This window comes from Tenrec ecaudatus, chromosome 11 (genome assembly GCF_050624435.1).
Source record: "Tenrec ecaudatus isolate mTenEca1 chromosome 11, mTenEca1.hap1, whole genome shotgun sequence".
Lineage (NCBI taxonomy): Eukaryota > Metazoa > Chordata > Mammalia > Afrosoricida > Tenrecidae > Tenrec > Tenrec ecaudatus.
In genome coordinates, this window is record NC_134540.1 from 121,640,959 (window position 1) to 121,713,047 (window position 72,089).

Here is a 72,089-nt window from a genome sequence, read left to right on the forward strand (position 1 = left end):
GAAACATCTGGTAAACCAGGACAATGGTGCTTCCCCAGCTTTCTGTGATGAGGAGCCAGGACATTGGTTACCTTTATAAAATTCTCCTGACACTTCCTAGTGATGTCTGTTTCTGGGATCATAGAGGCTTCCTCTTCCTTGGTTGATCTTGTTGGTAGGTGCTATCCAGTTGGTCTGCTTCAAAGCAACCGCAATGTACAGGACAAGGAATGGCTTGCCAATCCTGGGCCACCCTCATATCTTTCTGATGTTTGAACCCATCTTTGAAGCCCCCGTAGCCATGCATCGTGCAAACGACCTGGCTCTTTGTCACTGGCCCTCCCCTTTAATCTGACCAGAAGTGTTCGTCATCTGGCCCTCTCTCTGGCAAGGTTCTGCCTTGGTTAACTGTTCCTCCACTACCTGAGAGTGTTTCCATGATTAGCATAAGGTTTTCAGTGGTGTATTTCGTCATCCTCAGTGTGTCCTTTGTCTAGACACCCTGCTGAGCGCTTTGCCCTTTACATGACATTGCTGGCATTGGAAATAGCAGTGACCTGCACTCTGACTTTCCTTTCTGTACCTAGCTACAAATGGACAGATTTTAAAGAGGTTACAGTTTATCACCGACCCATGTATCACCCTTGAAGCAGCATTGGGGTAGATAATAAATCACGAGTGGCCCTGCACAAGGAGATGGAGCCCTCGTGTCTGAGTGGTTACAAACACCAGCTGCTCCAGGCGCACAAAAGTCGCTTTTAATGGGCAGTTCTTTCCACCTGCAGCCACCCACACTGCATGTCTTTTTAGAGATGGAGGAGGACATTGTGGATTGGTGTGGGACATATGCGCTAATGTTGGACTTGTAGACTTGGGCTGCACTGGTTTGGGATTTTTTTCTCCATGTGCATTTACCCTTTATCTAAAGCTCTCTTTTATACATTTCAGTTTCTGTGGATTTATTTCTCTAATGTACTCAGACTAACACAAGTAATATAAGAAAAGGCAGGACACAATTAAGCACCCGTTTCCGTTTGGGAAAGACACTAAACATTGAAAAGCTATTTTCCTCCATGCAAACTCTGGGTGTCACAAACAGTTAAGTGCTCAATTCATAACTTAAACGATCATCTGAACCCATATCATGGTACCTCAGAAGGCAGACCTGGTGGTTTGCTTTTGAACCCTCACAGAGCCTTGCAGCCCCTAACAAGGTTCAGTTTGGCTCTGCACACCAGGTTTCAATCACTTGGAATCTACCCCACAGTAACTGTTTGGATGCAAGTATACTCAGTCCTGAGTTATGACCGGCCCCATCCTGACGATTCTGTCATGAGGCAGTTCTTACCGAAGTCAAATACCTCATGATACTAGCTTTTCTTTTCTTATTTTTTTCCACAGGTAGTTAAAAGACTTTATTAGGAAGGCTTTGAAGTCAAAAGTAACACTCTTGATAGAATTTTCTTTCATCCTTTAAGTCGGCTCTGCAAATATGTAATCAGTGATTTAGCTGTAAGATCAAAGATACGTAAATTTATTTAAGATAAAATATATTTTAGTTCCTAAAATTTATTCCATAAAGTACATATTTCCCTATAAATTCCCTACTAATACAAAAGAGGTAAAAAATAAACACAAAATATAAAATCCCCAACAAAACAGTAACTGAGCATCTTTTTAAAAATTGTAAAAAACTAACAAGAGAAACTAATGTGTGTGTTTGCTAATATTAAAAAAGTGAAAAATCTCTGGATGGGGGACTCCCACCCCCTAGCTTTACATATCTCACCTTCATCAGTCTGTGGGGCTTCAAAACTTTGGATATAAACTTACAGCTACAATGGCATTAGAGGTGTGTGGTATAGCATTGGCGCATGCTACTTACGATAATCTTTCTAAAAACAGAAAGTGAAGCAGATGGTCATAATGCAGCTCATCATAAGTATAATAGAGCACAACTCAGAGATTGTGTTTTCTGGGTCTTTGAACTGATATGAGCCAATTGAGATGTGGGATGATGAACTGAATGTGAAATTGACCTGTTTTTTAAAAGCTTGAATGATCTGGAAGGCTTAATGGAATGGGAAAAAGTATGGTTTCAATCCTTGGAATAGTGATTTGGGGACCTTTCAGGAACCTGTTTCATGATGCCAATTTACTTCCAACACTGTGGATAGTGACACACATTCAATGAAGCAAGTGCTTGACTGCCAACTTTGAGCCGGCTCTATTATTGCCTACTCAGCCTATCCACACATTTCCTTGCAAACTGGCGTTATATTTTTTTTTAGTCAAATACGTTTTTAATGGCTTATTTTTTCAATTTCCATAAACCACATTATTTAATAACAATGTTTAATCTCCAGTGTTATTGGGTAAAAGGGACTGCAGGACACAGGGTACTAGGAACTTCAGAAGCCTAGGGGTTTGGGTGGAAACACTGACTGAGGCACACTAAGACACTGCTTGACGTGGAATAGCCCTCATGAGGACCTACGACGTGTGATATCTAGGCAGTGAGCCCTCCTACTCAGTCACAATCACCGACTCCTCAAAACTGTTTTGGAGTCAGGGGAGACTGCATATAATGTCCTCAGAAAAGATCAGTGTCTAGGCTGGAGTCTGAACGTATCAATATATTAAAGTGACTTGCTTCTGTTTGCATCACTTTTATCTCTATCCTTCTTCTCCTGCAGCCAAAACTCAGTCCCAGGCGGATGGCAACTACAGTAACCAGACTGTTCTATCTGAATTCTACGTTAGGACACATAGACCATCTGAATAAACAATTTGATTCTGTGTCCCTCTCCTTCCCATAGACAAAACTGCAGCCAGCACCAACCTTAAACCTGCAGACTAAAGGTTTGTCAAAAGTCTAGAAAGAGCAGTCAATACCCTGAAACCAAGCTGCAGAAGAGAAGACACAGAATCAAAAGCTACAACTGAAAAACAAATCTCCAGGTGGGTGTCATTCAGACTACCGATTCCAATGAAAACACTTGAGCTACTCACAGTGAAAATTGTTTTACTTCCATACTATTGTAATTCAAACAGTTTCCCATATCTCACCTCCAAATATAACTCCAGCAGATTCAAGTTTATTAAGGAAGAGGCAATTATTCTGGTGTTTCCCCTGCACCGATTATGGAGCCTCAAACAGTTTTACTATTCTCAGCTCATGCCTTAGATTTTCAACTATTTGAATGTGAAGGAAATCTTAACATGCCGCGTTTCAAAGGGTGACTTCAGTGTTGCCTCACCCAGATTTACGTTTTTCATTTCTAGAATGTCTCAACATGAGTTTTTTTTTTTTTTGGGGGGGGGTGTGGTTAAGGAGCATTATCATTTTCCATCATCAGTTGTTGATGGGAAATTTTACATCCTGCAGGTTCCCGTATACAATAATTACATTAAACAATGGAGCTTTCTGTATCTTCCTTTTTTTCACAACAGATTATGCTCACTCATATTGTTAGCTTATCACGCCAAAAGTCCAAGATGCACAGGTGGTGTTAATTGAAGGGCGGAATGATTCATGCATTGGTCACTTTAGCATTGCAAGTTCTTGAGCATCTTGATTTTGAAACTCAGTAAAGTGAGATGATGCCTTAGCCAGTCAAATGCTACTGCTACCAAATCTCACGTGCACTCAGATATATCTGAGCAGAAGCCACATTATCTACGTGAAACAGCTTTGGGTGCTCCCCAGCTATATGCAGATGCCCACCAAATATGAGATTATTTTGCTTTCTCTGACTTGGCTCTTACTAGCTGTCAGCCTCATTCCATCTCTTTTGTAGATGGTTGTGGATTCTGGGGGGCCTATGGCATAATGGTGGGCTTATGAGATTAAAAAGATCTTTTAGGGAAGTTTTCTTGATGTGCATTTAATATTTAATTACAACTCTCTTTTACACACGTGTGTCTGTGGATTTCAACATTTAAGTGCACAGATTAGCACATTCCCATAGCGGAGTGAACCTCCCTTCCGTCATGTCTATAGGTATTTCTCCTCCCTTGGGCAGCTGGACAGTAATTCATCTGGGAAACATCTGGTAAACCAGGACAATGGTGCTTCCCCAGCTTTCTGTGATGAGGGACCAGGACATTGGTTACCTTTATAAAAGTCTCCTGACACGTCCTCGTGATGTCTGTTTCTGGGATCATAGTGGCTTCCTCTTCCTCAGTTGGTCTTGTTGGTAGGTGCTGTCCAGTTGGTCTGCTTCAAAGCAACCCCAATGTACAGGACAAGGAAAGGCTTGCCAGTCCTGGGCCACCCTCATTTCTTTCTGATGTTTGAACCGATCGTTGCAGCTCCCGTGGCCATGCATCCTGCAAAAGGCCTGCCTCTTTTTCACTGATCCTCCCCTTTAATCTGACCAAAAGTGTTCGTCAGTTTGTCCTCTCTCTGACAAGGTTCTGCCTAGTTTTACTAGTACTCCACTACCTGACAGTGTTTCCATGATTAGCATAAGGTTTTCAGTGGTGTATGTCGTCATCCTCAGTGTGTCCTTATTGGGGGCTCTTACAATTCTTGTTCCAATCCATACACTAATTGTATCTGACATAGTCATATGTATATTGCCATCATTCTTTTCTAGACATTTACTTTCTATTGAGCCCTTGGGATCAGCTCCCCATTTTTTCCTCCTCCCCCACTCGTGGTTCCTTGATAGATTTTAGATTGTTATTATTTTCATATCTCACATCGACCATTGTCTCTTTTATCCTCAGCTTTCTGTTTCTCCTCTCCCTGCGAGGGGTGTGTGGTTATATGTCATTCATTGCTATCGGTTCCCCTTCCTCCCATCCTCTACCCCCCTTACCCCTACCCTTTTGGTATCTCTATTCCCATTCCAGTTCCTGGGTTCCATGTGTTGTGAGTTTTATCTCTTCCTAATACCTATGCACTCTAGTCCAGAGTGGGAAGCAGCACTGGGGTGATGATAGTGGGGGGTGAGGAGGCCTCAAGGTGTCAGAGGCAGATTGTGTGATTCATTGGTGCGATCCATGTCTCCTCATGGGGGCCTCCACCTAGTGGGACACGGCATCTGGGAGGCTTGTGGCTTTCTCCTGAGACAGCATGGTGGCCAAGGGCCCGGGCATTGAGGGTGGGACTCTGGGCCTGTGGTGGCAGCACTTGCAGAAGCCACCCTCTCCCCCAGGCACCCAACTGGATACGGAAGAGCACGTGAGACAGTTGGCTGTAAACTTTGAGGGTGGCCTCAGCGTCTCAGAGCAGGTGGGGTCTGGCCTGAGTCAGCTCCCACTGCTCCAACCAGGAAGCCCTGCCCCCAGGCGGAGGTCAGCAGTTATCCCAGCATGCTCATTCCTCCCCTTCAGCTTCTGTCTGGTGAGCCCTTCAGCTTCCTGGCTGGGTTTAGAACTTGTCCTAAGCTCCCAGAGGGCCACCGTCCTGAGATCTTGCTCAGCGCTTCAGGCCTTTCTGCAAACTCTCGTCCCAGAAGCCAGTTATCACTAGCAGTTTACCCCTTGCTCTAACGATGCTCCAGGAGGCCTGCTTGGGAAGTGTTGGGCTTTTGCCTTGTTCAGTCCCACTAACTGCTCCTCAGGAGAAAGAAGAGGTTCCCTGCTCCTGGAAAGATTTACTGGCTTGCAAACTCTCTGGAGCATCCCCATGAGTCAGCAGGTGGGGTCATTCTAAAGCCGGCACTCCGCAGGTAGCCACGTTGTGTGCCACCCAGTCATGCTGTGTGTTTGGAGGAGACTGCACACCCTTCAAAGGTAAAAGCTGCACCCCTCCATGGTTCTTGCATGCAGCAAATGCAGGGCCCCTGAGACTCTGGGCCAGCCTCTGGGCTAGGATCATGGGCAAATCGTTATCTCGCCTAAACTCCATCTGGGCTGGAAACGCAGTAGCTTGAACTGTGACCTGGGTCAGCCTGGTGCTGTGCAGGGCATCCTCAGCCCAGCTCAACTCTTCCCAGAACGCCCCTGAAGGTGCAGGGAGCCCCTGGCTTGGGAAAGTGACCCTGCTAAGTGGGCTTTGTGACCAGGCTCCCTGATCACCGACCCAGCTTTGCCTCCTCCACAGGCCACAGACAGCAGGGGCTGCCCTGGGTTCCCTGAACTCGGGCCCTCTCCAGAGACAGTGTGGGCAGGACCTGGAGGGTGTGGAAGTGAGTCGTGCCGGGAAAGTGGATGGAGGAACGGAGGGTAGGGTAGATGCTGGGTGGGCTGTGGGGACAGTAGATGCCCTGCAGAATTCTAGAACCAGGGCTGAGGGATGTGGGAGCTGTTGGGGCCAGCTGGCCCTTTCGTGAGTTTTAGGAGCTGCCTGAACCCCATCCACATTGACCCTCTCCAGCCCCACCTTTGGCAGATGCTGGAAGAGAAGTTCAAGGTCTTCCGGGAGAAAGGGCAGAGTGTGGGGCTGCCAGGGTGCAGGCCCTGAGGGAGCTGGCTGGCAGGTGCCCTGGAACTCGCCTCCCCCAGCTCCATGGCCCAGAGTCAAGTCCACAGGAGCTGTGTTGAGGCCACATGGGTGAGGCTGGACAAGGCAATGAAAGCCCGCACAGAGGTGCGTGTCCAGAGGGACAGGCCAGCGACAGCCAAGGGGCTCGGGACACAGGGGCCTACCCCAGTTGTGTGTGCGTGTGTGTGCTTGTCTGTGTGTGCTCATGTGTAGGGGTGGGCATGTGGGTGTGTGCATGCGTACTTCTGTGTGTATTCTCGTGTGGGCATGTGTGTATGAAGGGGCATGGCTGACTTCAGCTCCCAGAATCAATCAGCCTTCCCCGTTAAACCACGCTCTTTCCTGCCCCCAGTTTAGAGTCCTTCAGCGCAGGTCACTCCTTGTGGCAGGAGCACGAAGTGGGCTCTCACAATGCTCCCTGAGCACGGGCCGCAGTTTCGTTGGGGGCACAAGCCCTGCTGGTCTTCTTGCTGACCGCCACTCTTAGAGCTCCCTGCCTCCACTCCCCACACCCTCCTTTCTCGGGAACTGGTGTCTCAGTGCACTGAGCACCTGACAGGTCCTGCAACCGAAATCCTGGGGCTGGGTGGCCCTGGGGCCAGCCCTCTCCTCACTGACTGTTGGAGTTGCTACAGGCAGACCCACTGACAGGCAGCCCACTCGCTCCCTGAGCCACCGTCTTCATGTGCTCAGGGCTCCCCATCTTTTTGCCTTTGTCCCAACATGCGTGTCAAGACCTTTTCCTCCCTCGGGCCCTGCCTGTGGCCCCCGAGCCTCATCAGGAACCTGCTGTGATCAGAGGAAACCATCCATCTTCTAACCACCGAAGGGCCAGAAGGCGCGAATGTACAGCGATGATAATAGGTAAAGGTCACGATAAAGTCACAGAGGACAGGAAAGACAGGGGCGAGAGAATACAATACAGAGTCAGACATGTTTTATTAGGCATGCTCACTTCAGCTCCTCTTGATGGACCACGTGGAACTGGGAGAAGTGGAACCTTTGCTATCTTGGGACGTGTATAGGGAGCCTGGAGACACACCTCTACAGTAGTGACATGGGTCACAAAGTGGGCGGTATCTATTGTAAGGCCCCTGTACTTGAGCTCACCAAGGTGAGGAAAGCTAATACCTGCATTAGGGGAAGCTACAAGGGGGGCTGGGTGTCACGGTGGGAAGAGAGGGCAAAAGGATCATATCTGCTTCTACACAGAGATACAATCAGCCATGTGCTCACATTAAGGCAGCCTAGCTGTTAACGGAGAATCCGTGGGAATGATTTTTAAAGCAGGATAATGTACTTGGACTTTACCTCTAACTTACCAAAATAGAGGCTTTCCTACCGTGGAATACCAGCTTTCCAGATTCTCCCTGTTATAAGTTAGGGAATAGAGTCTTCGTCCTATTTCCCTCCGTGTTAACGCCCCACAAATCCCCAAGCCACAGTCTTTGCTCAAAAGGAGGTGGCCCTGTTCTCAGGGAGAAAGTTGCTGGCCCTCCTTCCCGCTGAGCCCTCGACTTCCACAAGGCGGCGCTCGAGCTGTGGGGACACATGCAGAAGGTGGTCCTGGTGGAGGGTGCTGTCCTTGGCCACGACCTGGCGTCTGTGGAGGTCCTGCAGCACCAGCACCGCCTCCTGCAGGGGAGGGCCCCTGTCCCTCCCCCCACAAGAACCCCTCTTTGTAGGCAATGGATGGATGAGGAGCAATCAGCCCCAGCTGACCCCAGGCAGGACTGCAGCCTGACCCTGCCCCCTCTGGATGGGGGGTGATGGGCCTGGGCTTGACCTAGCCTTGGGTACAGCCATGATGGACTGCAGAGTCCTAGGTGGAGGAGCATTCAGCCTGCTCTCTGCCAGCTGCAGAGGGAGCTGGTGGCTGTGGACGAGGTGGTGGTTCAGATGGGGATGGAGGCAATCCAGGTACACCCTGCGGTCTAGGAGGGCCTGGCCGGACAGCTGGCTGAGGTGCAGGAGGCGTGGGCCACCTGGACATGTAGGCCTGGGAGCAGGGCCAGCAGCTGGAGTGGGTAGCCCAGGGCCACACCTTCCGCAGGCACTGCCAGGAACTGCTGTATGTGACACCCCACGTGGATGGGGGCTCGCTCGGTTCCATGCGGGTGGGGGCACCCAGCTCTTCCCTGCCTCCTCCCTGTTCTGCCCCCTGGCCCTGAGACCTGTTCCCATGCCCTGTCCCCCACCCAGCACTCGGGCTCAAGAGAAGCAGGCACTAGTCTATATACTCAGAAGGGCCAGCTGGAGCCAAGGAGACACTGGGGCAGGAGCTCTGCCTGAGAGCCCAGGCAGTGCGGCCTGCGGGGTAGCAGCTGCTGGACACCAGCCACGTCAAGGCCCCAGAGATGTGCGCGCTGAGGGCTAGGGCCAGGGTGGTGCGTGGCCAGAGCTCCCTTTCCTGCTTCTCCCTGCTCCACGGTAACCCAGCCCTGCCCCACCCAGGCGACACCCTGCGCCCCTCCCAACAGCCCTCTTCCCCCCAGGTCACAGTGTCTCCGGGAGCTGGACAGGCAGCTGCAGGAGCTCCGGACGGCCTGGGCCCTTCACCAGGAGCACTGCCAGGTGAGCCAGGACCAGGAGGAGCTGCGGGGAATGCTGGGTCAGGCCGAGGTCTGGCTGGCCTCCTGAGAGGACCTCCTGCTAGACCCTGACTGTGGGGTGAGCAGGGATCCGCCCCTTAGAGGGCCACATGCCTGGCACCAGGACTTGGAAAGGCAGCTGGCGGCCCAGGAGGAGAAGCTCACCCAGCTCCAAATGTAGGTGAGGGTGTGGAGGGCGGGACTGAGGAGGGGTCGAGGGGCCTCCACCTGCGGTGGGGTCTCCAGAGCATTGATCTGCCCTGAGGGACACCCCTTCGGGGAAACAGCCGCAGGGTCCTGTCCTCCATGGGCAGTCTGGCTCAGTGGGGTCCATCACAGCTTCTTCTGCCCAACTGCTCCCTCCCCTCCTCCTCCTGGTTTCCCCTTCTGAGAGCTGCCTCCAGAGCAAACCCTGTGGGACATAGAGAGTCACTATGGGTGGAAACCAATCAATAATCTCGTGGGTGCAGATCACACTCTGAGGAACACAGGGGAGGTGACACTAGCTACAGAGAATCTGAGTGGAGCGAGGGTTTGTAATACTTGTGTAGGCTGGGGGTGGGGCTGATAGGGGGGGGGGGAGATTGTTACCACAGGATCCTGTGGGGCTGAAAGTGAGGACCTGAGGGTGGACGGGCAGAGGGAGTGCCCCATCCTCTGAGGCAGGAAGGTGGTCAGCTAGGGTGAGCACGGAGGAAGATGAGCAGGGGCTGCTGCAGTCACGCAAATGTCACGTAAGAATCTCACTTTAGTATAAAATGTTTGTCTCCATTGCAAAGGCACCTCTAGCAACTAGGATCCCCTCTCTCCCCATCTGGAGTTGACGAGTGAAGAAAATCAAAAACTGAAGCAAAGCAGTCCACAGGACTAACGGACCACCAACACCACAGCCCTCCATCCTTGTCCTGGAGACCAGGAGAGTTAGATGGTGCCCAGCCACCGCCTGGAACTGCTCTGGTTGAGCTCAAACTGGCAACTTGTGCACAGCTTGAAAACCAATGGAAGTTGACTTCATGAAGAGAGGGCATTACAAGTTTGACAGGGACTGCTGGAACCCCGAGACCAGGGCCCTTCAAATCTAAAACAGAGCCCAGCGCCAGGAATCACCCCTGCCCAAGCAACAGTCGAGCTGATAAAGTGAACGCATGGCACCTGTGAGGCAAGTGCTTCCCAGAGCAAAGGTGAACATTTGCCCTCAAAATTCAGGAGGGAGGGTTGAGCCAGGGAGGAGGCAAGAACAGTGCTGTGTTATATTATGAGGGCTGCAAACAAGATGTGTAGAAATTGTTAAACTGCTCTGCATGTTTCCACTTAAAACAAAAACCCTCTATAATAAAATTCATATATATATGTGCATTATATGTGTGTATATATATATTAGTCAAACCCAAGGTCGAAAAAGGCATGCCCCGGGCTGCTGCTCGTGGCAAGGTCAGTGGTCTGAAACCCATCAGAAAGACGCGGCTCGGCTGTCTGCTCCCGTAGTGACAGCCTCAGAAAGCCGCAGGGGCCGTCGTGTGCTGTCCTACAGGGCCTCGATGAAAGAAATCGACTCGATGGCAATGATTTGAGTGCTTTGAAGGTCAGAAACTGTAGACAGTGATCTATAAACGTCCTTCTCTTCTGTAAGGTGTCTGTAACACAATCAAAGGAAAACAATCGGTCTGCTCTCCAGATCTTCAATGGGACCATTTCCATGGAGCCTGACCACACACTGCCAGGCTGTGCCTTCTCAGATCCGCTGGCACAGCTAGGGAGGTTGTGGGCCCTGCAGGAGTGGGGGACTCTCCAGCCTGCTTCCCAGCAATAGAGGCACTAGGCCAAAACTGGAAGAGCCCCGGCGGGAGGAGAGTGGGGTGGTTGACGCAGTCACTGTGCCCTGCTTCTGACACTCTTCATGTGGCTGCTATGGTCACCCTTGACCTCAGGGAAGGCTAAGGGTCACCAGGGCAGAAAACACTTCCTTTTTATGGTGAGGGCCATATCGGGTCTCAACTCCACTGCTAATTAGCTGTGGTCTCTAGCAAGTAACCCAGCCTCTCGGTGCACCCAGTTTCCCCAGTGCTAAATGGAGTCCCCAGAAGGGCCAGGTACAGCCAGGCTGCTTGCAGCTGGGCCAACCAGCAGCTGCCCTCACCGTGCCCTGAAGCCAGAAGCCCAGAACTCAAAGGCTGAGCTTTGCTGAAGGTCGTCCGACATGGCCTCTCAGCTTAAGTAAGGGGTCCCAAGCTCCAGGCTGCACAAGTTGCTCCCTGGAACATGTGGCCCGGGCCCCCAATGTGGGCACACAGAAAGCCAGTTCACCTCTCAGGGCTTTGGCACAGCCGCAGCGCAGCAAGGGTCTCACTGGAGGCCCCTCCACCCCATGCCCAGCACCTCCCCCAAACTCAAACCATGCTCCATGCTGCTAGTACTCACTGTAGGTCCTGTCACCACTACTGGGCCCTGGGGGCAGTGCTGGGCCGCCACTCCAGCAGGCTCTCCGCTAGTGGGGCAGGCTGCCCCCTGGTGGCCATCCATCTTCACTTGGTGCCGAAACATTGCAAACTTGGTTAAGAGGAGCTGAGAAGAGAGGAGAGGGGTCACAGGGGGCCCTGGCTGGTGGGCTGTGAGACACCTCAGTGAGTGACTGGGCAGGGCAGGACTGGACAGCCACAGAACTTGCCCCTCTACGCAGAGAGGGGAATAGGAAGCCACAGCTGTCCTCAGTCCAGACTGATGTTCCCCATCAGCCCCTTGTGCATGCAGCCCGCCCTCCACCACCCGTCTTCATTCGGCTCCAGGGCACCTTCCTTGACCCTAGCCCCTTCCTCACTAGGGTGTGCTCATAGTCCTCTCTCCTCTGGCCACCTGCTGCTGTCTGCAAGTCCTCGGCTTCCCTCAGGAAGCCCTGCAGTGCCAGCATCCTCTTCAGATCCTGGCCCCTGTGGTGACAGCCTGAGTCCCCCAACAGTTAGTGTGCATGTGTCCACACTCTGGAGGACAAGGGACCCAATCAAAGGGGCTGCCTGAAGGACAAGGTTCTTCATGGTCTTTGCCCAGGCTGCTCCTCTGGATTCAAGAAGAAAACCCAGGGCAGGGGGAGTTGGGGCTGGCGAGGGTGTGGCTGTGGGGAAGGGCAGGTGACTGGAGCCAGGGAGCAGAGCCCCTGCCCTGCAGGCTCTCCTCAAAGGTTTGTGGGAAGGGGAAACAGTGAAGGACTCATCTTTTCCTGACACATGTCTACAGGCCTCTGTCACGGTTCTCTTCAAGGCAGGGGTAGCATCTAGGGGAATAAGCAACCCCAGCCAGTTTTCTGGTACCCACGGATGCAGTGACCCTCACTATTGGGCTGCCAACTCCCGCAGTGTCTGCAGCTGCTTCCAGAGCCTCCCCTGCATCACACCCAGCTGCTCTGAGACCTCAGTTACAAGGATCTACATATAACTTCTTCCCTGGGGGATGGACAACAGAAAAGTGGGTGAAGGGAGACAAAGTATGTAAGATCTGACAAATTATCAAGGGTTCATGAGTGAGGGGGGAAAAGGGAGGGCAGAGAAAAATGAGGACATGATGCCAGGGCCTTAAGTGGAGAGCAAATGTTTTGAGAATAATGAGGGCAATGAATGTATGGATGTGCTTTACACAACTGATGTATGTATGGATCGTGATAAGAGTTGTATGTGCCCCTAATAAAATGATTTTAAAAAATTAAATCATTTAAATTTCTTAGGACACTGCCATTTGTATTTCAAAGCAACATTCACGGAAGCTACTTTTTCACCTTCACTATCTTCTATTTAGTTTTAGAAAGAGCAAAAACAATTCTTATGCCTTTTTATGAGATGTAATGCAAGTAGACATAAATTTATGCATAATTAAAATTTGAATGAACAAAATATTTTGTTAAAGAATTTGAACTTTTGTGAAAATCATAGAAAGCATATAGCATTTTATTGAAGGGTTGGGGATTTTTTCCTCTATTTTATTCTAGTATTTGCTCTGAGGTTCTTACGGCATATTCTGATTGTTGTCATGTAAGAGAATGTACATTCCATATAAGAGAAAACTTTCCTTATAATATTTTCCTATCCATTGCTTCCTGCTGAATCTCTCATTGGTTCTTTTATCATTTTTTCCTATAAAAAAACCCAGGCTGCTTAATTTTATTCTTATTAATCATTTATATAAGTTAGGAAAATATTTATTATATATACATTTTTATTAAAAATCTTTTCTTGGAGACTCTTACAACTTTTGTTGCAATCCATATTGATTGCATCAGGCATTTTGTACATATGTTGCCTTCATTCATTTATAGACATTTCTTTCTTTTTCTTTTTTAAAATCATTTTATTGGGGCTCATACAACTCATCACAATCCATACATACACCAATTGTGTAAAGCACACTTATACATTCGTTGCCTTCATCATTCTCAAAATTTCCTTTCCGCTTGGGTTCCTGGAATCAGCTCATTTCCCCTTTCCCCTCTCCCCCTCTCACCCTGCACCTCTTCCCTCATGAACCCTTAGTAATTTATACATTATTATTTTCTCTTATCTTACACTGCGTGGCGTCTCCCTTCACCCAATTTTCTGTTGCCCATCTCCTAGTGGGGAAGTTATATGTAGATCCTTGTGATCGGTTTCCCATTTCTACACCCACTTCCCTCCCAATATCGCCACTCTCACTGCTGGTCCTGGGGGTTCATCTGTCCTGGATTCCCTGTGTTTCCAGTTCCCGTCTGTACCGCTGTGTATCTTCTGGTCTAACCAGGTTTGTAAGGTAGAATTGGGATCCTGAGAGGTGGGGGGGGGGGAAGCGTTTAATAACTAGAGGAAGGTTGTGAGTTTCATTATTGCTACACTGAACCCTGAGTGACTCATCTCCTTCCCACTACCCCTCCGCAAGGGATGTCCAGTTGTCTACAGGTGGGCATTGGTCCCCCATCATGCACTCCCCTCATTCAAGATGATATAATCCCCCCTCCCGCCTTTGTTGCTTGAAAGCTGGTCCCCTCAGCCCTTCATGATCACACATGTTGAAGTGATGCTTCCATGTGGGCTTTGTTGCTTCTGGGCCTGCTTGTTTACTTTCAAGCCTTTTAGACCCAGGACGCTATATCGCTTGATAGCCAGGCACCATCAGCCTTCTTCACCACCCTTACTTATGCACACATTCATCTTCAGCGTTTATGTGGGGAAGGTGATCACACAAGGATGGTTTTTGTTCTTTGGTGTCTGCTACCTGATCCCTTCAACACCTCGTGCTCACTTAGGCTTGTGTGCTTCTTCTCTATGGGCTTTGTTGCTTCTGAGCTAGATTTCAGCCTGTTTGCCTTCAAGCCTTTAAGACCCCCAGAGTTTCATTATATTGTGCAGAGAGTGGCTATGAGCCAAACCCACTCGACTGCACCCAACAACAATAACAACAGGACTTGTGCTTCTAACAATATGCTGAAGAAGACCTTAAGAGAATCTCCCCTTCGTTTAGAGCAAAGGCTCTCGACCTGTGGGTCGTGCCTACTTAGGGGGTCAAACAGCCCTTTCATGGGTTGGCCTGAACTATAGCAGTAGCAAAATTACAGCTATGATGTAGCAACAAAAATAATTTTATGGTTGGTTGGTCACGACTACATGAGGAACTGGATGAAAGGGTCATGAGTAAGAACGTTGAAAACCACTGTCCAAGAGGAAGACTCAATTCTTGATACAGTTGAAGGGCAACAAAATAGACTCAGCCCCAATATCGATGGGATAGCACAGTGGCTGCAACAATAAACACAAGCCAAAGAAACACTGCAAGGATGGCACAAGACGGGACAGTGTTTCATTATATTGACATAGAGTTGCTATGAGTCAAAACCCACAAGAAAAAAAACAGGACTTGTTTATCTAACAATGTACCTAAGTATACCTTAAGAGAATCTCCTATTAGTTTAGCGCAGCGGGCCTCAAAATGAGGGTCGTGACCCCTTTTGGGGGATGAATGACCCTTTCACGGGAGTGGACCCTTCATTAAAGTGGAAAAATTAGAGTTATGATATAGCAATGAAAATAGTTTCATGATTTGGCAGTCACCACTACATGAGGAATGGTATGAAAGAGTCGTGGCATTAGGAAAGTTGAGAACCACTTCCCTAGAGGAAGACATAATTCTTGGTAGAGTAGACGGGCAGCAAAGGAGAGGCAGCCCCTACAAGATTGATTAGCTCAGTGACAGCAACAATGAGCACAGGCAAATGAACAACTCTGAGCATGGCTTTGGACTGGGCAGCATTTCATTATATTGTGCATAGAGTTGCTGTGACCAGAAACCCACTCGACAGCACTCAACAAAAATAACTACAGGACTTGTGCTTCTAACAATATGGTGAAGTAGGACTTAAGAGAAAGTCCTTTAACTTTAGAGCAGCAGTTCTCAACCTGTGGGTCGCGCCCCTTGGGAGGGTAGAATGACCCTATCACGGGGGTGGCCTGATTCATAACGGTAGTACAATTACAGTAACAAAGTACCAATGAAAATAATTTTATGGTTGATGGTCCCCACTAAATGAGAATCGATATGAAAGGGTAATGGCATTAGGAAGTTTAAGAACCACATCTCTAGAGCAAGACACAAATTTGGAACAGAAGGGAAGGAAGAGAGGGGCAGTCTCCAACAAGTTGGGTTAGGACAGTGCCTGCAACACTGAGGCCAAGCACACAAGCACGGTGAGGGTGTCACAGGGCAGGGCAGCGTTTCATTATATTGTGCATAGAGTTGCTAAGAGTGAAAACCCACTCGACGGAACTTAACGACAATAACTACAGGACGTGTACTTCTAACAATATGCTGAACTAGATCGTAAGAGAAACTCCTCTAAATTTAGAGCAGTGGTTCTTAACTTGTGGTTTGCGACCCCTATGGGGCTTCAGACGAGCCTCTCACAGGTGTTGCCCAATTCATAACAGTAGTGAAATCACAGTAATGGAGTAACAATGAAAAAAAATTACTGTTTTAGGATCACCACAACTTTAAGAATTGTATAAAGGAGCCATGCCATTGAGAAGGTTCAGAAACACTGCCTGAGAGGAATACACAAAACGTGGTACTGCAGAAGGGCAGCAAGTGAGAGGCAGACCCTACAAGATGGAATAGCTCAGTGGCTGCAACAGTGAGTGCCATCAACGAACCACTGTGAGGACAGCACAGGACGGGGCAGCGTTTAATTTTATTGTGCGTAGAGTTGCTGAGAGTCAAAACCCACTCGACGGCAACTAACAGCAACACAAAAAGAACTTGAGCTTCTGACAATATGCTGACGTAAATCTTAAGAGAAACTCCTCTTAGTTTAGTGCAGGGTTCTCAGCCTATGAATCACGAACCCTTTTGGGGAGTGAGTGGGTTGAATGACCCTTTCACAAGGATTGCCTGATTCATAAGATTAGCAAAATTACAGTTATGAAATATCAGCGAAAAATTTGTATGACTTGGGGTCCACCACTTTTTTGGGAACTGCATGAAAGGGTCGTGGATTTAGGAAGATTGAGAACCACTGTCCAAGAGGAAGACACAAATGTTGGTAGAGTAGAAGGGCAGCAAAGGAGAGGCAGCCCCTCCAAGTTGGAATAGCTCAGTGGCTGCAACACCCAGCAGAAGCAAAGAACCACTGTGAGGAATGCACAGGATGGGGGAGCGTTTCGTTATATTTTGCATAGAGTTGCTATGAGCCAAAACCCACTTGAAGGCACCTAAATACAATAACAACAGGACTTTTGCTTCTAACAATGTGCTGAAATATATCTTAAGAGACATTCTTCATAGTTTGGAGCAGAGATTCTCAACCTGTGGGTCATGACTCCATTAGGGTGAAGAACTACCCTTGCACAGGGGTGGCCCAATTCATAGCAGTAGCTACATTACAGTTATGAAGTAGCAATGACGATAAATTTATGACTGGGATTGTACCCACTACATGAGGAGTGGTATAAAAGGCCTGTGGCATTATAGGAAGGTTGAAAGCCACTGTCCTCGAGCAAGACAGAGATCTTGGCAGAGCAGAAAGGCAGCAAATGAGAGGCAGACCCCCAGATGATAGATTAGCGCAGTGGTTGCAACAATGAGTGCAGACAAGAAACCACTGTGAGGAAGGCACAGGACGGGGCAGCGTTTCATTACCTTGTGCGTAGAGTTGCTGAGAATCGAAACCCACTGGGAAACAGCTAACAAGAATCACTGTAGGACTCATGCTTTTCACAATATGGTGCTGTAGATCCTAAGAGAAACTCCTCTTAGTTTAGAGCAGTGGTTCTCAACCTGTGGGTCACGAGCCCTTTGGGGGAGTCAAATAACCCTTTCACAGTGGAGGCCTGATTCATAACTGTAGCAAAATTAAAGTTACGAAGTAGCAATGAAAATAATTTTATGATTGGGGGTTCATCACTACATGAGGAAATGAATGTAAGGGCAGTAGAGGGGCAGCGAAAGAGAGGCAGCCCCCCAAAAGTTGGATTAGCCCATGGCTGCAACAATGACAACAAGCAAAATAACCACTGTGAGAGTGGCACGAGACGGGGTCTCGTTTCATTATATTGTGTATAGAGTTGCTATGAGCCAGCACACACTCAAAGGCACCAAACAATAACAACAGGACTGTGCGTCTATGAATATGCTGAAGTAGACCTTAAGAGAAACTCTTCTTAGTTTAGACCAGTGGTTCTCAAACTGTGTCACAGTGCCTTTAGAAGAATAATGAACCTTTCACATGGGTGGCCTGATCCATAACAGAAGCGAAATTACAGTTATGATGTAGCAATGAAAATATTTTATGGTTGGGGAGTCACCACTACATGAGGACTGGTATGAAATAGTAGTGGCATTCAGAAAGTTGAGAACCACTATTCTTGAGGAAGACACAAATCTTGGTACGGAGGGGCAGGAAAAGAGAGGTAGTCCCTAACAAGATGGATTACCACAGTGGCCGCAACAGTGAGCGCAAACAGAAGGACCACCGTGAGGATGCACAGGGCAGGAGAAAGTTTCATTACATTGTGCATAGGGTTGGTATGAGCCAAAACCCACTCAAAGGCAGCCAAAAACAAGAACAGGATTTGTGCTTCTAACAATATGCTGAAACATACCTTAAAAAGAAACTCCTCTTAGTGTAGAATAGCAGTTCTGAAACTGTGGGTCCTGTTGCCTTCTGGGGGGTGGGAGGAGAATGACTATATCACATGGTGGCCTGATTCATAACAGTAGCATAATTTTAGTTATAAAGTAACAAGGAAAGTAATTTTATGATTGGGGGGGGTTACCAATACATGAGGAATTGTATGAAATTGTCATGCATTAGGAAGTTTTAGAATCACTGCCCTAGAGGAAGACACAAATCTGGGTACAGTAGAAGGTCAGCAAATGAGAGGCAGTCCCCCAAAAGATGGATTAGCACAGAGACTGCAACAATGAGTGAAAACAAAAGAAAAGTGTGAGGGTGTTAGAGGATGGACGATGTTTCATGATACTGTGCATAGAGTTGTTATGAGCCAACTATGAGCCAAACCCACTCGACAGCCCCTAACAACAATAAGAACAGGACTCGTGCGTGTAATAATATACTGAGCTATACCACAGGAGAAACTCCTCTTAATTTAGAACAGCGGTTCTCAACCTGTGATTTGTGACCACTTTGGTTGGTTGAGCAACCCTTTCACAGGGTGACTAGATTCATAAGACTTGCAAAATTACAGTTATGGAATAACAGTAGAAAAAAACCTTTATGCTTTGGGGACCACCACTACACATTGGGAAGTGTATGGAAAGGTCGTAGAAATAGGAAGGGTGAGAAACACTGTCCTAGAGGAAGACGCAAGTACAGTAGAAGGGCAGCAGAAGAGAGGAAGTCCCTACGAGACGGATTTGCAGGGTGGCTGCAACAATGAGCGCAAGCAAAGAACCACCGTGAGGATGATGCAAGACTGGGCAGGCCTTTATTATATTGTGCACAGGGTTGCTATGAGCCCAAACCCTCTCCACGGCCCAAACAACAATGACAGGAGGAATCATACATCTAACAGTATGCTCAACTAAACCTTGAGAGAAACTGCTCTTAGTTTAGAGCAGCCGTGGTAAATCATTTGGGGGTGTTCGAATGATCCTCCCATAGGCGTGGCCAGATACGGAACAGTATCAAAATTACAGTTATGAAGTAGCAACAGTATGATTTTTTGGTTGGGGGGTCATTACTACACGAGGTACTGTATGAAAGGGTCGTGGCATTAGGATTGCTGAAAACCACAGTCCTACAGGAAGACACAAGTCTTGATACAGTTGAAGGGCCGCAATATAGAGTCAGCCCCCAAAGAGATGGAATGGCATAGTGGCTGCAGCAATGAGCTCAAGCTAAGGGAACACTGTGAGGATGGCACAAGATGGGGCAGCGTTACATTATATGGAGCATAGAGTTGCTATGAGTCAAAACCCACTCGACTGCACCTGACAACAAAACAACAGGACTTGTGTTTCTTATCATGTGCTGAAGTAGACCTTAAGAGAAACTCCTATTAGTTTAGTGCAGCGGTTCTCAACTTTTGGGTCACGAGCCCTGTTGGGGGATGAATGAACCTTTCATAGTGGTCGCCCAGTCATAACAGTAGAAAAATTAGAGTTACAAAGTTGCAATGAAAATAATTTTATGATTTGGCAGTCAGCACTATATGAGGAACAGTATGAAAATGTTGTGGCATTAGGAAGGTTGAGAACCACTGCCCAACAAGAAGACACAAATCTTGGTAGAGTAGAAGGGCAACAAAAAATAGCCAGCCCCCCCAAATATGGCTCCAACAATGAGCACTAGCAAGCAACCACTGACAGGATGGCACAGGTCTGGGAAGCATTTCATGATATTGTGCATAGAGATGCGATGAGCCAAAACCCCCTCCGCGGAACTTAACAACAATAACAACAGAGCTTGTGTGTTTAACAATATGCTGAAGTAAATCTTAAGAGCAACTCTTCTTAGTTTACAGCAGGGTTCTCAACATTGGGTCGTGAACACTTTCAGGTGGGGGGTGTTTCGAAACACCCATTCACAGTGATGGCGTGATTCATACCAGTAGCAAAAGTACAGTTATGAAATATCAATGAATATAATTTTATGATTGGGGTCCACCACTACATTGGGAACTGTACGAAAGGGCCGCAGAATTAGGATGTATGAGAAACATTGTCTTAGAGGAAGACACAAATGTTGGTACAGCAGAAGGGCTGCAAAAGTCAGTCAGTCCCTACAAGATGGAATAGATGCAGCAGTGAGCGCAAGCAAAGGACCACAGTGAGATGGCACGAGATGGGGCCGAGTTTCATTATATTGTTCATACAGTTGCTATGAGCCAACACACACTCAAAGGCACCAAACAATAATAAAAAGAACTTGGGCTTATAAGAATATTCTGAAGTAGACCTTAAGAGAAACTCCTATTTGTTTAGACCATTTGTTCTCAAACTGTGTGTTGAGACACCTTTGAGGAGACTAACGAACCTTTCACATGGGTGGCCTGATCCATAACAGAAGCAAAATTACAATTATGATGTAGCAATGCAAATATTTTATGGTTGGATGTCACCACTACACGAGGAATGGTGTGAAGTGGTTGTGGCATTTGGAAAGTTGAGAACCACTGCTCTAGAGGAAGACACATATCTTGGTACAGAGGGGCAGGAAAAGAGAGGCAGTGCCCAACAAGATGAATTAGCACAGTGGCTGCAAAAATGAGTGTGAGCAAAAGAACCACTGTATGGAAGGCACAGGATGGGAAAGCATTTCATTACATGGTGCATAGAGTTGGTATAATCCTAAACCCATTCGAAGGCACCAAACAACAGGATTTGTGCCTCTAACAATATGCTGAAGAAGACTTAAAAAGAAACTCTTAGTGTAGAGTAACAGTTCTCTAACTGTGGGTCAAGACGTCTTAGGAGGGAACAATGAGCATTTCACATGGGTGACCTGATTCATAACAATAGCAAATGTATAGTTATGGAGTAACAAGGAAAATAATCTTATGATTGGGGGGGGTCACTAGTACATGAGGAATGGTGTGAAAGAGTCATGACATTAGGAAGGTTGAGAACCACTGCCCTAGAGGTACCTAGACATAGATCTGGGTACAGTAGAAGGGCAGCAAAAAGAGGCAGCCCACAGCACGATGGAATACAACAGTGGCTGCAACAATCCGCGCAAGCAAAAGAACCACTGGGAGGATGGCGCAGGACAGGACACCTTCCCATCATATTGTGCTTAGAGTTGCTAGGTGTCGAAAGCTACACAACAGAATCTAACAATAACTATAGGATTTGTGCTTCTGACAATAGGGTGAAGTAGATATTAAGAGAAATTCCTCTTAGTTTACACCAGTGGTTTTTAACCTGTGGTTCGCGACCACTTATGGCGATCGAATGACCCTTTCACAGGTGTGAAATGATTCATAACTGTAGGAAAATTACAGTTACGAAGTAACAATAATGTTATGATGGGGGTCACCACTACATGAGGAACTGTATGAAATGGTCATGGCATTAGGAAATTTGACAATCACTGCCCTAGAGGCAGACACAAGTCTTGGTACAGTAGAAAGGCCACAAAAAAGAGGCAGCTACCCAAAAGTTGGATTAGCACAGTGGCTGCAACAATGAGCACAAGCTAAAGAACCACTGTGAGGATGGCATAGGATGGGAAAGCGTTTCATTATATTGTGCATAGAGTTACTATGAGCCAAAACCCACTCGATGGTACCTAACACCAATAACAACAGAACTTGTGCATCTACCATTATGCTGAATTCTATCTTAAGAGAATCTCTTCTTAGTTTAGAACAGGGGATCTTCATCTGTGTGTCGCGACCCCTTTGTGGATATGGAATGAAAATTTCACAGGGGTGTCATGACTCATAACAGTAACAAAATTACAGTTATGTAGCTGCAATGAAATCATTTTATGGATGGGGGGTCACCACTAAATGAGAATCGGTATGAAAATATCATGGCATTAGGAAAGTTGAGAACCACTGCTCTAGAGGAAGTCCCAAATCTTGGTATGAAAGGGCAGGAAAAGAGAGGCGGTCCCCAACAAGATGCATTAGCACAGTGGCTGCAACAACGAGCGCAAGCAGAGAACCACTGTGAGGATGTCACAGGACAGGGCGGCGTTTTATTATATTGTGCATAGAGTTGCTATGAGACATACCCACTCGACGGCACCTAACAACAACAACAAATGGACTTGAGCTTCTAAAAGTATGGTGAAATAGACCTTAAGAGAAACTCCTCTCAATTTAGAGCAGCGGTTCTCACCATGTGGGTCGTGACCCCTTTGGGGCTTAGACGAACCCTTTACAGGGTGGCAGTATTCATAACTTGTAACAAAACAAGAGTTACGAAGTAGCAAAGAATATAATTTTATGATTGGGAGTCTACGACTACAAAGGAAACTGTATGAAAGTGTCGTGGATTTAGGAAGGTTGAGAAGCACTGTCCTAGAGGAAGACACAGATATTGGTAGAGTAGAAAGGCAGCAAAGGAGAGGCAGCCCCTACAATTTGGAATAGCTCAATGGCAGCAACAATGAGCGCAAGCAAAGAACCACTGTAAGGAATGCACAGGACGGGGCAGCGTTTCAGTACATTGTACATAGAGTTGCTGTGAGCCAAAATCCACTCAACGGCACTTAACAACAACAACAGGACTTGGGCGTTTAACAATATACTGAACTACATCTTAAAGAAACACCTCTTAGTTTAGAGCAGCGGTTCTCAACCTGTGGATCGGGACCTCTTTGGAGGTTGAGCTTCCCATTCACAGGGGTCGGTCTCTTCTTCATAGTAGCAAAATTACAGTTATGAAGTAGCAACGAAAATAATTTTACAAATGGATGTTCACCACAACATCAGGAACTTCATTATAGTGCCAAGGAATTAGGAAGGTTGAGAACCACTGGTTTAGAGCATAGGAAATCTGATGCAATACTGCATATTTTAACACACATGAAGTTGGAAAATAAAGGAAATTGGGAGAGGACGGTAGTATCAAATTCCTATGAGTCAGAATTGTTCTATATCATAGAGTAGCTAAGACAATGAGAAGAAATGACAAAGTCAAAGAGCAGAAGAAAAAATTCCATAGGACACGTGGCAACAGCTTTATGCTCTTGTTAGACCCTCGGGGCCTCCTTGTCTTTTGTTGGCTTTCTTAAGCCCACACCCACCACTGTGAATAGTCTTCATTAAACTCTCTTTAATTAAACCTTCTGCATGGTTTGTTTTCTGCTGGAACCCTCAGAGATATCATTTAATTTTCTTGATTGCAATTCATCTCTAGCATACAGAAATCTTTCAAGAGTTTGTTTTATGTTTTGTTTTCATCCACAATAGCATTTCCTTCCAGATTTGTTTGTCCTTGAAACATGATCAATAGTTCTTTCCTCTCCAATGAAACCCAAGTGATACGCTGCCTGACTGCCTATGAAGTTCATGTGTAGCCTAAATGGAGATCCCAACCATTCCCTAGACAAGTGTTTCTCAACCTTCTGAATGCCATGATTCTTTCATACAGTTCCTCAGGTTGTGTTTTACCGATCATTAAAATTATTTCATTGCTAATTCATCACTGTAATTTTGCTACAGCGATGAAACAGGCAACCCCTGTGAAAGTGTCATTGGACCCCCAAAGGCGTTGTGACCCACTGGTTGAGATCCACTACCTTAGACCAATGTATGGCCCGAGGGCTGCATAGGGCCCCCCAAATAATCAATAGCTGCCAGCATCACACATCTCACCAACGAGAAGCATTTGTAGCCATCAGCTTAGGGGTGAGTTCATTAAATATTTGACCTGTATGGCCCCATGAATGATGTTATAAATCACACACATGGTCCTTGGCAGAAAAACAGGTTTCCAGCTCCTGCTCCAGACCAAAGGTTCCCAAACTTATTCTGCCTACTGCCCTCTTTTCAGAAAAAGAAATTACTCAGGACCCCCCAGCAATGAAAGAATTTTGTACTATAGCTCACCATCCAGGATAAAATGTAGATATCTGCTTTGTAGATCTCTGGATTTTTCTGTGCCCAGTAGGTGGGTGGTGTTGCCCACTTTGGGAAACGAGACTCTAGGAAAATCAGGTGTGTTTTCACTCTCTCTGGAAGAATTTCAGTTGAGGAGCATGATCAGTCTTGAAAGAAGTGTATCCAGATTGCTCCTTAGAGGCAAGGATGGCTAGACTTCATCTCACATCCTTGGGCATCAGGAGCTATGAGGAGCAACATCATGGAAAAGGCCATCATGCTTGGTAAAGGGGCGCCCAAAAGGGGAGGACCGTCACCAAGATGAATGGACACAGTTTCTACAACAACACACTAAAACATAACAATTGTGAGGCTGGCACAGGAGCAGGCAGTGTTTCTTTTGGTTGTATGTAGAGTCGCCACGAGTTGAAACCAACTTGACAGCATCCAACAAAACCAGATGTGGAGAAAGCATGGCCTGGTATGTGTACAGTGGCCCCACCGAGGTTCCTCATCAGTTGTGTTTGAATGGGCCAGGTGCTCTCACAAACCTGCTCTTCAATAGACAACTTAGAATGTTTTCTTTCTGCCCAGGAACCATCCTGAAATTTAAAATGACCATTTGACACTGAGTTGATTGCGATTCATGGTGAGTCATAGGACTTTCAATGGGCATAACCTATCAGAAACAGATGGCCAGGCTTTTCTTCCAAGGTATTTCCGGGTGCGCTTGAACCTCCACAGTTTCTGTTAATGGCCAAGTGTTTTAACCATTTGTACTCTCCAGGGATGACTCATAGCTCTATATATCCTTAAAACTGACATCCCTCCTCTCTTTGGAAAGCCATGCCAATTGTCCTGCTTCAGTAGATTTACCTTCTTTAAATATAGGAATGACATATACTTCTACCACCTCACAGAAAATGTCAGAAACTCGTAGCTCTCATTTAATAATGGCGTGGGTGATTACATATTGGGCTGCTAATCCCAAAGCCAACAGTCCAAAACCACCAGCCACTCTCTGGGAAAAACATGAAACTTTCCAATCCTATAAAGTTACAATCTCAAATACCCACAGGAGCAGTTGGACCCTGTCCTATAGGGTAGAACTCAGGTCCTGGGGAGTCAGAGTGGATTCGATGGCAGTGAGTTTGGTTGGTTTTTGGACTCCCCTCCTACCACAATAGCTCACAATTACTAAGTGCATGTTATGTACTAGTGTTCTAAGCATTGCATGTACATTCACTCATTTCATCCCACGGGTTGTGGTGTGGGTGAAGCATTAGAACTGCTAACCAGAAGGTCGGTGGTTCAAACCCACCAGCTGTTCTTGGGAATCAAGATGGGGCTGTCTGAGCTCATAAAGATTTTCAGGGTCGGACGTCTGCAGGGACAGTTATTACTTCATCCTGCTGAGTTGCTATGAGTCTGAATGAACTCTAGAGAAGTGGGGTTTTGGTGACTGTTGCAACACCTTTAAGAGGAGCGCTGGCGGGGCAATAGAGAAGCTCTTGACTATTTACCACTAGCCCAGCGAAACCCTCAGCAGCTTCCCATGAGAATGATGCGTCAATTTGCTCCAGTATCAGTCACAGCCTATGGGAATGCCTATAGAATGGTTCCACTCTGTCCTCCAGGCTCACTATGAGTTGGAATCGACTGACCCATTGGTAGTGCATCAGCTTCTGTCTATAGGTGAGAACACGAATGCACAGAGAGGTGAAGCCATCTGGCCCTGGTGTAACCAGGTTATCCAAGGGGGTGCTGGAATTTAAATCCCAGCAGACCAGCCTCAGAGACTACAGGCTTAGCTCTACCATCTGCTGATATCTGGACTAAGAGTGGTTGGATTTTGCCTCCATTTCCCTACACATCATCTCCACTGTCCCCTATCAAGCAAAATTAGCTTGAGCATTGAACAGGCACCCTCCAGCCCTGCCTGATTGCACACGCGCAGGATAGAAAAGGATGGGGAGATCACTGGGCTGTTTTAGCTGCCACTTCTACTCGCACTGCGCCAACACACCCACAACGAAGTCAGAGAAAGAATTATTGGCCTTGTAACCACTCCTCTGCTCTGACACCTTGGAGAGAGCCAAAGCCACTCTCTTGGACACCCACTCGACTGCTACCTGGGAACTTCCCATGGAGCACTTGGGGACAAAGGAGAGGGAGCACGCCTGCAATGTAATTAACATTATGACAACTTGTTCCCCCCTTGGAGAATGACACCATTAGTTTCTTCAATGGTGCATGAAATGTAAATTACACGTCTCAGGGGTATCACATCTGAGCAGCCATGATGCTAAGTGACGAGGCTCTCCATCGAGCAGCCCCTCCCCAAGCAGCAGGAACTAAGAAACCCAAGCCCCGAGGCCGACAGCTGAGACCGAGGTCCTGTGGTCTTTGATTGTGCCTACTTCACAGAGCCCACAGGGGAGGATCTTTTTGGGTGGCCCTCGATGCCAGGCTGGGATGTTCCAGCCACCTGCTGTCATCACCCTGGCCCTCCCATTTTCTTTAAAGGGAGTCGAACGCTGGACAGCACCCTTTCCTCTCTATCTCTCAGAAAATTAGGAAAAAGGGGTGGTGGCTGTGGTAGTGGTAATATCCTTCTTGCTAAGGAGTTTTGGTGATGCTGTGTGTTAAGCATCCCGCTACTAATCTCAAAGCCAGCAGTTCAAACCCACTAGCTGCTCTGAGAGGGAGAAAGATGAGGCCGTCTGACAATGGACAAATTTATAGTGTCAGAAACCCATAGAGGCAGATCCAAACTCGTCCCCCAGATTAATTCCATATCCATTCTGCCTCCCATTCATTACTCCGTCTGGCTCAAATTACTCCGTGTTCACTCCCTGGCCAGCCCCCCACAGTTCCCTACCCCCTTTCACCACGAACTCTCTGGACACTACTCGAAATCAGCTTGAGACACAGGACCAGCCACACTTCTTTGTGGCCCATGAAAGAACTTTCCAAAACATCATGTCACAAGTAGGTCCACTTGCTTTTAGAGAAGTGGCATAGGCTAAATTGTATGTTTCCACCTTGAGAGGGGCAAGCACCACCATGTACAATTAGTAGGTGACAACCAGTGTGTCATTTTGTGGTCACCACACATCTCCTTTGGGGACCCATTTGCCCCTCTCCTAGCACCCTGATCCCTGGTGCCATGGCTAGACTGGGATGGGAAATCCATGTGCTCAACCAGGAACTTCCAGGTGGAATCAGAGCCACTGTCCTCTCTGCAGAGCCTCTGTGAGGACAGGGAGTTTGGAAACACAGCCTAAATCTGCAGTAGGATAAATTTAAGAAATGATCACGCATTTACCCTAATGTCAACTGTACAAATCACACAACCACCCTTCAAATGCCCTGCCACTGAGCAGAGCCAAAAGCAGGAAGAGCCAAAACCTACATATGGGTACAGGAAGACCTCTGGAAGGTGTCCCTGTGGGGGGCCGGGGAAGGGGGAGAGTGGAGTTGAGGAGGCTCAGGGGCTCAGGCTCAGGCTGGGAAAGACCCAGAGTTCCTAGTTCGACTCTCTCTTTGTCTCTCTGCCTAACCACCCACCTCCCACCCAGTCCAGGAGATTCTTTGAACAGGGCCCACAGGGTCAGAGGTGAGAGCTGTCAGCTCCTGTTACTACACTGACTTGGGAAACCTCTCTCATTCTGGAAATTCATATATTTTCTTGGGCTTTGATCAAGATCCAGGTCAAGCCTCCCCTCCCCCTTTTCTCACAGAGGCACTTGGTCAGAATGGCAAATAGCCCTCCACTGTGCCATGCACTCTGCCTCTTCATTCCCTGCTCCCTTCGAACCATCTGCTGCAAAAAAAAAAAAAATCACAAAACAGCCCGATGGAGGGCAGGTCGGTGCTTCTTTTTCAGACTTCCCTCTCATTCTTTCTCTGGTCGCATCATCATTCCAGGTACAGCAAACCCATTACTGTCCAGTCAATTCCAACTCATGGAGACCCTATGTAAGTTTTCCAACGTTGTCCAACATTACTGGAACAGACAGCCTCATCGTTTTCCTTGAAGCAGCTGGTGGTTTGAACTGTCAACCTTTGAGCTAGCAGTTCAACATTTACATGACATCCCTTCAGAGTGGTGAGTCATAGTCTGCAGACACCGTGGGCAAGAATCATTGTTCTGGCTTATTTTCATAAGGTGGGATTCTAGGTAGGCAGGTGTGACGCAGGTGTAACTGGAAGTCGACTTGATGGCAACAAACAACAACACTGATGTCATTATTTCGGGACTTGGGAACTGAGGCCTCTGAGGCATGGAGCTAAGTAACAGCTACTTCAGGTTTGTTAGGTACTTCATTGCTGAGCTCTGCTCTAGATACTGGGAATACAGCTAGAAGGAATGTGGCATCTCTGTTCCTGGGGTTGAGAGATGAGAGGGGTTGGGAAACTTCCTGTCCTGTTAGTAGTGGGTGTAGACATTGTTTCTGCTGTTAGATGCCATTGAGTCAGTTCCAACCCCTAGCCACCCTATGGAAAATAGAACGAAACACAACCCAGTCCTGCCCTATCCTCTCAATTGTTGTTATGTTTGAGCCCCTTGTTGCAGCCACTGTGTCAATCCATTGGCCGAAGTTCTTCCTCATTTTCACTGCCTCTCTGCTTCACCAAGCAGGACGTCCTTCCTCCTCCAGGGACTGGTCTCTCCCTAACAGTATGTCCAAGGTACGTGAGGGGAAGCCTCACCATCCTGGCTTCTAAGGAGTATTCTGGCTGTACTTCTAACCCACATTTGTTTGTTCTTTGGCAGTTCAGAGTACTTTCAATATTCTTCACCACCCTCCCAATTCAAATGCATTGATTCTTCTCTGATCTTCCTTTTCAATGTCCAACTTTCACGTGCATAGAAGGCCATCGAAAATATGACTAAGATGGCTTTAGTCAGGTGCACCTTAATGTAACATTCTTGCTCTTAAACACTTTTAAGAACACTTTTGAAAGAGGTCTCTGGCGGCAGCACGCGGCCCCTTTAAGTGTGAGGAGGAGGGGCACACAGATGGAAGCCCATGGCCCCTTTAAGGCTTGGCCTACTTGGCAGCAGCTGGAGCCTATTGAGAACATGACAGGAGGCCAGCCAGCACTTCCTATAGAGGTCAAGGGCTCAGGAGCTGAGCGAGCCAAGCTATGAAGGCTGTGAGCTAGCCTCGGAGCCGCACTGCCTCCATGGGCCATAATGACCTGATGCGCAAGGCCTAGGATTTCAAAGACCAGTTATGGCCTGTGCAGCCTTCCCGCCCCTTCCCAGACTCCTGCCCACCAGGGAGGGCCTTGCCACCATGACCCCTGATGTGGGTCTGCAGCCCACCAGGCACCTGGCCAGCCACCAGGATCCCCGCCCTGCCCAGCTGACCCACCCAGGACCACACTCCAGACCCCCTGCCCCCACCCTGGGCCTGCTCACCACCAAGACTCTGCCCTGGGCCCGCTGCCCACCCAGGAACCTGCATCAGGGCCCTTGCCAACCCTGGGTCCAGTCCAGGCCAGGCACACACCTGGGATCCCTGTTCCAGGTTCCTGCCCACCTGGGTCTAGGTCTGCCACAGAGACACTGCCCGTGGCCCTCTGCCTACCCAGGAAACACCCCCTGCCCAGCTAGCCCCTGACTCATCTGGGCACTGCCCCAGGCCCCCTGCCTGCCCAAGATCTTGTGTTAGCCTGATTGGCCATGGAGGATGGAGAGGAAGAGGGACCCTGCCCAGGCCCCTGCACCCCATCCCACTTGGGATGCCCTGGGTTGTTCCAGCCCCAAAGGTGGCTCCCCTCCCCCAGGCCCACATACCCAGAACTCCATTGGGTCTGCTGCTTACCTGAGGCCTCCCCATCAAGGGCTTGGGATATGTAACCCCAGCCTGGGATGGGCTCCTAGCTTGCTAGAACCCCATGCCTCTCTCCTTAATCCCCAACTACTTAAGATCCCTAGAAAGTGCCTGTGGGGGCCCTTGTTGAGTCACACTCTGGCTGTAAGGGGCTAGGCTGTAGCTCTTGAAACTTGTCTTCTCCATTCTGAACCTTTAGGACATTGGTCCTTCCACAGGGCAGTTCTACAGAAGTGGCAGGGAATTCTATTCCCGAGTGGAGTTGGCCAGGTTTGAGTGGGGGGTGCCCTGGCAGGGACCCCAACTTGGGAGAACAGCCCATCTCCACTTTCTCTTTCCCAGCTGCAAAAAAAGGAAAAAAGAAAGAGAGCTCAAACAGCAGATTTACCCAATACAATACATCCCTTGAGGTCTTGACCGGGGCTCGCATGATCATTTATTGTTGACTCCAGAAAGAAGATAGCCCTGATCACTTCAGTCTTTTCTCCATTTATCATGATCATGTTGTAGATGACAGGGTCATAATTACATATAAATATGTCCCTGGGACCCAGCTCCTGGGGAGTCCCAAACAACTTGATGTAAAGAAATTAAGAGAGAGAAAACAAGCACTCTGAACTCTTGGTTGGAAGGACAGTCCTTTGTGAATAGAGAGCTGCAAGGATATTGGAGTTCCTGAAGGGGGGCAAACAGTTCCACACACAACTAACTATTTAACAAATCATTTGCCGTTGGAACCCACCCAGGGACACCATGGAGGAAAGGTTTGGCAACCTGCTTAAAGCCTATAGTCTTGAAAGTCCTGTGCAATGCACACATGGGGGCACCATGGGTCAGAATCAACTCTCTCATGCCTGTTTTGGTTTGGGGCGAGGAGCTATTAGAAGCAGTGGGGTATAATGTTGAATCCCAAAAAAGGAAGGATTTGGTCACCATTAAAGTGACTTCTGACCAAATTACTAACAATCATAGGGACTTTTGTGGGAGGAAGATGAGGAGTTCTACTGCTGTAAATATTTCGTGTCAAAAACCCACAGACAGTTCTACCCTGTCCTATACAGTCGCTGACTTGCTGTCAACTGGATGGCACTAAAATAGCACCTATCTGCTGAAAGGTTGCCATGCGGCAGGGCTTGTGCCAAGTCCATTATGGTTATGCCTATGATCTTTGTGGGAGACAAAGCCCTGCTTATGTTTAATGTCTCTGTTGTCAGATCGCTCCATTGTCCAGTCCTGGCTCTATGTCCTTCGAGCTCCATGACCTGGGACAAATCATTGAACCCCCTTTGCGCTGCTGTGTGTAGAAGGGAAGTGAAAAATAGTGCTTAGGTTGTGTGTTCGAGGTTGAGATTGAATGCATCAATAGATAGAAAGACCTTGTTGTTGTTGTTAGTCTCCAGTAAGTCAAATTTGACTCCTTTGGACCGTAGGTCTGATAGGACAAATCACTGCCAGATCCTATGCCATCTTCCTGCCCATCGGCAGGTTTGAGGTCATTGTTGCGGTTATGGTGCCAGTCCGTGTCATGAAGAGTTTCCCCAGATCCACATGATGTCCTCTTCTCACAGCTGGTCTTTCCTAACGACATGACCAAAATCAGCATGACAAAATTTTGCCATTCTCTCTTCTGGGAACATTCTGTGAAGAGTGTCCTGGCTCAATTTCCTCCAGGACTGATTTGCTCATTCTCCTAGCCACTCAGTATACTCCACACACGGTCTTTGCCATCACTGCCATTCAAATGCCTCAATCCTTCTGAGAATCCTGGTCCTCACTGTTGTCCCCATTAGAAACTCCATTTCTCGCAGCTTGCTTCAGATCTGCTGAAGCGGAATCTGAGTTTCTTTTAGGCCCCAAGGGCATTGTATTTGTGTGCCTGCTAGAAGCACGGCTGGGGAACAATGTCTGGCCCATAGTAAGTGCTTTATAATTATTGGTTGTGATCAGTGTCATTATTTATTACTCCATCTAATCTTTCCAGCACACTCACAGGTCAGGAAACCAAGATTCTGAGCCTGTCAGTGCCTTTGCTGAGGCTACCCCTCAGGAGAGGGCAGGGGCTCCATGCAAATCGAATATAGGATCAGGCCAACATTTGGATCACTCTAAATGGAGACACAGTAAATGCTCATTAACCAGTCACTCCCCATTGCTTTCGTCACCCAATCCTTATCAACCGTGACTCTGCTTGCTGTCTATGGATTTCCCTATGGATTCTGCATATTTTATATCAATCTCATTATGGTCTGACTTGTTTCACTCAGCAGAAGGTGTTCAAGGTCCCTGCATTGTGTAGCATGTTCCAAAACATCATTCCTTTTTAAAGGCTGAATAATATTCCATTGTATGACTTAGATATTGTTTGGTTTATCCATTCTTCGGGCCCCGGGCACTTTGGTAATAGTCACCTTTCAGCTATTGTGGGTAGTGCTGCAGTGAACTTGTATACCACTATCTCTTTGAGTCTCTGTTTGTTATTCTTTGAGGTATATGCTTAGATGTAGAATTGTGAGGTGGTCAAGGATTTCCTCTTCCTTGGATCCATGATCAACGCTCATGCAAGCAGCAGTCAAGAGCTTAAAAAATGCATTGCCTTGTATTGGCTAAATATTCACATGACCACTTTAGAGTATTGAAAAGCAGGGATGTTATTTTGAGAACTAAGGTGCATCTGACACAAGCCATATTATGTTCAAACACTTCCTATGCATGTAAAATTTGGAGATTAAATAAGGCAGGCCAAAGAAGAATCGATGCATTTGAATTATGGTGCTAGGAAAAAAGAACCATAGAAAGTACTATGGACTACCAGAAGCACCAATAAACTTGTCTTGGAAGAAGCACAGGCCAAATGCTCCTTAGAAGTAAGGATGGCCAGATTGTGTCACCCTTTGGACGTGTACTTTCAACATGTTGTCAGGAGAGACCAGGCCCAGGAATGGTAAAGTGGAAGGGCAATGGAAAAGAGGAAGGCTCTCATGAGATGGATGGACATGGGGGCTGCAGTAATGGGCTCAAACATAAGAACAATTGTGATGATGGTACCGGGTGGCGTTGTGTTCTGTTTGACATAGGGTTGTTATGAGTGGGAACCAACAGGACCGACCCTAACAACAATAGTAAATCTCTGACTTGTTAAGAAGAAACAAGCATTTTTCATTTCCTCTATGATTCAGGCACTGAGAAGACCCTGAAGGTCCAGATAGAAACAGCACTTGGCCCCTACCCATGATGGGTTCCCAGTCTAGGGGTGAGGCAGCAGATCTCCACTTTTGGATGAGACCTATGCAGCCCCTTGGGGTTCTAGTGTGTGCTGGAGAGACTCCAGTTAACTTTGCCTTTCTCTATACCCGCCTTTAGGGAAGTGGAAGAATTTTAGAATAAAGCATCCCCCGAGATTTCTGTTGCACAATTAGACAAAAGGAAACCAATGGTGGCTAAAGAGAGTGAACAGAGAATCCAGAGCTGTGTCCAGGTCCTTGGCCATGCAGCTCTCAATCAGCACAGTTGAGTTCAGGAATCAGGAAGCGAAGATCCTCAATATCTGGATCCAGTAGGTATAGAAGGCGTAGCTTCAAAGATAAAGAAGGATAAACCCTCTTTCGCTTTCAGGAGAAACTCACCCAGGGAGAACTCATTCAGGTGGGACTGCACTAAAGCCTTAGAACTCGGACGGTCCATAGGAGCATGTTTACTGCCAGAATGGTGACTTCCCATTCAAGAGCTTCTATCATATTCCAGCTCATGAATAGTCCTTCGAGTGCCCGGGTTCTTTTGCTGTGACTTCTGTGGCATCACTTGAACTCTCCATCCCCTCCAGCCAGGAGCAGTGGCAGGAAAAATCTACTGGGGAGAAGTGAGAGAGTGAGCTAGGAGATATTCCGTACACAGATTGCAGTCTCCTTCACCAAAGGCCCTGTGGGGTGGGGACTTAACTTTTCTGATTCTCTCCTGTTAGAAGTCAACACGGAGCTAAAGAAGCATGAATTGAAGAAAGCAGGATGATGATCTGACAGCTTTTCCATAAGGAAATAATAGCCAGAAGGGCTCCAAGTTGGGATGAGGGGATGGTGGGGAGGGGAACACACGTGCTGCTACCAAGAGGAGAGTGAGGAGCAAGAGACCAGTAGAGGCTAGTCTCAAAGCCATCTCCAATAACATTTCCTCAACAGGCTGTTTTCCTCTCTCCACTCTAAACACATCAGCCTTCACCTCCACCAAGCACCGAAACCCCCAATGCAGCCTTTATCTGCCCATTCCTCCCACCAATTGGTCCAGGTTGCTCTGGGAACTATGGGAGTAGTAACGGGTTCCCTCTATTACTACTTACCTCCCTGATTTCAGCACAGATCAATCAACCCGTCCCCGCAGCCCCATATCTAAGGGGAAGGTCCTAGGGGAGAGTAAGGAAAAGAGAGATTCAACACAGGACAAGAACAATAGTGAAAAACTTACAAAGAGAGCGAGTGATGTAATTCCAGAGTATTAGTTAATTCCTTTTGTCCTTCCAGCTACCATCCTCTCGCCCAGCTTAACTCCCTGAAGGAGGAAGGATCTCTCAGTGGGTGTCTGCCAAGGTGAGGTTCCAGGCCACTTGGGGGCTTCTGAGGGTCCCCTTCCAAATTTGCCTTCCCTCCCTTCAAAGAAAGTCACTGGAACTCACCAGCCAGAGTTGGCAAGGCTACCACTGAGTTGCCCAGTTAAGGTTTATGTTCTGGGGAAGACTGTAGCTCACAAAATGCCTTCAAGGGATTGTTTCTTCCCTACAAGCTCTTCCAGAATCTTGTCATTCTGCATCCCAAGTTGGAGTCTATGTTTCCTCCTTTGAACCCACGCCGGCCTTATGGCTCTCCAGGAGTAAAGTTTGGCATGTGAGGTGCGGTGTGACTTCTGAGGTAATACAGCTCCCACCTGGCTCTTTCTCTGTACAAGACCCTCGGAGTCCAGTCCCCTTACTGTGAGGAAGTGTGATGAAGAGGCCACATGCACCCTTGATCACGCCCTACCAGGATTCCTACAACGCCCTCACCTCGGATTTGCATCCACTTGTTGTTCCCTTGTCTCTGGGTTTCTTAACATCACTCCCTTTCCCCCCAACTCCCTCTTTCCCGTGGCCCTCCACCGAAGCGTTGGTCCCCTTTTTCTCTCCTGCAGATTGTGCATCCAGCATCTCTTTTTAGACATACAGTAGAGGTAATAACATGCACAAACACAAGACAGAGCAAAAGCAAGCACCAAAAGAAAGAAAACAGCCAAAATCCAATGACCATTAAAGAAAACACAACTCATCAAGAAAGGAAAGCTCGTAGTTAGTTCACGGACTGTTTGTTGGCTCTTAGCAGTGTTTTCCAGTCCAGTCTGTGTGGGCACCAAGTCCTGCCCCCAAAGTCCTCCTTTGGCATTCCCTGGGGACCTTGTTGCTCCACTTCCTTGCTCTTCTGCTGCACCCCCTTAGTGCTATGCCTCGGTGTGGCGGGATCCGTTCCCGCACTGTGTCTCCAGTGTTGTCCCTTCTAGGGCTATGGGTCTTTGAGGGACGTCGTGTCTCATCTTGGGCTGGCCATGTGGTCTTCTGTGTGGATTGTCTTCTCTGAGTGGGAACATCATCCTCAAGGCCTGGTGGGCCAGGATGTGCTCCACTCTCCCCTCCTCCCCCTTGTCTGCTCTGTGTTCTCCATCAATTATGTCCCTCTCCCAGAGCTGCAGATTCAGTGCCATCATATGAAAAAACATATTCGGGCGTGGGAGGGGGGTACGGGGGGGAGGATCTGATCAGATCTTTCGAGGGTCCAGGAGAGGGTGACTGCTCAGCTGGGCACAGGCATGTGGGGCTCTGAGCTCTGGCTCCAGACACTGGTTGGGAATGTGGCTTTGTTGTTAACCAGTTGTGTTCCTGTGGGTCAGTACCTGTGTCTTTTTGAGTGAGTTTTCTCATCTGGAAGTAAAGGTATTCCATGGTCTAGTGTCCCATGTCACTAAGTGATCGAGAGGGGTTAACCCGAACCTGATTCAAACCATGTGCACATGTCAGGCGCATTCTAGATCTGGGGTGGCGATTCAGAGCCCAGGACAATGATAATGTCCAAGAGGTGATATAGGTGGCTTCGTATTGAAACGGGAAGCCCACTGTGGAGGTTTTGTCCTTCCACTGATGGCCACTTCAACTCCTGCTAAAAGAGTTTCACTGGCTCAACAGCCGAGCCGGAAGCCAGTGCCATGAAAACCATGTGGCTAACTGGGACATAGGGCAGAGAGACATTTTTTACCTTGATGGCTTGGGAAGCCCCCCAATCTCCATGCAAACCTGGTGTGAGTACTTTGTAAGCAATCATAGGCTGCCAGTAATTCCAATCTTTCCATTGACAATGTGCCCGTTCTCTTTTTTGAACCTGATAAGATGGCCCCTGTGTCCTCCAAGACATTTCCTGGCTGGTCCCCGACTTGGACAATTAGCACGGGATCCTGGGGGCCAGTGAAACAGAGCCCTGACACATTCCTTCAGCTTCCTCAAGCGTTATTGTCTCTCGCTTGGGTTTTTCTAGGCGAGGACGAGGCCCATCCTCTCTAGTGGAGGTTTGTCTGTCTCTCCTGGGGTTTTCAATGCAATGGTTTTTCCAATGTCTGTCTCTTCTGTAGTAGGCACCTGGATCCTTCCTTCCTTGGGGCTTGGTGGTGCCACAGGTCAGTCTCTCCGTGAGTGGTCCATGATCTCTTTTCCTGAGTCTCTGGTGTGTCTCATGGCAATTCCTAGTATTTTAGCTATTTCTTTGTCTCTGTCGTGGTAGGGTCATCTGTGTTGTGATACACCCACTAAGACACTTCTACCAAATCATGAAGTTTGTTCCCTTCAAAAGCTTCCCATTTCTTTTCCATGCCTGAGGCGGGCTGAGTAATAAAGGCAATACTTATTTCCCTCTTGTTCTCGGGGGCCTCTGGGTCCTTGGGGATACAAAGACCGCAGGCTTCCATCAGCCACTCTAAAAAGGCAGGCAGGCAGGCAGGCAGGCAGGCAGGCAGACAGACATTCTCTTGTAGGCGCCTGAAAATTCTCACTGACCTTAGATAAATGCATAGGTTTCCTAGCTGTCCCGCAGAGGCCCTGCAAGAGAAACTGGTGATACCTGTCTAAGCCCTCTGGGCCTTACTGGGAGTTTGGGTCCCACATTATTCGTGGAGTGGTAAAAAGAGTTTCTATCCACTGGGGAGTGCCCGCTGGCTGACCATCAGGTCTATTGACTGCTTTCTGGGCCTCTCTCTGGAAGGGTTCCCGTTCCTCTGTTGTCAACAGCACCCGGAGAAGTGGCTGGCACTTGTCTGAGGTTGGCTGATGCATGTGAAAAGCTAGTCTAGCAAAGAAAGCAGACCTTGTGGTTTCTCAGACAGGGGGTTTTTGTTTATTCCAATTATGCAATCCCTGGGAAAAAAAAGGTGACATAGACCCAAAGAGGGACTTGGGGAGGTTTCCCCAGGTGTTTGGGCTGCTTGCCTTAAGCAGAGAATGCTGCTGACCAGTGAACCTTCTTGTGGGGTGTAGAGGACATGACAGCCGTAGTGCACGTGTTGGGGGGTGACTTTAAAATGGGTGGTATTTCTCTTTCTTTGGCCCCCCATGAACTGATAGGCAGGCAGCGGTCACAATGGGTCTTAAGCCAGCTCTCCCGCTCCGGAGTCATCCTGCAAAGTGGGATAAAGACGACGGGGATGGGGAGGGGAGGGGAGGGACGGCCTCCACTTTGGTGGCTTTAGGAACTTGGACCGGTTGTCTTTCATGGTCATGCCATGTTTCGTGAAATCTTGGAGAAAAGAACCCATTCTGTCGGGGGAGGGAGTAAGTCTTTTATATATGCTGGCTTACTAGTGGCCCTGTCAACTCACATATCAATTTTATCTAACCCTGACCCTGACCCTGACCCTAAGACTAACCCTAACCCTAACCCTAACCCCCTAACCCTAACCCTAACCCCCTAACCCTTAACCCCCTAACCCCCTAACCCTAACCCCCTAACCCTAACCCCCTAGCCCTAACCCCCTAGCCCTAAACCCCTAGCCCTAAACCCCTAGCCCTAACCCCCTAGCCCGAGCCCTAACCCCCAAGCCCTAGCCCTAACGCCCTAGCCCTAGCCCTAGCCATAGCCCTAGCCCTAGCCCTTACCCTTACCCTTACCCTTACCCTTACCCTTACCCTTACCCAGCAGAAGACCTCACCAGAAAGCCAGCCTTTGGTGGTGGTGGTGGTGGTGTGCCATTTTCAGTATATAATGTCTGGCTCTACATTTTGCCAGACCTGTTAGATTGACTAAGGGCCCTTGTGGCATAGTGGTTACAAGTTGAGTTGACATCCCAAAGGCCAGTAATTTGATACCACCATCAGCCCTGTGGCAGAAAGATGGTGCTTTCTGCTTCCATGAAGTTAGTCTTGGAGAGTCACAGGGACAGAGCTACCCTGTACAATAGGATCCTGTTCAACAGGATCCCTCACTATGAGCTAGTATTGACTTGATGGCCATGAGTTTAAGGGCCATTTTGGCTTCCTATTCAAAGGAACCTCATTCAGTGAACTGACTCTTTCTGGTCAATCCTTTCCTCTGACTCTGGTCTGAATGTAGCACCTCACCTGGGGAGTGAAGAGGTCTGAAGCTTGGAGCTGCCTCCCAATGAAAGAAAGTAAACCATGATAGTTCATAAAGGCACTTGTGCAAATTGTAAACCACCAACCTTGGCTTAATTCCTTTTTTAATTGGATAGAAAGTACTCTAATTATGTTGATGACAAATAAACCAAACATATATATGTGGATACACACATACACACACACACAAATACACACACACAAGACAGATGTTTAGGGGCATCTACCCAGCTCTGTCAGAGAGATTTGTCCCAGGTCTGGGCATAGGAGTCAGTCTTCTTGCATTTCAGTGTCTGGCTCTGTAACTGACCTTAAGCCACAATACCTTGATCAGATTGCTTAACATCTCTGAGCCATTTTGGCAACACCGTGTATCAGGGCTGAGAAGGGGCACTGGGGGTAAGCCCTGACACATGATGGGGGAGGGACTCAGCCAAAATAAAGCATACAAGGGTAATGACCATGGCATTCTCTCCAGTGTGGGCCTCAGAGCAGCTCTGGTTCTTGAAAATCCCACAGAAATAATTTTACCAACCTGGGCCTTCAGCCCTCACACCAAACTTAACACGTTTCTAATCCACACAATGTTTACAACTTTGGGTTCTCATCCCTCTACTTCTTCCAAGAGACCAAGGAGAATGGAGCATTTGAGCAATATCCAGGCCACATGACCATCTTTCTCAGTTCTAACTCACCTTTTCCTCTCTCAAGCACAACTTTAATGTTTCCATGAGTGTCCGTGGCTATGATAAAGAATACGTGTTATGGGAGGTAATCAGTGCCTGCGTCTTCCATAAACCAGTTGCCAAAGACTCTTTACAGATAGGTAATGGTAGGCCCATATGTTTTACTTACATATTGCTGCTTAGTGACTTTCAATCCCACTCGGTGTATTATTTGCTCATAATTTTGTAATTTGAGGAAGGTTTGGCTGGGGCAGCACATCTCCACTCCATGTGGCATTGGCCAAACCAGCTCAAGCAGCGAGACCCGGCAAGATGGGTTTGCTTTGGTTCATAGGTCTAGGGCCTGGGTTCTTGCTGTTGCATTGGCTCCCCAATTTCCCTCCATGTGATCGTATCATGTGCTTGCCTTTAGCGTCCTCACAGCAGGGTGATTTTCAAGATAGATTTTTTTGTCAGGATAGTTGGGCTGTAGGCCCATTGACAAAATCCCTTAAAGGAATTAAATTGAATGCACAATTTAATACATGACTGCCAAATATCCACCAGAGCACACAAGTTGAAACCACAAGACTTCTCCCTAAGAGAGGTTCCTTGATGCTTTTGATTGTCTTCCAAGTCCCTTTTCCTTTTCCACAATAATGTCTGGGTTGCTTTATCAATCATCTTCTTTTTTTTTATGTAGCACTATCTCTGGCTGTTTAGTCCAAGCCAATGCAGTTCCTTCCCAAAGTTACTGGGTTTCCCTTGCACTGGGTTACATGATGCATTCCATTTTATGAAAGCCATGTCCCCACGTCTCTTTGAAATGGGTCCCTCTCTGTTTTAGGCTGCAATTCAGCCTATTTAGACTGTAGCACAGCCTTCTGGAGACTCTTAGAAAACCTTTTGTGTACCCGAGACTGTCTACAAGGCACTGGATTACATTCTTTTGTGATCTTAGTACAGGGCATGAAAGTTATCTTCTTGATCTGATCCAACGCAGAAGCCATGCTCATGCTATTCCTATTTTGGGACATTATTTTTTGGCAAGAAAGACTTGGGGTTGAAAAATAGGTTTTGTTAGGCAGATAGGCAGGAATGAGATGCCCATTGACGCATGCCAAGGAGAACCAAGCATAGAACAAAAGCCTAGGTTTTCCCGCTGGTGGGTACGGATGGGCGTTAAACCTGGATCAGCCCACCTGGGCCAGGTGATTGCAATTCAGCCAATGGAATCGACCTGGGGTCATTCGCCCTGCCTCCCCCCGGGAATCCTTGAAAAGGCAGGAGCGAGGGGGAGAAAGGAAAAACTGGGGACAGGAACTGGGGAGAGAACTTGAGAAAGAACATGAGACAGGTCTTTTTTTGGAGGAAAACTTAGGAGAGAGATCTTTGCGTGACCTCGAGTAGTCTCTGCCAGGCTGCATGGTGGGGAGGAATCCTAGGGGAGCCGCGTAAAACCTGAAACTTCTTTTAACTTTCATTAAACTCACTTGGATCACGAGCCAGGCTTTGGCGTGAATTCTTTCTCATGCAGAGCCAAGAACTGAGTTGTAACTCTAGCCCGGAGAGAGATCTTACAATTTATATTTAAGTCCAGCAAGTCCCTGCTCCTTCATAGTTCATATTTTCTGCTAAAAAAAAAACACACAACTAAACCCCAAACAGAAGTAACTTCTTTAGCTTTTCTTTACCCTTCTGCAGTTTATAATTATTTGTCTGTTGCCTCCATTGTTAATGACGCTGAGAGTTCCGATTCTAGATAAAGCAGAAGAATGTCACTGCCACCCAAAGTAGTTGTTCTTAGTGTTAGTTGGTGCCCAATCAATCCCTGCCCATCCACTCACTTGCTGCCATTGAGTCAATTCTGACTCATGGCAGCGGAGTAAACTTGCCCTGGTAGGTTTCTGAGACTATACATCTGTACAGTAGAAAGCTTCAGCTTTCTCTCTCAGAGCAGCTGGTAGTATTGAACTGCTGACCTTATGGCTAGCAGGACAATATGTTACCAGGGATCCTTTTCAAGACTGTGCCCTTTCAGAAACAGATCACCAGGCCTGCTTTCCTAGGAACCTGTGGGTGGGTTTGAAGCATCAACCTTTTGGTTAATATGCAAGTGCTTAACAAATGGGCTTTATCCTGGTTTGGAAAACCTAAGTCACCTGTCTTTTGCCTAAAGAGTCACTTTCAATGGCCCTGGCTTGTTTCATGGGAAGGGCCAGTTCAGGGGCTCCCGGACAGATGGTGGGGTAGGATCCTTATTTATTAGGGCCATATTGGGTGGGGCGGCAGGGAAGTGTGTGTGTGCTGTATGTGTGTGTACTCTGCATCTTTAACAAATGCCCCCCCCCCACTCAAATGAGAAACACTGGCCCCAATTGTCCTCTGCCTCTCTTGGTGCTGCCTTTTTTGGGATTTTTCTGCCTTTTAGCAGCCCTGGAGGCCCCTCCTATCTAGGCAGGAAAAGGAGCCAATAAATAATTTCACACTAAGGTGCTAGAGAGTGATAACAGCTCATCCCTTCCAAGGGCAATTGCTCTCAGAAAGAAAGAAAAAAGAGAGAGAGAGAGAGAGAGAGAGAGAGAGAGAGAGAGAGAGAGAGAGAGAGAGAGAGCTAGCTCAGGGGCTTGGGGGGAGCAATTTAATTCCAATGAATAGTGTCTCCTGGAAGAGTACTACACTTTTTCGCTGCAATGGGAGTCATATATGAACATATGTGTGTGTGAAACCCCTCACATCAGTCTCTTCTTCTGCTTTTGTGTAAATTGGACTTTAAACACATTCTCTAGGAAGTGTTTGAATGCCTCTGTTTATGGAAGCTTCTTGACAGAAGGGGGATTTTTGTCTCTTTTGTTCAGTGAGAGAGCCCCAAGGTCTGGCATTTAATAAGTAAGTAGCAAGCTGGTTGAATGAATGAGTGAATGAGTGAGTGAGGTAAAGAAGCCTTCTGCAGCCTTCCAGGTCGAGACTGCCCCCCTCAGAAGCCTGGCTCTTGTCTAAAGTGAGGTACACCTCTCCCTCTTCCCATTTCATGCTTCCCCGTGGTCTGCCTGGGATTGAGTGAAAAATGATTTTTCATGCACGTCATCCTCATTATATCATTATCCCTCAGAGCAAAGCTCTCTGACCACCCTGAAGACCTGTATTTAATGTGAGGAAAGGTGATTTAATGGAGTGGAGAGTGCAGCATAAAACAGACAAACCTTTCAGAATAGCAGAGCAGGCTGTCCCTCCAAGGGGAAAGGGACAAAAAGGGAAAAGAAAAGAAAAATGGCGAGGGAGGGGGGGCAATTCTCACTCTCCTAATAGGCTGAAATAAGAAGTCCTTTGGTCAGCTTCATCAGAAGACAAACCGGAAAGGGGCCCCTTGCCCTCCCCGCCAGCGCATAACTGACTTACCATGCATTTTACCTTGGAGCTGATTATGCGCTGGGTTGAGGCAGACGGGGAGAGTTTATTGACATATGGTCTCCCTTCACACATTTCGTTACAGCTAGACATCAGGGACTGAGCTGCAGGATATTAAAGGATTTGGAAGCGTTATCAAGGAATGGTACATATTTATCAAAACCAGGGTGATATTACAAAGCTGGGTTGCTGCTACACCTGGGTGTGTTATGTGATTAAAAATAATGACAATGCATCCTCTTGATGGACTTTGCACCTGGGCGAATACTGAGCAGGTCTGCTGGACCACCCTTGGTAGAGAATTCACACCTAACCACCCCGTTGGTCTCAGAAGAAAATTGTGCTGCTAGCTCACACTTGGAATCCAGGTAGGGCAATGTTTAAGCACTTCACTGTTAACCGAAAGAGCAACACTTGGAATTCACCAGCTATCCTGAGTGAGAAAGATGTGACCATGTGCTGCCACAAAGATTACAGCCTTGGAAACCTTCCGGGAGGTTCTTCCCTGGCCTACAGGGTTGCTCGAGTCAGAATTGACTTGACTTCCATGGCATTGAGCTGTTTTGAGTTTTGAATGGCTGAATTGGAGACTTCAGGAATGCAGGAAGATTTGAGAACAGCCTGAGATATGCAGGCGACCAGCCTTGCTTGCTGCAAGGGAAGAGGAGTTGAAGCACTTACTGATGAAGTTCTAAGATGATAGTCTTCAGTATGGATTACAACTCGAGGTTAAAAGAACAAGAATCCTCACCACTGAACCAATAAGCAACATGATAAACAGAGAAAAGATTTAAATGATGAAGCATTTCATCTTACTTGGACCCATCCACAACCAACGCTCATAGAAATATCTGTAAAGAAATCACTGGATAAATTGCTTTCAGTGAATTTGCTGCAAAAGGCCTTTTAAACATTTTTTTGAACCAAGGTGACTTTGTCACCTTAAAAACTCAGGAGTATCCTATCCCAAGGCAGGATTATTTTCATGTGGAAGCTGGAAAATGCATAAGGAAGTCCCACGAGAAGAATTGATGCATTTGAAATATGGTCCTGGTGAGGAATATTGAATACACCAAGGAACTTCTAGGAGAACAAACAAATCTATGTTGAAAGAACTACAGCCAGATTGATTCTTAGAAGCGAGGATGGTGGCATTTAGCTTCATGTACTTTGGGTGTTATCAGGAGGGACCAGTCCCTGGAGATGGGCAGCATGCTTGGTCAAACCAAAAGGAGGACAAGCCTCCACAAGATGGGTTGACCCAGTGGCTCAAATGTAGGAATGGCTGTGAGAAATGCGCAGGGCAGCGTGTTGTTTTGTTTTGCTGTACATAGAGTGGCCATGAGTTGGAACCAAATTGACAGCACCTGGTTACGCAATGGACTAATGGCAAGATCAACCATTCAAAACCACCAGCCACTCCTCAAGAGAAAGATGAGGCTTTTTTTACTCCTGTAATGAGTCACAGTGTGAGAAACTCACAGGGGGAATTCTACCCTGTCATATAGGGTCACTATGAATCGGCATCGACTCTACGGGCGTGAACGGCAACAACAGCATCAACAACAAAACGCACTAATGGTGGCTGGGTACATGGGCAGACACCCATCCACTCGCACTGGAGCTAAGTTAGTGGTTTCAGCAGGAAGCTTACCTCGGTGGTTTCCAGAACTCCCCTTGGCTGAACCAATTTACACGAGGTCCTTCAAATATTCCTGGTACCCCGGGCATCTTTCATTTCCCAGAGTTGGTTGCATGACTTAAGGCTTGATGATCATGGGGCCACATGAAGGACGCCTATGTGCTCCAACCACTGCCTTCCTAGAGAGTGCTGTGGACAATTGCCTTCAAGTCAGCCAGCTCCTGACTCATGCGGACTCCATGCGCTACAGAACTCAATGCCCACTGGTCCTGCCCCATTCCTTCAATGGGTTGTAGATTTGACCCCTTGTCAGCTGGGGGGTTTTCAGTGGCTGATGGCTTGAAGGAGTTCACCAGGCCTTTCCTCCTAGTCTGTCTGTAGGCAGAAAACATCGCTAAAATCTGTTCAGCATCATAGCAATATGCCAGCCTCCACTAGCAGTTAGGTGGAAGCTGTAACAGGAGGCACACTGGCCAAGAATCAAACCAAAATTTGCTGCATGGCTAATGAGAATTCTGCCATGGAACCACCATTTCCTCTCTCCTGGTTTCTAGTGTATATGTATATAAGATTTCAGTACCTTCTAACAAGCAGTAAGTAAGACTGCACCACGGGTCACCTCAATTTAGCTCTCCCCCAAATTTTTCCACATGAATTATCAAGTGTGGGACAGTTGTAATATGTTTCTCTTTTTAAAAATTGCTGGGTGAACTTAAAACAGCACAAGGAAGTGCCAGCATAGCAAAATTATACCCACCTGCTTATTTATCTTAAGAGAAGAAAAGTCGTGAATGCATTCACTCAGGTGAAAATATCATTCATGGAAAGAAGTGCCTAATGGTCACCAGGACCCATGGTTAATCCAGGCGTGGTCATCTGATTCCAATTGATCAGACCTAGCTATAAATCACTTATATGTCTGGATAATTAAAAGCAAATATAAATTTTCAAAAAAAATAACGTTGCATGGGATAGAAAGAGAATACATAACAACACCAGACATAAATATGCCTCCAGACAAACTCATTGTGCACATCCAGAATACATAATGGCTCTTACTAAGATGCGTTTCCCACTAGACCCTACCCCAAGCCAGTAAAAGCCAGAAACTCTACAGGAAATTGTGGATTGTACTACTCTGAAATGGGAGCTGTGTCTCTAGACCTAATTTGGGGCTGTTCGTGCTGAGGACTGACCAGTACCTGCTGCAGTGACAACGGTCCAGGTGAGAATAAGGAAATCTGGATGGCAGCAAGGATATAGGAGCACTGAGACCTCAAATTGCTTCTAGGCGAGCATGGCCTAATGGGCTTCCATTTCTGCACCTCTGGCAGGAGGAGTTTGTTCTGGAAAGTATGGTTTCTAAGGAAGTATTTCTTAAACTTTCACATGCATGCACTTACCCAGGTTCCTGGAAATCGGGCTGTGGGGGCAGATTCTGATTTTGTGGGTTCAGGGTGGGATCTAGGATCCAGCAGTTCTAGAGGCCCTGGTACTCTTGGGCTGTTAACCACAAGGATAGTAGTCCTAAACCACCAGCCTCTCCTTGGGAGAAATATGAGGTTGTAGACTCCGGGCAAGAGTGACAGTCTGGGAAACCCACAAGGGCAGTTCTACCCTGTCCTGTAGGGTCACTATGAGTCAGCATCAACTCGATGGCATTAGCATGGGAGAAGCTAATGCTGATGTTGCTGGTTCCTTGACCTATCATACTTTGAGTGGCAAAGTCCCAAGGGCCTTCCCGGATGTGATGGCCAAAAGCAATAGTGTTCACCCTTGGTCATACTTTGGAATCCCTTAGGAGTTTTCAAGCCTCCCATTGGCCTGGCCCCATCCCAGACCAATGAAGCAAGGCTTAGTGGAAGCAGGATTCAGGTCACGGTCAGTGAGAAACCCCCCTTGGCAATGCCAACGTACAGCCAGTGCAGAGTCGAACTGGTGGACGACTCCACATGATTCCATATACTTTGGTGAAGCCAGCTGTTTGGGCAAGGTTTTCAGAGTTACCACCCATGTAGACTTGTTGGTGATAGTGCATTAAATAGAGCACATGCAGTGCATTGCATGAGTGGCCTATGTCATGCAACCACATCAGGGGGATGTTGAGCCAATTTCTCTGGGAGACCAAGGGTGTTGGCTCCATCCTGAACGTTGGCAGTGTAATGGACTGACACAGCGGAAACTCATTCTCTTTGTGGCGGTGCACTAATGGGTCCTTCACAGAAGGCCAAGTCCATGGCTGCAGATGCAGATGCTCACGGGGCTGAGGGAGCAGGTCAAATCCTAAGTCCGAGGTGGGTGTTTGCATATTTACATGACCTCACTGCCATCAAGTCCATTCCAACTCACAAGCCCATGGGACTGAGTAAAATGGCCCCTGTGGGTTTCTGAGACTGTGATTCTTTAGAGGAGTAGAAAATTTCCTCTTTCTCCAGAGGAAGGTTGGTCATTCAAACTGCTGACCTTGAGATTAACAGTCCAACTCCTGACCACTCTTGCCGTCAGAATTCTATTTATATACACAAGTATGTATATCTATCCTTTCCCAAAAGAACTCCACATTTTCAAATCATTCTTGACACTCATGGCCTTTTTTCCTTTATAGCCATGCCTTTGGTTGAAACACAGATATAAGAGAAATATTTATCTACTTATAGGGGTACAAAAGGAGCTTTGGTGGCATAGTGTTTGCATGTTGGGCTGCTAACACCAAAGTCAGCACTTTGAAACCACCAGCCACTCCGTGGGAAGAAGAGTCTGTCTACTCCTATAAAGAGTTAGAGTCTCAGAAACTCACAGGGACAGATCTACTCTGCCTCATAGGGTCACTATGAGTCAGCATCACCTCCTTGGCAGTGAGGTAGATTTTGGTTTCATAGAGATACAAGTCAGTCCTGAGCTGCTAAAGACAAGGTTGACAGTTTGAACCCACCAGCTGCAGAGAAAGAGGAGGCTTTCTATTCCCATAAGGAGCTACAGTTCCAAAATACCTACAGGGGAAATTTTAACCTCTCCTGTAGGATCAATATGAGTCAGAATCGACTTATCGGTGGTGAGCAAGTGGAGGGGACCCTAAAGAGGTTCCGGTGGACCTTAAGAGTTCTACTAATTGTGCATGCTCTGTAAAATGTAAACCAAGATTTTACTCTTGCAAACATTATTTTTTCTAAACACGTCTAACTGTGAAACTATACTCGCATGCGGGTCTTTGAACCTGGTCAGTGGTCTGGGGAAGTGAAGGGCCCTGACATCCTTTGTTGTTGTTAGTGCTGTCCAGTCATTCTGACATCACAGGGACCTTCTTTGCAACACAAGCCAGCACTGCCCGGTCCTTTGCCAGCCTCAGGGGTAGTATGTTGGAGCCCATGGTTTCAGCTACCGTGGCCTCCAGTTCACCAAGGAGTTTCCTCTTTGTGCTTCTTACTAAACCTGTTTCGGAGGAGTCCATTCCAACTCACGGTGACGCCGTGTGGGTCAGCACCACAGGACCCCACAGAGCTTTCAAAGGCTGGTCGTTCAGAAGTCAATCAGCAGGCCTTTCTCCTGAGGGGCCTTGGATTTGAACCGCAAACCTTTTAATCAGCAGTGGTTGAGCGTGCTAACTGTTCACATTACTCGGGGACACCAAACCCTTCTTACCCTCATCGCTTCATAGGTGATCCATCTCCAATCCAAGAGGGCAGAGAAGATAGATAATACAGCCTGAGCTGCGTATGTCAGGTCCAAATTTTTCAGTGTCTTGGAACAAATAGCCAAAAACCTTGATGAAATGGCTGGGAAAACTCAGTCCAAATCATTCCAAAGAAATGAGTAGCGGTGCACTCTTGGGAACTTGCGCTGTGACAGCAGGCACCAGGGAGACCCGGGTAGTCCAGAGCCTTGCCACCCCAAATATGGTCACAGACTAGCAACATCAGGAGCTTGTTAGAAGTGCAAATTCTCAAGCCCTACACAAGGTCCACTGAACCAGCGTGTGCAATTTACCAAGACCACCAACGGATCGGGGTACCTGTGAAAACCAAACCAAACCCATACTCACTGCTGTCCAGTCGAGTCAGACTCAGAGCAGCCCTATGGGCCAGGGTAGAGCTACCACTGTGCATTCCCAAGACTGTAATTCTTTAAAGGAGCAGACAGCTTGTTGTTCTCCTTCAGAATGCCTGCTAATTTAGAACTGCTAGTTTGGTGGTTAGCAGCCCACTGCCTAACCGCTAGGCCACCAGGGCTCCTTTTGTGCTTGTGAGAGGTCGAGCAAATACCATTAGCAACTAGAGAAGAACCTGGAAGAAGAAGAGCAGGGTCGGAACTGTGAGTCAATTTGGTCATTAGTACATTTCTGTGTTCACTTATTCTCTTCCTTCCCTTGTGTATTCAGTCAACAATTCTTCTTTGAACATCACCTCTGAGCCAGGATCTGTGATATGCTAATTAAGTTTGTTTAGGAAAGGGGTCTGCCTAAGTGACTCCTGCTTCCTGGCTTTTCCTGCTTCCAGATCCCCTCTCTTGACTTCCTTCCACCTTAGACGCACATCCTTACATATGCAGCTGATCCCTAGTTCAGGACCGGAAGTTACGTGTTGGCATGCATGCTCATAGCTCGCTCAGTGGGAGTGCAAAAAGTCAATTCCTTCAAGAGCCTCGCACAGTCTGTAAGGTTGGGATGGTGTTAAAAGTGGTGGGGTTGGTGTTAGTTCCCGTTGAGCCCATTCTGCATAGGATGCCTTCATGTGACAGAGTAGAAATGTCCCCATTGGGTTTCCTAGTCTGTCATCATTACCAAAGGAGCCCCGGGGGGTACTTTAAGGGAAGTGTTGGACTGTCAACTGCAAAGTCAGGGGTTCACACCTACCAGCTGCTCCGCAGGAGACAGATGAGGCCTCTGCTCCCATGAAGATTTACAGCCTCAGAATCCCATGATTGGGTCGCCATGAGCCAGGGTTGGTTCCATGACAGACCCAAAGTCCACTTTCTGTCGAGTTGATTCCAACTCATGATGATCTTATATACTTGTTGTTGTTGCTGTCGGGTGCCATTGAGTGGTTTCTGACCCAAAGTGACCCTATGCACAACAGAACCAAACACTTCCAGGTCCTGCACCATCATCACATTTGTTCTCTGCCTGAGTCCATTGATGCAGCCACGGTGTCAATCCAGCTCGTTGAGGGCCTTCCTCTTTTGTGCTGCCCCTCCACTTTACCAAGCAGGATGTCCTTCTCCAGGCAATATGTCCAACATATTTGGGAGGCAAAATCTTGCCATATATGCTGTCAAGGGCACTCTGGCCTGACTTCTTCCAAGACAGATTAGGTTGTTCGTTTAGTAGTCCATGGCAGGGTAGAATTTTCCCTATAGGTTTCTGAGATATTATGTCTCTATAGGAATAGATAGCTTCATCTTTCTCCCACAGTGAAGCTGGTGGGTTAGAACTGTTGACTTTGCATTTAGTAGCTCTGTGAGTAGTCCGCCATGTCACCAGAGGTCCTTTGCATTTGATGGCAGTGGGGTGGAATGTTTACAATGGCAAGACCTTTTTCTCATGTATTGCTACTGACCGCGGTCTAAAGCCCAAGTGCTTAGCCATTGGGCCACCAGGATTCTTCGTGGTAAGGATGTGTTCCTGCCAAAGTTCATGAACACTACACAGCAGTGGGGTTTTGGAACTGCTAGGTAGTTTAGCTTAGGGACTGAGGCATCCATTACGCATGGTCAGCAGTCTGAGCCTTTGTCCCATGAACGAGTGGTCCACTGTGCATTCTCAAAGGCTCAGGTTCCCAGCCAGGAAGGGGAGGTACACCTGGGTGTGTTATGCACCTGAATTGGCCCACCAAGGCCAGGTGAATTCAGTTCAGCCAATGAGTTCAACCAGGGTCACCAGCACGCCCCACCTCTTGGAGTAATTTAAAAGGCAGGAGCACAGAGCAGACCTCGTGACTTTCAGGGAAGCTTCTAAGGAGATGCACATTTCTGAAGAGCCCTGCAGGTGCCTTTATAAACCTGAAACTTCTTCTAATTCTCATAAAACTCACTTGGATCACAAACTAGGCTTGGAGGTGAATGCTTTCTCGTGTGTAGCCAAGGAGCAAGGCATATCTCTATCCTGAGAGATCTCACAGAACCATTGATTGCCCTGGCATGTTTTGGAGTCCTGATGGTGTCATGGTTATGCTTTGTGCAACAGTTTAAAACCACTAGCCACTCCACAAGGTAAAGATGGGGCTTTCTATTCCTATAAAGAGATACATCCTCAGTAACTCACAGGGGAATTCTACCCTGTCCTATAGGGTTGTTATGAGTCAGCATTGACTCAATGGCAGTGAGTGAGTGCCCTGGCAAGTAAGCCTTTGGTATCTACATTGACTCCCAGTTTCTGGTTAGCTTTTCACCACTTCACCCCATGAACTTGAACTGCAGTGGATGAAGGTTGGGAGCTCTGGCTCTGGGGCTGCTTGCTTGAATTTTCACATCATGGCCCTGCCCGTGATGGGACCTTTGACAGTTGGGCAAATGAGCTCAAGCCCGAGTTTCCTTTTCTGCAGCATAGGCTGAGGAAGGAGATGTCTTCTTTCTTGTGTGCTAACTGACTTTTACCAGTTAGAGTGAATTAGATATTTCCACGAGGAAGATCAGGGAGAAGGGGGAAGGATGAAGCAACTTGGATAGAGGTGAAGGCAGCGTGAGGGGTCAGAGAGAGATGAAAGGACCACCATGTCACCTTTGACTACTCTTAGTGAGGCTGGCTTGGAGTGCAGGAGACGGGGAGAGTGAGGACACGGGCTAAAGGCAGTGCTCATTCATTACTTCCTGGCAGAGTTCAGCCTTTGGCATGTTTGTTGGATGCTGGCGCTGTGTTCATCCAATGAAACTTCAAACTTCTGTCCTCTCATTAACCCTTTGTCTCTCCTTTGTTCACGATTTAGAACTTCTATTCTCGGGTTCTCTTTAGAGCCCCAGGAAATCAGAAGTCACAAGTCACTTCTGTTTACAGAGAGGCCCCCAGCATGCAAAGGCAGGAGGGTGTGTTAACAGCACACTGGTCCAGTGGCTGTTCATGCCCATGCAGTACATTCTCCATCCCTTAGCTCAACAAAAGGAAAATCACCAAAGAAAATTTTTTTTCTTTTTCATGGATATTTACTTTTTCAGTTCCCTCCCTCACCCATAATCTGTGTGAATTACAATAGAACACGCACACACACACATACACACAATTTTCTGCCAGAATGTGTTACTCCAGTACATTCTACCCTCCTCCCTCACTGCCTCCTACCCTTTTTTCTCCTATCTACTTTCTTCCCATGACACCCAATGGACAGGTAGGGGAATTCAAAATAGACCCCAGTCTCAAATGTAGTTTAAAGCTCACTCACGCACTGCTATTGTGCCAGTTCTGACTCATAGTTACAGGATACAACTGTCCTTGTGGATTTCTGAAACAACAATTCTTGTGGGAGTTGAAAGCTGCCCTTTCTACAGGAATGCAGCAGGTGTGTTTGAACTGCCAACCCTGCAGTTAACAGGCCAATGTGAAGGGATTTTGCCACTTTGCCAACAAGGATCCTAAAGGTAGCATGAGGAGAACATTTATTAAATCTTCCATGGTAAACAGGCAAGGGGGAGACCTGAACTACAGCTCTCGGGATTCTTGGTGCCTCACAGTGGACAGTTCCAGCCGCATCGGATCCAGGCTTCCCAAGATTTGCAGAGCCACCCGCATAGTCTTTGCTCCTCTCCAGGATTCACAATTGCTTCCTGGTTGCTCAGGTATGTAGGAGTTTAGTGGTTCTCTAATGCAATCATCCCATTTTGCAAAGAAGATGCTGATGCCCAGACCGGGGAGAAGATTATCTGCGGCCACTGAGAAGGACACCATCACTTCAAGTCCTTCTGACCCCCCACAAGTTTCTGCCAACAGCACTGAGCTCTGGGTTACCTACTCAGTCTTTTGAAGCCTTAGCCAGCTGATGCAGCTGCCAGTTGGATTGATCAGGGTATGTGACCCAGAGCTCCTTAAAATGCGCCCCCCAAAATGCAAATTTACTGCATTGAGTTGATACTGACTCATAATGACCCTATAAGACAGGGTAGAACTTCCCCTGTAGGTTTCTGAGACTAACTCTCAGCCTTTCTCCTGAGAAGTGGATGGTGGTGTGGTGGTTTAGATCTTGCAGTTAGCAGCCTTTTAACATGAGAGGTAGGGTCACATTTCTGTTCTGATTATGCTCCATTTTCTGAGATGCCAGTGCCGAGGCTCCCCCCCTGCAAATAGCAGTGAGATTTTTCTCACTAAACTGTGCTGGATGGGAAACTTGGGGCAAGTAGTGCATCGCAGCCAAGGAAGATCTCATTGACAGTGCAGTACTTGAATAAGGCAGGAAGACATAGGAGTGGCCATCTGTCGGTGGGGAAAGTGTTCCAGGTAGGAGACAGTCAGTGCAAAAGGCCTTGTGATTGGCTTCTCCAAGCTTCTTCCTGGAACAGCAAGGAGACCACTGTGAGTGGGGCATGACACTCTGTGTAGTGAGGAAAGTTGATCACTGTGTGGGCCTCCTGTATGATTGAGAAGCCAAGGGGAATTTTTAAACCCTAAGCCAGATCAATGCTCAAGGAAGCATCAGTGAAGACATCATATGACACGTTGCATTGGCTAAATGTGCTACAACAGATCTTTTGAAAAGACTGAAGATGAAGGATGTTACTTTGAGGACACTGCCTGATCTTGTGCCAAATCTCGCCATGGTTGTTAGGTTGGAGTCCATTGTTGCAGCCATGGTGTCAGCCCATCTCCTTGATGGTCAGTCTCTTCTCTTGTGGACCTTCAGTTTTACCGAGCATGATGTCCCTTTCCATGGACTGGTCTTTCCTGATAAAATGTAGTAGCTACCAGATTGGATGTCATACCTTTGGAACAGTGGTTCTCAACCTTCCTAATGTTGTGACACTTTCATATAGTTCCTCATCTGTGGTGCTCCCCCCAACTATAAAATTATTTTGTTGCTACTTCATAACTATAATATTGCTACTGTGATGAATCGGATGACCCCTGTGAAAGCATTGTTCGACCCCCCCCAACCCCATGGGGGTCGCGACCCACAGGTTGAGAATCACTGCTCTGGAACATTTTCATCATAGAAGAGAGTTTGGTTGCACAGCTCTGAGTTAGAGGGTGAGACGGGTTATTTGACATTCATTTGCTGATGTGTTTGCGAACCCAGTGGAAACACTCGGGAATGAGCATCTTCTTTAGCCATACTCCTGGATCATTCAAATTCCATCTCCCCTGTGAATGCCTCACTCCATCCTTGGCTTTCCATACTTGCCATATGAAAATGGGATAATATTCAATACTTAGCATTATATATAACCCAGTATTTGGTAGTCTGCCTCAAACAGATGCGAGTCTCTCTCTTTTTCTACTAATATTTAATTTTGATATGTGAAAACATACAAAGCAAAATCTGTTCCATTTCAACCCTTTCTGGACACAATGTTCAGTGACATTGGTCACACTCTTCATATTGAATTAACATTCTTGTTCTTTCAATTCTAGGTGTTTCCTTTCTTTTTATTAATCTCTCTGCCACAACCTTCTCACATATATTTTGAATTATCTGTAGCCCATTTAGATTTGTGCTGATTTTTTAAAGACTGGAATACTCAAGGATGCAATCCTTTAAGAGCTAAATTGTTATTTAGTTTAAAGATGACTTCAGGGGACAGTTTCAATTCAAGGTTTTAAGAGTAACTCAGGGTCATAGTCTCTGGGACTCTTCCAGTTAAGTAAGTCTACATAATTAAAGAATTTTAAATTATGTTCCACAAGGTTCTCCCTTTCTATCAGCATCCTTAGGAATCATGGTGCTATGGTGCCTGCTAACCTCAAAGTCAATAGTTGAAACCACCAACCACTCTGCAGGGGAAAGAAAAGGCTTTCTGTTTCCTTAAAGAATAGCAAGCGAGGAAACCACAGGGGGTGTTCTATACTGAGTCAAAATTGACTCCATGGCAGTGAGTTTATGTTGTTATCAAAAAAAGAACACATAATAATGGGGGCTCTGACAGATAATATAACAACCCATAAATCAATTAGATCAAGCGAGTTTGTACATATGCTGCCTCAAAAAGATCATTAATAATACAGGAAAGAAAGAAAATACTACAGTGGATATCAGAGGAGACTGTGAAACTTGCTCTTGAACCTAAAGCAGCTAAAACAAATGGAAGAAATGATGAAATAAAAGAGTTAAACAGAAAAATTTGAAAGGCCAGCTTGAGAAGATAAAGTAAAGAATTATATTGTAACATGTAAAGACCTGGAATTAGGAAAGCAAAAAGGAATGAGTACAGTCAGCATATCATGAATTGAAAGAACTGAAGAAAAATCCAAACCTTGGATTAAAATGTTCAAGGATTATTTATCAAACTATTGAATGATGCAGGGAGAATCCAAAGAATATGGAAGGAGTATACAGAGTCTCTGTACCCAAGAATTAGTTGAGGTTCTACTAGTTCAAAAGGCAAAGAGGAAGTTGAAGCTGCACTGTAAGCATTAGTGAAAAGCAAGGAAGGGATAGGAATGGAAATATTTCAACACGCTCATGCAGTGATAATCCATGTCAAGAAATTTGGAAGATAGCTATCTGGCCAACCAACTGGAAGTGATTAATATTTGTGTCCATTCTAAAGAAACATGATGCAACAAAATCTGCAAATTAATGTAAAATAACATTAATATGACATGCAAGTACAATTTTATTGAAGATAACTTTAAAAGTAGTTACAGCAATATGTCAACAGGAAGCTGCCAGAAATCCAGGCTGTATTAAAAGAGGGCATGAGGCAAGGTATATCAATGCTGATTTCAGATGGACCTTGGCTGAAAACAGAGGATACAAGGAAAATGCTTACTTATGTACTATTGACTATGCAGAGGATTTTACTGTGTATCATAACAAACTTTGGGTAGCATATGAATATATATGAGAACAATGGGAATTCCCGTACATTTAATTGTGCTCCTGTTGTACCTGTACATAAACCGACAGGAAGTGGTTCGAATAGAACAAGGGGCTACTGCGTGGTTTAAAATCAGGAGATTGTGTGTTGTGGTTATATCCTTTCACCATATGTGTTAGACAGGTTTCTCTAGAGAAACAAAACCAGGACATTTATGATTTGATAGATAGATAGAACACGAAGGATTATAACAGCTAATTAGTCCACATAGCAGTACAGAGGACTCAGTTTAACTCACTTCCATGCAACAGTAAATATGGCAGTACAGCCAGGCAGCAAACTGAAGAACTAGGTAAGGCAGCCACACACTGGTCTGGTCACCAGAGAGCAACTGAGAGATAGGTGTGGTTTGCTGAGCCATTTATCTCTTTGCCCACTAATCAAACTGCAAACTTATTAATCCCACATGTTCTTATTGGCCAGGTTGGCACTATAAGCCTACCTATGTATCACACTATACTTATTCAAATAATCTGAGAAGCTGCTCTGTATGAAGAAGTTGAGGCATCTTGATTGGAGGAAGAATCATTAACAACCTGTGTTATGCAGATGACCCAATCTTGCTGGCTGAAAGTCAATAGGCCTTGAAGTACTTACTGATAAAGCTCATATAGTACACCTACTGTATAAATTAGTCTTCAACACTAAGAATACAAATGTCTTCTCAACTTGACAAATATAAACCCACAACATCATTACAAATAGAGAAATGTAGCTAAACTCTATTTTACTTGGACCCACAATCAATACTCACAGAAGCAGCAGTCAATAAAATCAACGTATTTCAATGGAAAAATCTGTTGTAAAAGACCTCTTTAAAATGTGAAAGAGCAAATGTTTTACTCTGGGTATTAGCAAGTTATGCCTGCTTTTAGCCTTTATATTTTTAATCACCTTAGATGCATGTGAAAGGAGTCTTAATTTCAGTGTCTGGTATGGTTTGAATGAGTAACAGCAAGGTTGGTGGTTCAACCCACTTGCTGCTCCACAGAAGAAAGAGGAAGCTATTTGACCCTGTAAAGATTTACAGGCTTGGAAACCCTATATGGTCACTATGAATAAGAATAGACTTGATGGTAATGTTTGACATATGCATGTGAAAGATGGACCATAAATAAGGAAGACTGAAGAAAATATGATGCCTTTAAAATATGATGTTGCAAATAATATTGAATATACCATGAATGCCCAGCAGAACAAAGAGGACTGTCCCGGAAGAAGTACAGCCAGAATGTATTTTAGAAGTGAGGATGGTAAAACTCCATTTCATATACTTTGAACATGGTATCAGGAGAAATTAGTCCCTAGAAAAGGACAAAATACTTGGTCGAGCATCATCAAAAAACAGGTAAACCCTGAATGAGATGGATCAACACAGTGGCTGTAACAATAGGCTAAACTATGACCATTGTGAGGATGTCACAGGACTAGAAAGGCTTTTATTCTATTGTGCATAGGGTCACTATAAGTGGCAGTGAGTGAGTTTTTGTTGATTAACAACACTGGGATATGAGCAATGTCCCCATGGCATATGCTAAACTGTCACCATGCTGGACACAGTTGATCTTTGTGGCTTTAGAGGGTAATTATTTAGAGGGTTATGATTCCACTGAATTTTTTTCTGTGTATTCAAACTATTCCATCCTAAGATTCCACAGATCTATCCAAACCAAGCTCACTGCCATTGAATCACTGCTAACTCATATCGACCCTACAGGACATGGGTAAAATTGTACCTGTGAGGTTCTGAGACTGTACCTCTTTACAGAGTAGAGTCCCATCTTTCTCCCAAAGAGCAGCCGGTGATTTCAAAATACCGACCGTGCAATTAGCAGCCCAATGTGTAACCAAGAACTATTCAGGGAAGCTAGAGGGAGAGCATGAAAAGAAATGAGTAGTTGAGGTGGTTGGATGCACATCCATCCCTTTGTTCTACTCTCTATGACTTTTTCTGAGTTCATTCAAAATGTATATTAAGACACAAAATAGAATTCTACCCAACCCTGCTATATGCCTAAACAGTATCCATTTTTCTCATTCTTACTACTAATAGAAGCTCAATTTTGTTTAGGGTGATAATGTACCTATTAAATCGCTCACTCCTAGGCTCCCTTGTAGCTATGCATAAGCATTTGACCTAGTTTGGGCCAAATATGTGTAGGTGAAAGATACTGAGTAGGACTCCCAAGAAAGTTTTTGTTGTTGTTTAAGGCAAAACACTCGTCTGGCATAACCCATTTCATTTTTGTCCTTGGCTCTTCTGCTGTCATGCTCCCTAGTCAGAATATTGAAGGATGGGAGAGTCACATAGGTTACATGAGTTTGGCAGACCAAAAAGCATGCATTCTCCTATATCCAAGATGAGTCCCTGAGCAAATACGCCAGACCTAGGCTACCTATTTCAAGACTTACTATTGTATAAGACAAACCCTTGTGTGGTGCAAAGGGTTAACACAATTCACTGCTAAGCCAAAGATGCCTTGGAAGAAAAACCTGGCAATCTACATTTAAAAATTCAGCCCTTGAAAACCACATGGAGCACAGTTCTACCCTGAATCATATGGGGTAACTGTAAATCAGAATCAATTCAGTGGCAACTGGTTTGGTATTTTTGGTGTTAATATAAGAAAAATGAAGCTTTTGTGATTAGACCACTAGAGTCGGTTTGTTTTTCCCCATGTAGCCAGATGCAATTTGGACTGATAGAGAAATAATTAAAAGAATGTAGAGTTAAGTAAGCGTAATGATTACGGAACTAATCATTTAGCAATGGACTGCTAACCACAAGTCAGTAGTTCAAATGCACCAGTCACTCAGGGGGAGAAAAGTGAAGCTCTCTGCTTCTGTAAAGATTTACAGTCTTGGAAGCCCTATATGGGGTTGCTATAATTTGTAATCAACTTGATAGCATTGTATTTGTTTGAGTTTGGTGACTAGTATGTAAGCTTTGATGGGGTAGTAATAGATACTTTGAATACTATTCTTAGCACTATAGGTATGTCTTTTGCAAATGGATAAACGAACAAAAGCGATATTCATTTTGTGTTTTCTGTAGTGCCTTATTCTTCCAAGAAGATTCCTCAGGTGTTAAGACCCAGTCTTCTCTGGCATACTTGAATAAAAGAATAACTGATAGACACAGACTTGAACCCTGGCCTGTGTGATCTTGGGTGTGTCACTGTTTTTCAATCAATTTCTCATCTGTGAACTGGGGATTACACACGGAGCCCACAGGGTTGTTTTGGAGATTCAGAGTAATGTGTGTGTCTTGGATTGAGTGCCCTTGCATGCCGAGCTTATTCCTCAGGCCTGGGTGCAGGGAGTCTATTTGAGATCTGATGGCAGGGAGTGGGAATAGGATAGCGGACGCAAGACTGAGTTAGGGGGAGAAGCAATCACAATGGGAATGGGGTGTTGAGGCTTTTAATGTAGGATACAGGGGCTTGATTCCCCCAGGACTTCTGAGGAACATGGGTTCTGTCCTAGAATTGTCTACCAGAAACAGGAGGCTGGGCTCTTCTTCGCCTGTAGTGGTGTTGAGCATTCCTCCTAGTAAGGTGACCTCTCCTACCTTCCTGGGTTTGGCTTTCCATGCCTTTGAAAAGGCTTCGAGGCAGAAGGACATGGAGAGCTGCGTGCTGCACAGTTGTGATAAGACACCATTTCAGCAGGAGCCTGCACTTACATAGAGCCGTTCGCCACTGCTTTGATGGATATCAGGAGGAGCCCTGGAAGTGCAGTGGTTACAAGTTGGTTTGCTAACTTCAAGGTCAGCAGTTCAAAACTACTAATTCCAAGGAAGAAAGATGGGGTTTTCTACTCCAATAAAGAGTTGTAGTGTTTGAAACTCGCGGGGGGCAATTGTACATTGCCCCACAGGATCTTTATGAGTCGGTATTGACTGGAAGGCAGTGAGATGGTGTCAGAGATGGGTCAAAGGAATGTGGCATGGCAACTCTAAGAATCTGCTACAGAAAGGGCATGGGATAGATGAGTTTATTGTGCTTGACCTTTTAAAACCATCAAACGGGCAACAGTTAGAAAGACAAACATACCAAGTGTCATTGGAGATCCGGGGAAAGCAGAGAAACACTGCTAATGATGCAGGTTTGCTGCACAGCAATCTGGCAGAGCTTAGTGAAAGTCCATTGAATGGACCCTAGGACCTAGTGAGCCCCTCCTGGGCGTACAACCAAAGAAGCGCAGTCACTGAGTTGACTTTCATTCCTCATGACCCTATCAATCAAAGCTGAATGGTCCCATGATGTTTTCAAGGCTTCTATTGGGAAGTAGACAGCCATGCCTTTATCCCACTGTGTGTGGAAGACGGCTTCAAACTACTGACCTTTGGGTTAGCAGCCAAGCACTTAATATCTCCCCCATCAAAGCTCTCTCCTGGATGTATAAAAACAAACAAAACCCCAGTTGATTCTTCCTCATTAACAACCCTACAAGGCACAGTAGAATTGCTGCTTTAGGTTTACAAAACTAAATTCTTACGACAGCAGACAGCCTCTCTTTGCTCCATGGTATAGCTGGTGGGTTGGAACTGCTCACCTTGGGGTTAGCAGCCCAACGCATAATTCCTGGGTATATAGGCCAAGCTATTTATCCAATTCACAGGGCCCTTGGGGCATTTTTACAAGAATGGTCACCACACTGAGGCCTGCAGTAGAGAAGAGTTGGAGCCGAATTGGATGCCAATCAACAGACAACTGAAGAAGGAAGCAAAAGAAAGATGATGATTGCTCATGACCAAGTGGCACGCAGCAGCACATGCAATTGATTAGCAGCATGGCAATAACTCTTAATGACATTGCAAGGAGTTGAAAAGGTCAGAACTGAATGAGATTTATATTGCAGTACCATTCATGGAAGCTGAAAGCCCATTCACTAAGCAGCATGGTCTAGTGCACATGGCTATATGCCTATAAGGACACACACACACACCAAGCACCCAGCAGGGGGTATTAGTCTGAAGAGGGGAATGGAAGTGATGTGAATGTGGAAAAGGAGGGACAAAAAACAAGCAGGGCCTGACATTGATCAGGGTTCACTGTGTGCTATAAAGTAGGCATGATTAATCACTTCCCTGTACCAGAATGCTGAGCTAGATTTTTAAAGCAAGTCGAGTGCCTGGAACACAATGGTTGTTAGCTTCTGTTGAGTCAGCCTCCATTCCAACTCACTGTGACAACCAGCTCCCAGTGACTCCATGGGCAATATTCTCCCTGGTCCTGCACCATCTCTTTGGTTGTGCATCAGATTGTGATTCACAGGAGTTTCCTTTAACTGGTTTTCAGAAGTAGAATGCCAGGCTCTTCTTCATCGCTCATCTTAGTCTGGACACATCACAGAAACAGGTTCAGTCTCATAGACGCACCCAACCAAGCTTCCCCATTTCAGTATCATAGCAACACAGAAATCAGTTCAGTACCACAGCAATAACCAAGCATCCCCCTGACAAATGAGTGTTGGATGCACATGAGTTGCATTGCCTTGGACTCAAACCCAGATCTCCCACATGGAAAAGGAGAATTCTACAACTGAACCACCAATTTACCCTCAGAATAGAATAAGTATCCAGTAAATCGTTATTAAGAATGTGGCTGCCAGGAAAATCCAGCAATTTCCTGCCAAGGCTTAACACTAATATCTTCCCCCACACACTAGAAGGCTGCAGAGGAATGACTTTCTCCATGCCAGCCCTGGTATCTAGACAAGGGACCCTAGCACTGAGCCACTGAGCACCAGCAGGCTGGGGAGCAATGTCAAATTGAATGAGGGACAATCCTGGTTGAGTTAGTTTCCCATAGCTCGCAGGGCAGTTTAGCATGTCCACAGCTGTCTTCAGAATAGCCATGCGATTACCACCGAGAGAAATTCTATATGCTTTCACACCCCATGCTAGTCGTTGCAGCCATTGTTGAGTACAGTTCATGCTCATCACTATCTAGAATTCACGGTGACGCTGTGGGTGAGCCATTGGGCTGGTAACCTCAAGGTTGGCAGTTCAATGGCACCAGTTGTTCTCTGAGAGGAAGGTGAGATGATCTGCTCCTGTAAAGATTTAGCCTGAGGAATTTTATATAGGGTCACAGTGAGTCAGGATCAACTCAATGGTGTGGGTTTGGTTTATTAGACCCACCATCAGATCATATTTAATGTATTTATTAACATGTATATTTGCCACAAATCCAATGTCTTTTATTTTTATCACTGCATTTCAATACAATTTGTGCCTTTGTGATTCTGTATTTCATTGGAGGTATTTGGAAATATTATTCTGGGGAGTGGGCAGGTGTTCCATAGCCTTTCCTAAATGCCAAAAGGATCCATGGGGTTGCAATGGTTAAGACCCTCTAATAGAGTTTATCAAAGAGCCCTGGAGGCACAATGGTTAAGTGCTCAGCTGCTATACAAAAGGTTGAAGGTTTGAACCCACCAGTGGCTCTGTTCTTGGAAGAAAAACCAGGCAACTCATTCTTGTAAAGATTACAGCATAGAAAAGCCTAGAGCAGTGGTTCTCAAACTTCCTAATGCCACAACCCTTTCATACAGTTCCTCATGTTGTGGTGACCTCCACAACCATAAAAATATTCTCATTGCTACTTCATAACTGTAATTTTGTTACAGTCACCCTGTGCAGGGGTCCCACAGGTTGAGAACCATTGGTCTAGAGAGCTCTGCACTGATGCATTGAGTCAGTATGAGTTGGACTGGACTAGAAGGTTCCTAACAAAAACACCAACAATCATTTTTTTACCATGACCTTGTTAACTCAAAAAGATTAATAAGCAAATTCACAAATGAGGACATCCAGTTGCCCCTCCAATCTGGAGAAGCATGAGTTAAATGGTGACCCTGACCCCACGGTGTCCTCCAGCTGGTGCCATGCTGCCTTTATTCCCTCTGCCTCTCAGTTCTGTGGAGAAGAAGGGGAAAGGGAGGGAAATAAAAAGAAAGAAATGAAAAGATAATTTTCCCAGCTTCTTCACATCACTGAATTGAACTTTAGTTTTAATAAAAGTGTTATGAAATGTAAATGGTGTTTTCACTATTTTGCTGTTAGGTGATATTCAGAGACATGGTGCTGGTAATTATTTGAGCCGGGGAGGTTAGTGTGCAGATTTTCTGAATATGGTTGAGCCAGCATGTCCCCTTCCAGGCCTAGCATTTCCCTGGGCTATGAGAAGTTGTAGAGAGTCTACCCTCTTCTTCCTCTGACTTCGCTGCAAACCATGGACACACTGGTTCTGACTTGACCTGGCTCCAGTACAGAAAAAATATCCTCTTTGCATAATTGTAGTGCTTGCATTGGAAGGCACCCAGAGACAAATCTCTCTTCTGGTGGCATAATGGGTTATGTGTTGGACTATTAACTGCAAGTTCAGCATTTGGAATTCACCAGTCGCTCCTTTGGAGAAAGATGAGGCTTTCTTCTCCCATAAAGAGTTATAGCCTTAGATGAGTATAAAAACTCAAAATGCATTGGCAGAGATTCCACAGAGAATAAGTCTCCATTAAATCCCCTGGGACCATTCACCAGGGATGGGATTAAACCCTGCTCACCGTCAGTACATCAGAAAGTGTATTGTTGCAGATATGATTAGGTTAAAAATTAACATCTTATCATTTGTCTTTACTCTTAACACGTTTTTCATTTGTTGTTTTTTTTAATTTTATGCTTTCCTTTTTATTGAAAAAAGTAACTAATGTCACTAAACAAGTAGAGAATTTGTTAAATGAGAATGTAATCGGTTATGTAAACTTTCACTGAAAACATAACACAATTTTATTTTTACAAAGAGTTATAGCCTTGGAAACCCAGGAGGCCGGAGTATTTTCTCTCGATAGGATTGTTATGCACCCAATGGCAAAGAGTGTTGTTGGATTTTGTTTCTTTATTGTTTTCTGTAGCTATGGTGGGGTATAGGGGTTATGTGTTGGGCTGCTGAACGCAATGTCTGAAATGGCAAATTTGAAATCCCCAGCCACTCCAAGGGAGAAAGATGAGGCTTTCTACTCCCCTAAAGAGTTCCAGTCTCAGAGCAGCCAGTCCACAAAGTGAACAAATGGCTGGCCCCACTATGAGACATGATGCTCCTCAGTGACCAAGGGTGATACAGGGGACAACACTGGAGACACAGTGTGCGAATTGCACCTAACCTGATTCCACCACACCGAGGCAATGTGTGGTGGAGTGCAGTGGAACAGCAAGGGAATGGAGTGGCAAGGTCCCCAGGGAATGCTGAAAGTGGACTTTGGGGCCAGGTTGTGGTGCCTCAACAGACTGGATTGGAAAACACTCCTAAGGTCCAACAAATGATCCTTGAACTAACTACAAGCTCCTCTTTCTTGATGTGTTTTGTTTTGTTCTTTGTCAGTGGTTTGTTTTTGTTGTTTTGTTGTCGGTCTGTATACTGTTGCTTTGTTTTCCTCTGTCTTGTTTTCGTGCATGTTAGTGTCTCCACAGGTCTGTCTAAATAAGACAGGGTGGATGAACTATCTGGAGGAAAAACAACAGGACCGACAGTTCCGGGGGCACTTGATATAGGGGGAGGTGCGGGGGGGGGTAAGGAAGTGGTGTTAACAAACACAGGGAAAAGGGAACAACATGGGACTCAAAATGGTAGTGAGGGGGAAGTGGCAGGCCTGGTAGGGAATGATCAATGGTAAGGTTACGTAAATAAGAGTTATAGCTGTAACCCAGGTGGGGACGGAGCATGGTAGTGGGACAGGAGGAAAGTCATTGGAGATGGAGGAAAGAGCTAGGAGTCAAAGTGCATTTATAGAAGTCTAGACATAGACATGTACATGCAAATATATATATATATATATATATATATATATATATATATATATATATATATATATATATATGGATGGGGAAATAGATCTATGCGTCTATATTTATAGATTTAGTATTAAGGTGGTGGCAGGACCTTGGGCCTTAACTCAAGCACTCCCTCAATGCATGAATACTTTCTTTTATTAAATTGGCACTCTTCAATGCTCATCTCCCCCACACAACTGCTGAAGCTAAAACTGGTGAACAAGTAAATGTGGTGAAGAAAGCTGATGGTGCCCGGCTATCAAAAGAGATAGTGTCTGGGATCTTAAAGACTTGAAGATAAACAAGCGGCCATCTAGCTCAGAAGCAACAAAGCCCACATGGAAGAGCACACCAGCCTGTGTGATCACGAGGTCCCAAAGGGATCAGTTATCAGGCATCAAAGAACAAAAAAATCACAGCATTGGCTGCACACCTCCATGATACGATTGCCAAAGACAAACGGGTGCATAAGCAAATGTGGCGAAGAAAGCTGATGGTGCCCGGCTATCAAAAGAGATAGTGTCTGGGGTCTTAAAGGCTTGAAGGTGAACAAGCGGCTATCTAGCTCAGAAGCAAAAAAGCCCACATGGTAGAAGCACACCAGCCCGTGCGATCACAAGGTGCCAAAGGGACCAGGTATAAGGCATTATGCAAAAAATATATATATACCATATATATGGTATATATATGGTGTATATATATATCATAGTGAATGAAGGGGGAAGTGCAGAGTGGAGACCCAAAGCCCATTGGCTGGCCACTGGAGATCCCCTCACAAAGGGGTTTAGGAGAGGAGATGGGTCAGTCAGGGTGCGATGTAGTACCGATGAAAAACACAGCTTTCCCCCATATCCTGGATGCTTCCTCCCCCAACTACCATGATCCGTATTCTACCTTGCAGGACTGGATAGGGCAGAGGTTGTACACTGGTACATATAGGAGCTGGAGGCACAGGGAATCCAGGGTGGATGATACCTTCAGGAACAGGAGTGTGAGGGGCGATACTGGGAGAGTAGAGGGTGAGTGGGTTGGAAACGGGAAACAGATTACAAGGAACCACATGTAACCTCCTCCCTAGGAGACAGACGGCAGAGAAGGGGGGGAGGGAGACTCCGGATAGGGCAAGATATGACAAAATAACAATCTGTGGATTATCAAGGGCTCATGAGGGAGTGGGGAGCGGGGTGGGAAGGTAAAAAAAAAAGAGGACCTGATACAAAGGGCTTAAGTGGAGAGCAAATGCTTTGAGAGTGATTAGGGCAAAGAATGTACGGATATGCTTTATACAACTGATGTATGTATATGTATGGATTGTAATAAGAGTTGTATGAGCCCCTAATACAATGTTTAAAAAAAAGAGTTCCAGTCTCAGAAACTCACAGGTGCAGTTCTACCCCATCCTATATAGTCGCCATCAACTGGATGGCAGGAAGGACACATAACGATTCAGACCTGGGCTTAGTTTGGGTTCTCACTGAAGCAGACCCTGGCCAAAGACTTAAAGGCAATGAGCTTATTTAGGAAACTCTGAGCATGCAGGTAATGATGTGGGGTTGTGAGCCAGTGGAGGGAAGGCCACCGATAACAAATAGATTGTGCATCCAATTACAAACCTGGGAACCTGCTGCTTAATCACTTAGGAAGTCTCCAGGGGTAGGTGTAGCACACACCTCTCAGAGTTTTGCCATCCAAGTTGTGAGGGGCCTGGACAGGGCTGTTCCCAGGGGCATATGTTCCTCAGCACATTCAGCCAGCACCAGCAAAGGGACCTTCAGAGCTGGGCCTTGTTGACTGAGGCGAGTACACGGAATCAGGAATTTGGGAGTGAAGAGAAGGAGCACCGGGAGTGTCTGCTACAGATTGGAAACTGGAAGGTCAACTCGGTGCTCCTCAAGGGGACAGGCGCTCCCCTCTCTGGATCTCACTTTTAACATCGATACACAAAGGTCGATTCTGTGAGGGTCACACACTGGGGACTCCCATGGCTAAATGAGGACCTGTGTGGACTCTGGTTGGCCTGCTTATTCACTGCCATCTAGAAGATTCCAACTCACAGTGACCCTGTAAGACCGAGCAGAACTGCCCCTGTGGGTTTCCGAGGCTGAAATTCTATATGGACTAGAAAGTCTCATCTCTGCACAGCCCCCTACCCTATCCTTCACCCCCAGCTCCCCCAGTGTGACTGGTGGTTTCAAACTACTGACCTTCTAGTTAGCTGCCCAACACATAACCCACTGTGCCACCAGGGCTCTTTGGCCTACCTGGCTTTTATCCAATGTTATTGAATCGCCTGTGAAAAAATCAGGAGGTTTTTCAGAAAACAGGAATTTTGACTTTCTCTAGAAAAATCGATCTGGCATCACTGGAACCTAAACTAGAGGATCCACAATTCCACGTGGCTCTGGGAATCTCAACATTTCTTCCTCCTGCTCAAAGTGAAATGGTTTAAGGGGACCTTTCACAGCTGGTGGGCTGGTCTCCTTTCTAGAAAGTTGCCTCTGTAAAGAAAATGCATCTTTCTTCCCTTTTACCTAGTTGGGGGTGGTGAGGGTAGCAGGAGCCATTGGGTTAAGAAAAAACAGTCCAGGTAGCTTCAGTCTGTCCTGCCAGGGCTTTAGAGTCCAAGCCTTTTTTGCTCCAGCTAACTGGCCTGCTGTTTCCAGGGCAGCCCCACCATCTGTTCCCAGGTGCAGGGAGGGAGCCGACTTTCCTTCATCACACCTGCCCCAATCTCAGGCCCAGAACTACTGTCTAAACACAGAACAACTTTTGTCTGTGGCCAAATGTGGGACCCCAAATTTCTTTCCTCTTTCCCGATACTCCTTCAGTGACTTGATGACCTGGGCCAGGATGAGATGAATTAGCTTGCTCCTCACAGCTGGCTGCTGGGTTCCAGTCAACTCCCAGAGGCCACTGGCTGTGCCCATCAGTAGAAGTGGGAGTGGAGAACCCTCAGCTCTTGGCTGAGCAGCTCTGTCAGTCTGTAGCTGTTGACTGTAGCGGGTTCTGACAGCCAGTCTAGCTGGTGCTTTAAGTCATTTCAGTCGCTCCACCTCAGCTGTGATTAGTCTAGTCTCTAGCCTCAGAGGGAGGGGAAAACAAAACCCCTCAATGACTTTGAATCAGAGTGGGTTATCCTCTTTTAAAAGGCAGAAAGTCTGAATTGGAGGATATTTTGGGGGGTCTCTTTTATGCATTTCACATTTATGAAATAAGAACTAACAGTATTTGTTCCAGTAAGTGGATCAGAACCACCTAAGGGCCCACTCCTTCCACCAGGCCACACCTCACTAAGAATAGAGGTCCATCACTTGTCTGGCATTTTGTGGTACTGTGGTGACTTTTGTTTTGTGTGATACTGGGAGCTATGTGATTGGCATTTCATATACCAGCAGGGTCACCCAAAGAGCTTCCAGACAAAGAACAGACAATGAAGAAGGAATTGGCTGCCCGCATGGGAAGAATGAGCCATTGAAAACCCTATGGATAGCAGCAACACTGTCAGTTACTAGACCCCCCATGAACAACAGAAGAACATTGTCAGAACGTGTGCCAGAAGATGAGCTCTTCAACTTGGAAAGTACTCAAAATACGGCTGAGGAAGAGGAAGAGCTGACTTTTCATAGGCAAGTCTACCATAATGATGCAAATCGAGTATAGCCATCAGGACCTTCCTTTGCTGATGGGGCACAACTCAAAATGAGGAGAAACAGTTCAAATCGTCATTAATAATTGAAACTTGGGATGTATGAAATATGAATCTAGGGACCTTGGAAGTCATTAAAAATGAAATGGAATACATAAAGATTGATATTGTAAGCATTAGTTAGCTGAAATGGACTGATATTGACCATTTTGAAACAGAAAATCTTATGGTTTACTCTGCTGGAAATGACACAATCAAGAGAAACAACATTGCAATCATCATCAAAAGGACATTTTAAGATCTATTTTAATGTACAATGCTATCTTTGATAGGATGCTATCTAGCCCCCTTCAAGGAGAACCAATCAATACAACTATTGTTCAAATTTATGCACCAACCACCCAAAGCTGGTGATGCAGAAATTGAATAATTCTACCACCATATTCAGTCCCAAATTTGTCAGAATTGCTATCAAAATACTATTGGAATGCAAAAGTTGAAAATAAAGAGGACGGATCAGTAGTTGAAAAATATGGTCTTGGTGATAGAAACCAAGCTGGAGATCGCATGACAGAGTTTGCAAGACCAATAAATTGCTGATAGCATATACTATATTTTCCAACTTCTGTTCTTTCCTCTTTGGTTCCATCATTTGCACTCCAATCACCAATAATTACCAATTTATCTTGATTGTATGTTAGAATTTTGCATGATTAATGATTTCTTCAAACATATGATCAACAACAAAGGTGACCGTAAATGTGGACTTCTCCAGATGGAATACACAGAAATCAAATTGACTACACCTGTGGGAAGAGACAATAAAAGAAGCTCAATATCAGCAACTGAAACCAGTCCAGGGGCTGATTGTGGAACAGATCAGCAATTGTTCATATGAGAGCTCATGTTGAAGTTCAAGAAAATGCAAACAAGTTCACGAGAGTCAATATACAACCTTGATAATAACCCACCAAATTTTGAGAACATCTTTGAATAAAGCACAGTGTCATTAAAAAAAAAAAAGAAATAAAGAAAAGATACAAGTGCATGTCAGAAGAGACTCTGAAACTTACTCTTAATCAGAGAGTAGCTAAGGCAAATAGAAGAAATGATGAAGTAAAGAGCTAAATAGAAAATTTCAAAGGACAACTCGAGAATACAAAGTAAAATATTATCACAAAATGTGCAAAGGCCTAGAGTTAGAAAACCAAAACAGAACATATTCAGCATATCTTAAACTGAAAGAACTGAAGAAAAATGTCAAGTCTCGAGGTGCAATTTTAAAAAATTCTATGGGCAAAATATTGAATGATGAAGGAAACATCTGAGGAAGATGGAAACAATATGGTGTCACTGTATCAAAAAGAATAGAACAACATTCAACCATTTCAGGAGGTAACATATGAGCAAGAACCAATGGTCAGGAAAGAAGAAATTCAAGATGCATTGAAAGCACTAGCCCAAAACAAGATGCCAGGAATTGCTGGAATATCTACTGAAATGTTTCCACAAGCTGATAAAGCACTGGCAGCACTCACTCATCTATGTCAGGAAATTTGGAATACAGCTACTTGGCTAACGGACTGGAAGAGATCCATATGTGTATACATACCAAAGAAGGGAGACCAACGGAATGGTCAAATTATGTAACACTATCATTGGCATCACATGTGAGTCAAATTGTACTGAAGCTAATACAACAACAGTTGCATTGATTCATTGACAGAAAGTTACCATATTCAGCATTCAAGAGCCATCGTGGCACAGTGGTTACAGGTTGGATTGCAAACCCCAAGGTCAGCAGTTCAAAACCACCAGTCACTCCGTGGGAGAAAGGCAAGGTTTTCTACTCCCATAATGAGTTACAGTCTCAGAAACTCACAGGGGCAGTTAGTTCTACCCTATTCTATAGGGTCAAGGTGAGTTGTCATCAATTACAAGGCAGTGAGTTTGGTTTCCCAGAGATTTAAGCCAGATTCAGAAGAGGATGTGGAACAAAGGATATCAAATATCAGATGGATCTTGCCTGAAAGCAGTGAATACCCAAAAGATGTTTACTTATGTTTTATTAACACCCAAGTTATCTGACTGTGTGGATCATAACAAAACATGGATAGATTTGAGAAGGGAATTCCAGAACACTTTGTCTTGCGCATGTGAAACTTGTACATGGATTAAGAAGCAGTAGCACAAATAGAACAAGGGTAGATTGCATGGTTTAAGAATCAAGAAAGGTGTGCATCCAGGTTGCACCCACTTATTAGACTTTTTCAATCTGTATGGTGAGCAAATAATCAGAGAAGCCAAATTATATGAAGAAGAACACAGAATCAGATTTGGAGGAAATATTATTAACAACCTGCTATATGCAGATGACACAGTTTGGTTTGCTGACAATGATGGGGGACTTGAAGCATTTGCTGGTGGAGATCAAGGATTGCAGCCTTCAATGTGGGATACAACTCAACACAAAGAAAACCAAAATCCTCACAACTGAACCAAAAGGTAACATGATGATAAATCTAGAAAAACTTGAAGTTGTCAAGGATTTTGTCTTGTCTGGATCCACAAGCAATGCTCCAGGAAGCAGCAGCCAAGAGATGAAAAGATACATTGCACTGGGTAGATCTGCTGCATAAGAGCTCTTTAGAATGTTGAAAAGTTAGGATGTTACTTTAAGCAGGAAGTGCACCTGATCCAAACCATGGTATTTACATTTGCCTCATCTGCATGTGAAAAGCTTGCCATTGAGTGAAGAAGACCCAGGTAAACTGGATGAATTTGAACCATGGTACTGGCAAAGAATATTGACAGTATCATGGACTGCCAAAAGAACAAACAAAATCTGTCTTGGAAATACGGCCAGAATTCTCATTAGAAGTAAGGTTGGTGAGACTTTGGACATGTTGTCAGTGGAGACCAGTCCCTGGAGAGGCATCATGCTTAGAAAAATGGAAGGGCTGTGAAAAAAGGTTGAAGGCCCTTGAAGAGCTGGATTGACACAGTGACTACAACAAGAGGACTGAGCATAGGAACACTTGGGTGGATGGAGGAGGAGCTGTTATTGTTACATTCTGCTGTGAATAGGTTTGCCATGGACCAGAACCAACTGGATGGCAAACTAACAACAACAACAACAACAACAACAACAACAACAGGGAGAGACATAAAAAAGCCAAAGTCACTGCCATTGAGTTGACCTTGATTCAGAGCAACCCGTGAGTTTCCCGAGAGTGTAACTTTTCACAGGAGGGGACAGCCTGTTTAACCTACTACTTAGCAGCCCAGCCCAACACCAGGGCTCCACAAGGATAGAGAGAAGCTCTATTAGGTCTGGATAGGGTAGAGGCTGTACACTGGTATATATGAGGGCTGGAGGTAAAGGGAATCCAGGGTGGACGATACCTTCAGGACCAAGAGTGTGAGGGGCGATGCTGGGGAGTGGAGAGTGAGTGGGTTGGAAAGAGGGAACTGATTACAAGGATCCACATGTGACCTCTTCCCTGGGAGAGGGACAGCAGAGAACCGGGGAAGAGAGACTCCGGATAGGGCAAGATATGACAAAATAACGATGTATAAATTACCAAGGGCACATGAGGGAGGGGGGGGAAGGGGAGGGAGGGGGGAAAAAAGAGGACCTGATGCAAAGGGCTTAAGTGGGGAGCAAATGCTTTGAGAATGAATGGGGTAGGGAATGTATGGATGTGCTTTATACAATTGATGTATGAATATGTATGGATTGTGATAAGAGTTGTATGAGTCCCTAATAAAATGTAAAAAAAGAAAAGAGGAGAAAAAAATGATTAGGGCAAAGACTGTACAGATGTGCTTTATACAATTGATGTATGTATAATGTATTAACTGTGATAAGAGTTGAATGAGCCCCTAATAAATTGTTAAAAAAATGATCCTCAATTCTATCTGAATCCTTGCCAGAGCTGAGAGTTGCCTTAATAAACACGAGCAAAAAAGTACCTCTGGCAGCAGACCGCTCAGGTTCAAATCCAGGCTCTCTAACTTATTGACTATGTGACCTTGGGCAAACCTGGACCTCTCTGTGCTTCCAAAGACTCACTTTCCAAAAGGGAAGTCATAAGCCAACTTTTCTTATTCCTCACTGGGTTGCTTTGAAGATGAAATGAGACATCTGTCTAAAAATGCTTCTGACCATCCCTTGGTTCTCAGAGCTCCACAAATGCTATGGATGATTGTTATAAGATTATGAATGATTTTTTCCAAGGGTAGTGCAAAAATTAACATCAGTGCTAATTCTCTTTGACAAAATATAAATCCAAATTTCTAAATAGCAGGGTCTGAACGGATGCGCTGTTAACAGCATCTTGCTTTTCTCCCATCACTTGTCACAGTAAACCTAATAAGA